At 56.4% G+C, this 70,048-nt stretch overlaps 1 protein-coding gene across 3 annotated transcripts; it reads right to left on the bottom strand.

Annotated features, from left to right (window-relative positions):
• Positions 1-16,438: 16,438 nt before the first annotated feature.
• Positions 16,439-54,466, bottom strand: OLFM1 (olfactomedin 1). 3 transcript variants are annotated; one of them, XM_025982060.2, is made up of 6 exons: positions 54,107-54,466; positions 38,466-38,615; positions 33,246-33,401; positions 31,102-31,321; positions 23,648-23,754; positions 16,439-18,180 (listed from the first exon to the last, which is right to left on the bottom strand). In XM_025982060.2, the coding sequence occupies exons 1-6, from the start codon at positions 54,200-54,202 to the stop codon at positions 17,506-17,508; spliced, it is 1,404 nt and encodes a 467-aa protein (XP_025837845.1). In that variant the 5' UTR covers positions 54,203-54,466; the 3' UTR covers positions 16,439-17,505. The 3 variants fall into 3 exon arrangements, with proteins under 3 accessions (XP_025837845.1, XP_072604347.1, XP_025837846.1); XM_072748246.1 differs by lacking the exon at positions 54,107-54,466 and adding an exon at positions 40,497-40,770; XM_025982061.2 differs by lacking the exons at positions 16,439-18,180; positions 23,648-23,754; positions 31,102-31,321 and adding an exon at positions 31,505-31,831.
• Positions 54,467-70,048: the final 15,582 nt, after the last annotated feature.

Below are 70,048 nucleotides of genomic sequence, written 5' to 3'. Positions count from 1 at the left end.
TGGGAGAGCAGTGGACACCACCTACTACTGGAGCAAGGGAGGGCCTACAGCGAAGCTTGGGGTTCTGGTCTGAGTGGAGAGAAGGTGTGGGGGCTTTGGGGGTGACAGGGACACACTGAGAGGACATTTCCACCAGACATCCACGTGCAGACATCAGTGGGCGAGTCTGGAGCGAAGCAGAGAGGCCGGGGCTGGACCGGAGACCTCGAGCCTTCTGCATGTCCCTGCCTGGAAGGGCCTGGCTCAGCGTGGGCGCAGAGCGGAGGCCAGCCAGCGTGCTTCCAGACTGCCCAGCCAGCACGGACGGACGTAGGGCTGGGGGTGGGTGGGAGTAGCCCTTTCGGCAGGAAGAGCAGGGCCTCCTCCAGAGGGAGGATGGACGCTCCATGCACCAACCTGTGGCTTGGGGAGCCAGTCAGCAGGTCACCAGCTGGAAGGCTCAGGAAGAGAGCCGAGGCCTCTTTGCCTGCGTTCCCTGCTCAGCGTCTCTGCACCCGCCCTCTGGGCCCTGGTGGGAGCCTGGGGACCTGACGTGGATGAGCCACACTGCCAATGCTCCCGGCCTTGGCAACCCTCCTCCTCCTCACCCCCCTGGAGACAGGGACTTGCATCAGCTAGGGGTCATCCTTGCTTCTGTGGCCCCAGCATGGCTGTCCCCTGCTGGCACTGACTCCCCAAACCTTGGGAGCCAGGAAGGTCAGACTTCTTGTTCACAATCTTGGGGAGCCCTGAGGGTGGTGAAGAGATGTGGGTCCTGAGAGCCTTCTGGGAAATGCAAGACCACACCTGGCACTGACCTCAGGGCTTCTGGTCCCGGGAAGGCCTGGCAGGGATCATGAGGGACACTGTCCAGGGTGATCTGTCCCCTATTGTCCTGGCATCCAGGCCTGGTCAGCTGTGGGCACTGGGCAGTGGGGAGGGGCATGTGTCCCTCCTGGTTTCTTCTCCATCACCTAGACGGGAGCCCTCCCCTTGGCTGGGTGGTACAGGCTTCTGCAGGCGCATAGATGTGGCTTCAGTGGCATAGGAAACGCTCACCACACATTCTCATGGGTCCCCGAGGGGCACCCAACACACTCCAGATGCCACTGCAGGAGGGGCTTTGTTGGAAGCACCTGATGGGCCAAGTACACCATTTCTAGCTTGTCGGGCGCAGACAGCCAGGGCTGGGGGTCCCACCCACCGCTCCCTGCACACTCGTCCTCAGGAAAGGATTCCTGACTGGTCTTCTGCACCAGCCTGTGATGTCAGCAGGGGGCCTGGGACAACGCCCCCCCTCCCCAAACTGAATCAGAGCCTCTGTCCTCTGGGGAGGGGCTCCAGACACCGCTGAGGGAAGGTCCTGACCTGAGAAGCCTTCCTGCCTGAACCCTTCGGGGACTTACAGGAAGTCCTGCCCTCCTGATGCCCCTCCCTGTAGACATGGCGAAGCCCCTGTGGTTTACAGTCCCCTCCGTAACCTGCTTCTGGTGAGGATGGTTGTTCACGGGCTCTCAGGGTCCCATGGGGCAGTGGCACTGCCATGGCATCCACTCTACTGGCAACGGTGGGTGTCTCCTCCCAGACAGCATGCTGGGATGGGACTGGGCCAGGTGGCAGAGATCTGGAGGCTCTTACTCCCTCTCTGCATCCCCTGTGCTGTGCTGACAAGGAGGGTGGGAGGTGAAGTCCGGCAGGCGGGCTGGTCCAGGAGGCAGAGGGCCCAGCTTCACAACCGCATCCTGTCTGTTCATGTCAGATTGGGGTGCATGGCCCCTTGACCTAGGCTCCTTGGGGGCCGGGTGGGTTTGGTCCACCCCTGGACAGCATGTCCCAGGACGGGTGTCTACAAACGTTTGCTAAGTGAACCATTCAAAGTCAGATGCCACGTCCCTGCTCAGACCTGGGCTCTAACCATCCCTGCCTGCCTCTTGCAACCAGCCACCTCCATGACTTCACTTCCTTCACGGGCACCTTCAACAGTCTGCCACCCCTGGTGCGTCTTCACCACCAGACTGGAAGCTCTGATGGCTGAGCTAGCTCACACTCTCCCCCGGCATGGAGCAAACACTGGGGTGAGGGAAGAGTGTGGGGTGCAGGTGGGAGGGGGGACATTGCCAGGAGGCCCACTGCCTCCCTCCAGGGCTCCCGTGGGGTGGGCAGCCTGAATTTCCTTGGGTCCTGACCTCCCCCCGTGGGGTCTCCTGCCCTGTGCCCCATCCTGTCCTCTGCCTTGCAGTCCCTGCACCCACCCGCCCACCGTGGGGCATCCTGCACCTGGAGGTGGGGCCTTGCAGAGGCTCTCTGAGATTGAGCGGCAGCAGGTTTTTTCCATTGCTCCTCTGTTCCCCGACACTAACTTAATTAGCTTTCTGTTTTCCAAACAGGCGACGTGACTCAGCACTTGCACACGCAGGCAGGGTCTAAATCTGTCCCTAACCGCAGGTGTCTCTTAGCTCCGTCCCTTGTCAACTTAGATCACAAACTTAGAGCCCACAGGCTATGGAGGGGGTTTTCCAGCAGCTTCCTGGGAGGACCAGGCTGGGTCCCCGCAGCAGCCCCTTCTCCTGACCAGCACCCCCTGGGGCCACGGCCACAGATGGCCCAGGTTCCTTTCCTGGGTTTGTCCTTCCTGTGGGGAGAAGGTGCTGGAAGTTAAAAACAAGGTCACCATCCACACTATTGCTCTGCTGGCATCAGGACCAGAAAGACCCTCGGAGTTCTGCTTCTGCTGCTTGGGGTGATGAAGGGCAGCAGGGGTGGGAGGTTGGTGGGGGGTTGGTCTCTGCAAACAGCATCCAGGGGCTAGGGTCACAGGGGTCAGGGTCACAGGGTCCCTGCCTCCCTCAGTGTCAGGCCTTGTAGAGGGGGGGAGGAGCGGGACCCAGTGGTGAGGGATTGAATGTGGCCCTGCCTCCATGGGTATTAGCGGGTGGCCAGGCGCCCTGACTCCGGTGGAGGAACTGCATGGTCCACGCACTGCCCTGCCCCCCAGGACAAGTGAACAACCCCTCCCACCTGCCCGCCCCCGTCCTTAGGGTGATATGGTGACATTTGTCAGGATGGGCAGTGACACCCTAACAGCCATACCCAAGCCTGGTGCCCACCCCCAACACCCCCCATTCTCTGCAGTAAGAGCCCCTGCTCCCCTGTCACCTGTAGGTGGGGGGTGCGGGGCCTCGGCAAGAGAGAGAGCCCTGTCTCCTCATCCCAAGGGCAGCCGAAGGCAGGTTTCCACACTGGCAGTGTTTCTGCATGTGGACAGAGCCTACCTCCTGCCCCTCCTCCTGATAGTCCATCCCCCTGAACCCCCCACCCCTACCCTGACCCAAGAAGGCAGTGGGAGGCCCCAGGCTGCTTTAGAGGCCTTGTGTGAGCTTCTCAGACCAGCCACTCTTAAACCACACAGGCTTGCTGGCTCACAGCAATATACTTCCCAGGTCGGGGATGGGGGCATGGCTTGTGGGAGCTCTTAGGGAATCCCTCCCTTCCCTCCCCTGTGCTGGAGTCCCCACCCCTCGATCCCCTTGGTTTGGAGGGTCCCTGTTCCACCTGCCCTCTGACCCTTGCCTTCCTCCAGTAAGGACCCCGTGACAACACCGGGCCCACCGGCCGCTGGGAGCATCTCATCTCAGGTCTCCACATACGTCCAGAGGCTCAGGTTAGGCTGGGGACATCTCTGGGGGCTGTGACTCCATCCTGGGAGCATCTCATCTCAGGTCTCCACATACGTCCAGAGGCTCAGGTTAGGCTGGGGACATCTCTGGGGGCTGTGACTCCGTCCTCCGCAGAGTCCCCAGGTCCTTTCCCATGTGCCTTCCACCTTGACCCTGACCCTGACCCCTGCCACCCCAGCTCCAGCTTGGCCTGACAGGAGCACCTCTGGGACCCACACAACCTACCAGGCCGGAGCTCCAAGGGGCCCTGATCCCCGTCAAGGCTGAGACATGGGCTCGACCGCGGCAGATAAGCTGGGGGCCTGGCGCTCTTTCATTACTGGTTGCAAAACATAATTACGGATGTAGAATAAATTACATGTTAACATGGATGATTACTCCCTGCTTCTCCTGCCATCATTAAGCAACTAAATAATATGGCCAGATGCTCGAAACAGGCTACCCATGTCAGCGTCAGTCCCGCCAAAGCCCAGATGGAGCCACCAATCAGGTGGTGACAGATGAGCACAGGGTTCCCGGCAGTCCCTCCTGGATCAGGGGCCCCTGCACCGCCCCATCAGGTCCCTCCTGCTCATGCTTCCCGCTGGGGCTTCCCCCAGGACCCCGACTTGTCCCCATCCCCTCCCCACTGCATGCCTCCTTTGCTCGGGTTTGATTTCCTGAGAGAACGTGTTTGCTCTTTTCTGGAGAAACAGAAGTGGGGTCCCACTTGCTTGGGCTGCGTGCTGGCCCTGGTGGAGCCCCTCACCTATCGTCTTGGTCCAGCGAGCCTCAGAGGGGAGACCCTCGTTCTGGCTCCAGCCTGAGCTCTTGCGTGGCTTCTGGGAGCCACGTAATTGCCATTCCCTGGGTAGAAATTGGAGTGGTGACCTCAGGCTCTTGGCTTCTCAATGAAGTCTCATTGGCTCTGGACTCGTTTACTTCAAAATGCCAGCGAGGTCTGGTTTCACGCTCAGAGCCCTTCGTGGCCGCCTGCTGCCCACTCTGGGTCCAGCTCCTTGCTGCTGGGTGACTTGGATGGGAACCTGAAGTGCCCCGCGTACTCTCCTGCGAACGGAAAAGTAGGATCCCTTCCACAGCACGGTGACAACCACAAGCGACGAGGGCCACAGCCAGCATCCGGGGAAGTCCTGCCTGTCGACAGGCAGTGTCCATCACAGACCCAGCCCCTTGGGCACCTAGTTTTGTCCTGAAAAGGACCCCCCACTTGCTCTCTGCAAGGACCTCCCTTAACAACTTTCCCATCTGAGGGTGCTGATTGGAGCCAGTCACCCAGCCGCCCTGTCCCTGACAGATGACGGGATGAAGGCTGCGACCTGCCACGGCCATGCCATCAGGTTCCGTGCCCCAGGATGCTGTTGGCATGAAGGCGACACATGATGGCTCTGTGCTGGGCTGGGACTGTGCATCCTGTCCTCATAGCCAACCTGGGCAGGCCTCTGCACTGGGGTGACAAGGACATGAGCTCAGGGAGGTGAGCCACCTGCCTGAGACCACCCAACACTGCACCCCCAGCTTCTGTGAAGCTGTGGCCCACGGGGTCCATGGACGTATGGTTTTTATTTTAACCACTGTGGCAAGATCTGGTCCTGTCCCCCGTCTGGCATTCATGCAGGGCCACTCACCATAAGTAGCAGAAAGATCATGGCCCACCTGTCACACTGGAGGCCAGAGACCCTGTGGCCACACATGAAGGTCTCTATTTAAATCCCTGAGAGCAGCACAAACTGTCACTGGAAGTGGCAAGCCATCAGGTGCAGGTGGGGGTGGCTGTGACCAAACTCTAGAAGGCTCTAGAAGGCTCATGCCAGGCCCCACAGCTTCCCCCAGAGACATGAGGGTCTTCCCAAGGGCTGAGGCTGAGGGTGACACAGGGCCACCATCCTCCACCCAGGCAGTGCCTTTTAGAAGACCCGCCCCCCGGGGCCCTGTGCTGTGCTCTCCGGCAGCCTCGGGGATGTCGGGGCTGACTCCTTCCCAGTTTCACAGTAGATCATTTTTTATCCAGAATGAAAGGCCACGGTGCCTCTGAACCCATCTCCCTGATCTATAAAGTCAGCGGTTCTAGAAGTGTGAGGTGGCCAGTGTCTGACGCGGCCCTTCTCCAGGTACGGCACATTCTACAACTGGTTTGAGAAAGCAACGGGGATGTCCTTGCTTCTTCCTGTGTAGGAGTCAGCGCGCCCAGCATCTCCAGTCAATAAAATCATATTTTGCTGACTTTGAGGTGTCACCTTGGGGGGCATGCTCAGCTGTGGGAGCTGGGTGGGGCTGTTGGGGCCGCTACTGATGTATGGAAAACCGATGTGGTGCCCACTCTCTGCATAGCCCACGGATTGCCCGCCCTCAAGGCCCAGCGGGCAGAGGCTGCAGGGAGACGCAGGCTCACCCGCCACAGGGACTGGGAGAGAACAGAGGTCCCTGGATCCAGCCCCTCCATTCACACGGCAGGCTCATCTCCCTGGCACCTCATGTCACCGGCCATTTCCTCCCCTCTGCTTGTGTACCTCCCGCGCCAGGGAGCTCACTATCAAGGGAAAGCTTGTTCTGCATCCGCTGAAACCCCCTCCCTGCACCTGCCTCCTTAGTGGCTGCACCTGTTAAGGCTGATCATGTCTAGTCCTTCCTCATTCAGAAGCGGGGGCCGCACCTGACACCAAACAGGTGGCCAGCCACAGAGACACCTGGCTTGGCAGGCCATTGCTCTCAGCTGCCTGCTTATGTTCTAAGGCCTATGCATGCCCGTGTTTCTCCTGGTCCCAGCCCAGTGCCGTCCTCATCACACTGGATTCAGACCCTCGTCCCCTATGTGAGCCCCCTTTGCTCCTCCTCAATCCCACGGGGAACCTCCAGCATTCAGGGTCTGCCTCCCACAGACTCCTCCCTTCCCCTCCTGCTGGGACAGCTGGGACCTGGGGGCTGGGATGTCGCTTCTGTAGTCTCCCTATGGCGAGCCCATTTCTCCAGGCAGCCAAAGCCTGTATTCTTTCCCTGAAGCCCTGGCTACGCCCCGTGTGGAACCTGCCACCACTGTGCTATGCGTGGTCCTGCCCCAGTGGCCCCTCTGCACCCTGGTTCTGCTGGCCTGCTCGTCCCCTCCCACCCTCGACCAGGGCCACCCTGGCAGTGGGTCATGCCCTTGACCCAGTCACTCCGGGTGTCTCCTCCACTGAAATCCTCACTCCAGCCTCCAGAGTCATAACTCCTGAGATGGGGCCGTGCGACTGAATGCCCCGCACACCCCGCGCCGCAACCCGTGTGGCATCTGTGACCCCTCTTGGGTCACCTCACTCACACTGGCTCTGTGCCGTCTGGCTGGCCTCCTCACGGCTGTTGACTGGCTTGGCACCCAAGTGGTTAACCCAACAATCTGTTGCTCTGTTTGCTGTGGCTGCCTGGAAACAACAGAGCATCAGCAGAGCATCCCTGGGAGGAAGCAGGGGTGTGAGGCTTTGACTTCCTGGCCTCTGTGCTCAGCAGGCATCCAGTGCTCACCCCCATGATCCTCCCTCGCTCCCGAGTCCCCACATCCTCATCCCCCACCTGTCCCCAATACTGACCTGCGCTCCCTGCCCTGAGAACATAGGGACCAAGAGAAAGGAGCTCCCGTCCCCCTGGGACCCCACCTCCCGTCTGTCGGCCAAAGTTCTGCATTCCCAGGAGTGAGGTGCCTGGATCCCCAGATCCACCCAGGCTCATGTCTCCTTGAGTCACTCCTCCTCCAACACTCTGGGGATTGTTCTCCTGCAACTGCTAGCTCCCTGACAGCCCCCCAATATGCTCCGGCATCCCCTCTAAGCAGACCTGCCCTTGGCCTGTGCCTCTGCCCAGCTGCCCCTCCTTTCCCAGCAGAGCTTCTCAGAGAGGCAAAGTGCCAGGCACCAGTGGTGCTTCTTCATCCTACCTTCTCCAACGACCTCCCGAGTGCACATCTGTCCTTCCCTCCCTCCCTCTGGGCTCCAGCCATACCAGCTAGTAAGGTCTTATACACACACACACAGACACAGACACACACACCAGGCTTGCATCCATCCCAGGGACTTGGATCCCGCTGGGTAGTGCCTCCTGGGAGAAGCACGTTCTCTCCTACCCCTCACCACTTCTGCTGTCACTGCCTGACAGACCCTGGTTTCTGGCTGCCCTCCCCCAACCTTGGAGGCCTGCAGAGGAAAGACTTCACTGCCACCTTCACCACAGCATTCCCAGCTCCCCAGACAGCACCTGGCACGTAGTAGATGCCCTGGAGACACTGGGTGGGTAATTAGGTGAAGGGCTGTTTGGTTAATCAGGAGCAGATACTTATGTCCCAGACCAAGCAAAGCATCAAAGCAGCTCCAGGGGAACTGGGCCCTTTGGCCATTTACAGGCTGAACTGCCCCATTTCTGTGCAGACGCCAGGGTTTATGGGGTCTCTCTGCTCCCCAGGGCAGCAGGTACCCACGAGTGGAACCCCGGAACATCAGGAGAGAGGAGCCTTAGATATTTGAGCTTTGAGCTCTGGTAGCTCAGAAGGGGAGGGGAGTGTGAGAGCCATAGATTTGTCCAGGCTCAGCAAACCCCGCAGATGAGCCTGACCTGCAGCTCCAGGTCCGGGGGCATGCCCGCCTCTCCCTGCTCACGCTTGTGTGTCCACCAGGAGTCCTGGACAGATGCTCACAGGCAACCTTGACGAGTAACGTCATTGCAAGGTTGCAGCCCCAGTGCCCTGTTACCTTGTCCTCCCATCAGGGAAACATCTAGACCAGACTGAGGAGACCCTCCACCATGTCCTAACATCAGAGAAACTTCTAGACCAGACCAAGGAGACCCACCACCATGTCCTGCCATCAGAGAAACTTCTAGACCAGACTGAGGAGCCTCACCACAATGTCTTACCATCGGGGAAATTTCTAGAATCCTGAAGCTTTTGCCTGGTTTGTTTGTTACTGATGGCCCAAATATCCACACAACAGCTCTGCTCCCACTTTTCCCACAGGAATGGCCCACCTCAGGGCAAACAAGCCTTCACGGCTAAGCTGAAATGAACAGTGTGACCTGAGCCTGCCCCAGACCCAGAGCCAGCAGAACTCCGTTTGGGATAGTTCCACCATAAAGGAAATCACATATTTCCAAGCAGGTGTCTGTCCTCCTGGCTTGAGCAATTGCCTTCAGGCACAGTGGTGACATCTGTAGAGGTGGAGGTCACAGGTCAGGGACACGGTCTGGAGCCAGGGTGGGGATGGGCAGGAGGGGCTCACGAGGCGAGAACTAGAAATAGAAGAATCCACCTCATGGCAACGTACTGCAGACCTGAGCTGCGTGCGGGTGCAGGTGTGTGGCCTGGGGGCCCCGCGGCGAGTGCATCCAAGGACCCGTGGCCTCTAGGAGCCCATGTGACAGAGCGGCGGCCGCCAGCAAACATCACTGAGAAGACCGAGGAGCCGTGCGGGGTAAGCCTGCTTGGAGAAACACAATTTATGGGTATTGTTCTCCAAACAACTGGTTGCATCTAATCAAATAATGTTTCTGTAACTCACCGCTAATTTGTTTTCACGATCAACCTTATGAATTCGTTGGCGTAGGATCTATTTTCTGACTCCCTGTATCTGCACACGTTCTCTCAATTCTTCCTTTCATTCCGGCTGCTCTGAATAATTCACACACACCAAATTGCTTCTAGCGCCTTCCTCCTAGATGTGGGAGCCAGAGGCTGTGTTGCCAGGCAGGCTGGGGGCGGGGACAGAGGGAGCCCTGGCCTTCTCCGGCCTCCTCCAGCCTCCTCCGGCCTCTGCTGGTGCGGGGCCTAGGGCGAAGGCACAGAGGGTGTGGGGCAGACCTCTGCTCCCCCAGAGGGACTTGCGCTCCTGAGACCTTCTTGATCGTCCCGTGTCACCTCCTGGCTCTTGGTTTTGAGCAGCAGAGAGGCAAAGTGCAGGCTCCACCCCGAGGCCAGAGCTGGACCAGGTCCTGCTGCCCCATGGGATGGCAAGCCCAAGGGGAGGGGACAACTTCCTGGTTCCCAGAGCTAGCACGTGGCGGGCACCCCCAAGGAGGTCTAGAGAGGTTTGCTCCAGTGGAATGGAGCATCGATGGTGGCCAGAGTTTGGTTTGCATTTCAAAGGCTCACGCCCAGCTTCAGCCAGGCTTCCTAGGCAGTGGAAGGTGCCCAGGCACCTGCCTAGGCAGGACTAGGTGCCCATAGTCATTCATTTACTGTGCAAACATTTACTGAGCACCCATCGTGTGTAGGCATGGAGCTGGGCCCCAGGGATGCACGGAGAGTCACCAACAGATTGAGGGACATGCTCCTGCAAGCTTGAGCTGATCTGCAGGTGGAGAAGTTGGCCCCTGTGAACACCTGGGAGGCAAACACACCAGGTAGAAGGAGCAGTCCACCCCAGGGTCCTGCCACGTGACGTCAGAGATGGCACCAGCAGATCCAACCTCTGCTGTGTTACTCTGGCTATCATTCTTTTATTTATTCATTTATTTATTTATTTATTTTTATCATTCTGTGGCCACTGGGGCCGCTCCTTGAGTGCAGCAAGGTGAGGGGCACTGCCAACCTTTCTCCGAGTTTGGCTGATGGCTCCGACCTGAGCGATGGGATGGCCACGGAGATGAAGGCGTCCTGAACTCAGGGTGCTCACCTGGAGCCCAGCACACTGTGCTCAGGGGTCAGGAGCACCGAGGAGTAGCAAGCCAGGCCAGCGCCCCCGTCTCACCCCAGCATCCCCATCCCGAGGCCCTGTGTTGTGAGGGTGGGCTCGGGTGTCTGTCATGGTGGTCCCACCCAAATCCCTTTGTATGGCTTTGGAAGCTACATCCCTCCAGGGTCAGTGGAAGGGCCAGTGCCGAGGTGGGGATCTGAGCAGGTAACCCTGGCCTCCAGCATTTACCAGCTCCTCCTGGGTGCGCGGTGTGTCTGCGTCCCCTTGGCTTCTTTGTGAATATGCCCTGAATGCCATACTGGGGAGGCAGGGAACCGGAATGGGGTAGTTCTTATCAGAAAGATCACCTTTCAGATGACATTGAGCCTGTCCTTATGGAATTATTAATGGTTCGAAGAGGCTGCCTATGTCTTTCTGTTATTTTATGGTCTTTTTATGGGCAAAATGAGCTGCTGCTTTCGTTAATGGAGAGGCGGAGGCTGGTGAACACCTTCTGTAACTGTCTCGTCTTCTCGGCTGGGGCGTCCCATGTAGGCCCTCAGTACAGAGCTGGGACCCCATGCAGTGACCCAGGCGGCACGACCCTGCCCCCCCTGCCTCAGTCATTTCTGAGGCCTCATGGTGCGTGGGCTGGGCCAGGAGCCGTAGAGCTGCAGGAAACCTTAATTGAATGTCTCCTTTCTGGGCCCTTCCCAAGTGAGCGTCCGCTCCTCCCATGACCCCGCGCAGCCACGGTTTTTCTTCTTTATTATGGCCTGCCACAGCCAATTTAACAGGGACAACGGGCGGCGGCCTAAGCCAGACAGGCAGCCAGGAGCTGATAGCAGAGCCTGTCCACTGATGAAAGAAAGGCGGTGGTGGTGGGGCTGGGCGGGGAGCGCTGCGGGGGACATGGCCACCTCCATCTCCGTGCCTCGGGATGGCCGCTGAGGGCTGAGTGGCCGGCCAGCAAGGTCCTTGCAGCAGAAGCTGCTGGAGGGAGGGAGGGGAAAGAGGGGATGTCCCCTAGGGATGGTACCAAATTCGATAAGCAAAAATGAAACAATGAAGAGCAAGCAGGCACAACATCACTCTCTACGACCTGATTTTTGGGCCCGTAGCAGGAAGGAGAAGATCAATAAGGAAATTACTGTTTTTTCACGGAGTCAGCTCCTGGAGCCTCCTATGCGGCCATAGCCCTCCCTGCCAGGCCTGGGTCCAGAAGGAAGAAAAACGTGGCCCAGGGTCAGGGAACTGCCAGCCCCAGAAACTCTGGCCAGTTAGGGGACCAATTTCTCCATGCACAGCTCTGTGTTCGTCAGATGCCCACCTTGGGTTGGCCACTGATGAACTGTGCTAATAGGCTCAGGCATTAACCAGTCTCCCCGGGCCTGTCTCTACCTACTAAGTGAGGACAGCTATGCCTTTATGGTGGTGCAAGGGCTGCAGGATCACCTGCCAGGATGCAGGCTTTGCCCAGCAGGAGTGGGATGTTGGGAAGGACCCAAGGGCTCCCAGCCTGGAGGTCACATGGAGCCTAACTGCAGAGCGTCCTCCCCAGAAAGCGGGTGAACCAACCTTGAAGTCTCTGATGCCTAGTGCTCCTGCCAGCGGGGAAGGGGTGCCACAGAGCTGTGGCTGCCTCTTGAGCATGGGGACCGTCTGCCAGCATCAGAGGGGACACTGCTCTGTACCCCTCCCACGAGGCTGGTTTCAGCCGAGGAAGCTGAGACCCCTCCTCCACACCCAGTGGGGATGCATGTGGTGGAGTCAGGGTGGAGCCCTTCCCTGGCTGCAGTGGTACAGGGTGCATGTGGGCTGCGAGGCTCGGAGGACCAGGCGGGTGGGATGAAGTCTTTTGGGCAGAAGCCTCCCGGTGAAGTGGGCAGGACTAACTCCCACTGTGCCATGAGGACTAGTCCTGGGAAGGGCAGTGAAGTGAGCTTGCTAACCTGCTCTGTGACACGTTTGTCTTCGTGGCTCACATGTGCATATGTGTGCACACCTGTGTTGTTGCATTGTGCACATGAGTACGCATGTGCACCTGAGGGGCAGCAGGGTGATGGGCACAGGGAGGAAAGTCCTGCTCTCCCATCTGCCAGCCTCCCCGCACAAGAGTGGAGCAGTGACGGACACCAGCCTCCCCTCCCTCTGCCGCCCTGCTCCGTGTCCAGCAGCAGTGACTCACCAGCACCCGGGGCTGGAGGACCAGCCAGATCCTCGTCAGGCACACCGTTCTGGCACCTTCCACTGCCTACTGTGTGATGAATAAGCTTCGAGTGACTCAACAGCCGGAAGACACGCTGTGTGTGCCTGTGGACATGCCGAGGGCCCAGTGGCCCCTGGGTTCAGGGCCAGCCTGCCACACGACAGTGGGTTCTGGTGGCTGTGTCCTTTCCCTGGGTTGGCTTCTGCAAAATGGAAGTAATGCAGCACCATGCAGGATGAGGGGTTTTCCCAAAGATCCCTCAGAAGATGGGATCTCACCTTGCTCTTCGAGTCCTGGCAAAATCTCTGGATTCAGGCCCCCTGCTTAGAACAGCAAATAATTGCTTCAGAGACATATCGCCCTGAAGCCACTGTAATCCTTGCAGATCCACAGAAACTGGGGGATGCAGAAATTCCACTCTGATTAAGGAATTGCCCCCGGTGACTTCACTGTCACTGCACACAAGTCTCTAGAAGGCCACAGAGCATGCATCTACGTCCAAGAAATCACGAACATTCACTTACAGGGAAACCCCACCCAAGCCATGGAGGCAAAAACCCTTGGGCCTTCACGTAGGATTTCCAGTGACAGCATCCAACGAGGCTCAGTAAGAGAAAAATCCAGAAATAGACCCAAGCGCATGAGACACTCAGCATAGGATTCAATGGGGGAAGATGGGGCCATTTATCTTTTTCTGAAACTGTGTGGATCACTCCAGAAATCCCAAAGCACCGAGGGTCTCAGTATTAGAGGGGAGACCACACATGTCCCCAAGGAACATGAGTGTGTACCCTATAACTGTCCTGTGACTCAAAAGCCAAAAGCATTTAGAAGAAATAATTAATTGATAATTTTGACTACCGGAAAAAATCCTACCACAGCCCAAATTGAGACAGAGGATACTTGCCACCTACAGAATCACAGGCACAGTGTAACCCCTGGCCCATGAACAGAGGTCCTCACCTTGAGGAGCGCCAACGACCCAGTAGGAAGGCCAAGCGGGAACCGAGAGGTCACCGGTGGATACTGCCAATGACCTTGAGACATCGGGGAAAGGTGCTTCCTGACTCGTAACAGGGGAAATAACAATTCAAGCGCAGGCTGGTGTTCAGGCACAAAGGACCAGACACAACCCCTAGCACTGCCTTGAGGACACGGTTCCATGTGCTGTGCTACATCCACACGAGGGGAGCCATGCAGCCGTGCAAAGAAGTGAGGCATAGTTCGTGCCCCAATGTTGCCTTCAGGAGGAGGTGCTATGTGAGGACAGCAAGAGGCAGGGGCATGTACAAGTAGGGTGCGGCCACCCATCGATGCCTCTCCTTGCTGTTGGCTTCAAAGGAGTCCATGTGTTGCCTGTGAAAATAATGCCTAATGATGGACTCAGGAAAGCAAAACCTTGCTACAGGAAACCCTGTAGGACACAATCTACTCAGAAAAGTGAACAAGATTGTTCGGTGGAGATGGTGTCCTCAGTACCGCAGGTCTGGGCCACCAAGGAAGGGACACCTTAACTGATGGCAAGCGGGTGTGCCCTGACCACTTCACAATGAGAAGACTCTGCTGTGCGGGGGTCGGTGAGCTCAGCATCAGATGGACCGTCTGGCTCCTGGGTTCCTCGGGCTCCCGGGCAGCCACCCTCCAGCGCACCTGGGAATCCTGCCACAGCCACGTCCTCCTGGTCATGCTTCTTCAGTGGAAGGTGCCACATCTCTCTGGGCCACACCAACCAGGCGGCTGGGCAAGGAGCCAACCTGAATCCTCCCTCTCCAGCCTCTGGCAGTTGCCTCTGGGGGGCTCATTCCCCCACGAGCACTGAGGACCCACTCACTGTCCTCGGCTCAGCCCTACCCAAGCGTTCACTCGCCGCCTCCAGTGACCTGTGAGGGTCCAGAAGGCATGGATGCCTCTCAATGTCTTGTGGACGTGGACGCTGTTTCACAGGTTGGAATCTCAGCTGCCCCAAGAGATGACTGGGTGCCCTAGAGCCCGAGTTCCCCGGTCTGGGGACAGGGGCTGGCACCTCTTCTACAGGTGGCGGGAAGTCAGAGGGGTGCGTTAGGGCAAGACGCATGCCCAGTTGGCACCTCACATGGTCTGTGCTCAATCGACTGCTTGCGACCTTTAAATGGAATTCAGTTAATCGTTCCAATAGAGCAGCAATCTCCTGCCTGTCTTGTGTGCTCAGCGACCTGTAGTCACCACGGCCCCTCATTTTTGGCCCTGCTCAGGGGTGTGGCCTGGTGTCTACAGGGGACCCTGAGCTTCCCAAGGACCCAAGGTGACCGCTGCACCCATGGCAGCCTCCAGCTGGCCTGTGAGGGCGTGGACAGGGAGAAGGGCTCCTCTCAGGGCCTCGTGTGGGTTCTGCATGGGCACCAGGGGCCTAGGGGAGCCACAGTGGGTTCCATGGGCACATGTACACATGGGATCATCAGTCTCAGACTTCCTCCAGGAGTGGACTTTAGGAAATGGGGAAAACCCCAGGCCTAGTCTCACTCAGAGCTAAGTGTCTCATGCTCTGACCTCTAAATCCCTCCAAAGAACCATGGGTTTGATGCCAAGCCAGACTTTCATTTAAAAAAGAATTAAATTTATTTATTCATGAGAGACAAAGAGAGAGAGGCAGAGACACAGGCAGAGGGAGAAGCAGGCTCCCTGCTGGGAACCTGATGCAGGACTTGATCCCTGGACCCGGGATCACGCGCTGAGCCGAAAGCAGATGATCAACCACTGTGCCACCCAGGCGGCCCCCTCAAGCCAGACTTTTAATAATGAAAATTCATCCACAGATACTCTGTCATCAGCCAATATATTCAGTTATTGGAACCCGGGAGATTTAGTGGCTGGCCGCTTGTTTTATTTGCTCTCCAGATGGAACCATTTCTCTTGTGTATTTAATATCCTGGAGGAGTATTTTCCCTAACAAATATTCCGTCTGAGACAGTAAATCCATTCCGGACCTTTCGGGTCATTATTTTGTTTGGGAACTCAGCACAGATTTCTTCTATCTCACATATGCTTTTCCCACCGTCATTAGGAGAAAGTGTGAAGAAGTCAGCCCACAGTGGCCACTGCGATTACAGGGCAGCCCTGCCCGACGTGCATGGCCAGGTCCCCAGCACAGCAGGAAGGGCCAGTGGCCCCGTGGACTGGACTGTGCCTTCACTGAACCTCAGGGCTTTTATACAAACAACGAGCGGGGAGGAGTTTGGATGGCTCACTCCAAGTACAGTTGTGAAGACATAAAAGTATGAACCTGTCTCTCCCTCCTATAAGCTTTACCTGCAAGCTTGTCCTGCGGTGGCGTGGGAGTCGTCTTGCTCACGGCGCCGTCCAGCTGACGAGGTTCTGATCCAGGCCCAAGCTTCCCCCTACCTGCCCTTTTCTCCTGATGTCATGGCTCGGGGAGTCCCTGAGCACCCTGGCGGAAGGACACCGAGGCATCAGCAGCAACAAGAAAACAGGGAAGGATCTGGTGGGGAGTGGGGGGTGAGGCAAGACCCACCTCCTCATCCATAGGCACGGCCTGCAAGTTGGCCTGGGCCCCTTGGACGAGCAAGGTCCTCTGTGTCCTAGGTCCCAGAGAAGGCCGGCCGCTGACCTCTTGGACCAACCACAGTCCCACCGAACCAGCCGGCCAGGGAGGGCCTGCTTTACCTCTGCTGACGTTTTCTGCAGGTGGCTGTCCCAGACCTCATCCAGAGGTGCCCTGGGGGAGACCCCATGGCGGTGTGAGGTGGGGTCCCGGGGGTGTGGCCTCGGGTTTGATCCACCCCAGGGACGCGGAGCCCCAGGCTGGTCCTCTGGCCTCCGGGAGACGTGGGTCAGAGACCCAGTGGAGAACGTGTCCCAAACGTGGCCTCTCAGGAGACGCCCACCGGGACCCGGGCTCCGGAGGGTTCTGTCGTCTTTAAAACCTCAGAAACGACCAGCAAAGCGAAGACATCTCCTAATATCTTTATTGTTCCTTAGATAACGGGACGGTACAAAGTTCCCCTCTTTTTCACTGAGGATTGTACTTTCCGCGCGCGCTGTTGCCTCGGGCTCGTTCCTCTTTCAGTGGAAACTCGGTTTCCCTAGATAAGCCCTTCCTATCCACAGTTACATTATTTAGATAATTTAACAAGAAGAGAGTAATTCCTTTATTATCCACATGAACTTGATAACCTCATTCTAAGGGTGAACACTGAAAAAAAAAATGTTTTTTTTTTTTTTTTGTCTTTTTGGAAACAAAAACCATCCACGTATTAACCCCAAACTACGGCACGGCATTTACGACATTCATTGCAAAAACTGAACACACAGAGCTACCACCTCAAGGAAACGACAGACAGACGTGGCACAGTATATCTACGGGGGACGCGAGCTCAAACAGGTGGGTGCTGCCGCCGTGCACGCCACGTCCAGCAGGCGCCGGACACGGGTCCGTGGGGACGCGGAGCCTCAGTGCAGCTCGGCTAAGACACAACACGCGGTCGAGAGACAGCAGCTGTGATGAGATGAGTCCCACTAGCCTATGGGGCCCCTGCGGACGCCGAGCGCGGCCGGCCCGCGGGCCCTCGATGACACACAGCAGGCACGTCCACCAGAGCTGAGCGCGATCTAGGGGAATGTCCATGCGACCTAACAGTGGTTGTTCTCGGGCGAGAACGGGCCAACAGTCGTTGCCTTACTTTTGTAGGTTATTTGACCAGAATGGGGGCTGGGCGGGAGCGGCTGGGGGCGGAGGGTAGGGGGACCAGGGATCTCTGGACTGCAGTTCCAGCTGCAAAGACGGGGCAGGGCGGGGGTGTGTGTGTGGGGGGTCTCTTCCCAAGTGTGTCGCCCTCTCACTCGAACCGGAGGTGCACGGACATAACGCCACCACCACACGGTGCCGGAGCCCACGCTGCTGCTGCTTTTTCCAAAATTAGTATGATTAGTATCGTTAGGTTATCTCGGCAGCCGTTCCACAGGAATGTCCGTGTGAGTGAGGACCCAGACCCTCGGCCTCCCGGGCGGGAGACGGCTACAACTCGTCAGACCGGATGACGTGGAAGAGGGTGACGTTGTACAGGATCTGGTGGCCGTTGTTCCAAGCGTACAGGGCGCGGTCCTTGGGGTTGTAGTCCAACATGGAGATGTGGGAGTACTTGTTCTGGAAGGGGATGTCGATGTACTCGTAGGTCGAGGCGTTGGTCTGGTAGGCGTAGTGGACCTTGGTGCCTCCTGAGTAGCCGTTGGTGACATAGAGCGTCCCGCAGATGATGAAGGCCTCACCGGCACTGCGCTTGGGGTAGCTTGTGTTCCAGGTCTGCAGCACCTGCAGGGACACGGGGTCCAGCTTGCTGATGACGATGTTGCCGGCATTCTGGTTGGTGGCGTAGACGGCCCACAGCCCGTTCTCGTCCACCATGAGGTCGATGTCCGAGTGACCGCCCCAGGCGTAGTGGTACATGTTGTTGTAGCCGGCATAGTCCAGGCTGCGCGTCTTGAGGATCGTCTCCGTCTTCAGGTCAAACCTGATGACGATGTGACTCTGGAACTTATTGAAGTAGATGGAGCCGTTGTACACCACCTGTCCCGTGCCAGACCAGGGGTGCGGGAGGCGGTGGGATGTGAAATTGTCCGTGGTCATGAAGTCGGTCATGGACTTGTACTCGCGGACAAAGCGGTTGTTGTGGTAGCCGTCCATGTACCAAACCTGTGGAGAGAGCACACCCATTAGCGGCTCTGGGGGGAAGGCAGGGGGACATGTGCGGGGCTTCTCCCCCCGAGCCTCCCCTCTTCAGACTCCGTTTCATTAGCTCAGCAGCGGCCTGACCCTATGAGAAGAAGAAAGAACCAGGAGAGGATAACGAAGACAGGCAACGTCATGTCATGTCCTTCCCCTGAACCCGCAGGGCACTTGTCCAAGGGGATAGGACCGGCTCCCCTGCCTAGAACGGAGGGCCCAGTTTAGGGAAAGGATGAGAAGCACACTCTGTGAAGGGGCTCCAAGCCCTTGAGTCCACAGTTCAGGGAAGTGGGTGGTGAGAGAATCACCCCTGGGCCCCCTCTGCCTGTGCGGTGCCCAGGCAATGGGTTCCCTGTGCTCTCCCTGGCCAAGGACACAGCAGGTGCTCACACTTATTTGGGGAAGGAAGGAACGCCATCAGTGTATGAACCCCAGAGCCAGCAAGACAGCGGTGCTGGAAGAGGAGAACACTCGCAGCCCCAGGCGGCTCCTGTGATGTGGGGACCCATCGCCAAGGGCGCCAGGACAGGGCCTCTCATCCCACCAGGCTGTCACTGCGGCCCAGACTGGGTCGCCCCCGTCTGCGGGGCAGAAAGGCATTAACATGGCATGTGGGGCTCAGCACCTGGCATCACTGTCACATTCAACCCCGGGGGCCTCCGCTCTAAGAGAAATGAGGGTTTTGTGCATGGCCCAGAGTGTCACAAGCCACCAAGATAACAAACCCAGAGGTGGCCCACGTTTGGGGTTACAGAGGAAGAGATTTCCGATTATTGCTTAAATGCCAGTTGACTTGAAAACTGTCTAGACTTTGTACAAAACGCTTTAGTCATTTTCAACCAATATGGGAGCAAATTAGAAAGCAATGCAGTTACTCAGAGGAAAATCTGCCGGGCTAACGCCATCCCCAGTGCATCTGTCTGGCAATAAGACAGCTGCTTTATCCATCAAGGCTCTGCTGGCTGCGGGAGAGATTACGGATGCCGGGCTTTCAGACACAGCATTAGACATGCGTTAAAAATTAAAAAAAAAAAATCCTAACCTTGTTCCTGAGGCATCCATTTGGATGCTGAGAGGCAGATGCGCTTTTTGTTTTTAATGAGATTAAAAAAAAAAAAAAACGAAAAAAAACTAGGTCTCTTTTGAGGGTTTTATTACCCTTAGCCCCCACAGACCAGCCCACGGTAATGCGGGTCTCGGATTAGAATGGGCGAGCGCAGTGCTGCGGGGGCGCTCTGGAGGCCCTGATCACACCCTCCTGTCTCTCCACTTGGCTTTCTCCTGAGACAGGGAGCTCACTGCTTCCTCCAAGACGGGGTTCCAACATTGCCCCCTCTAGCCCTCCCCTGACCCATGCCCGCAGCGACTGGCTCTCTCCCGCTCAGCACAGAGAGCACTCCTGAATGTGTGCAAACACCTCCTCCCCCACGAGTAGGCCTGAGACACAGGGGACCCTCAGGGTCTGGTGGCTCCCTCCCGGGGTGGGGGAGATGGGTGAAATGGGCACCGAATTGCTCAGGATTTGTAAACTGTCTCTTTTTCCCTGGAAATTAGCAAATTGGACGTAGGGCACAAGGCTTCTGGAAAATGCAATTTAGGCTGGGAGGGGAAATCAGTACAAGGCCCTGAGTGTTTAACAACCACAGCTGTTGGCCTGTGGCTGTAAGACACAAAAGAAGGCAGACCATCGCAGCCCTGAGGGACCCTGAGATAAGGGATCCCCTCCTTCCCAGTAGGCACCCCCTCTGGGTTCACTCCGATCTCTGGATTGGAATGCCTCATTCTCCCCTCTCGTCCAAGTCCCAAGTTCACACAGAATCCCATCACCCCCAGGAGGCCTCACCCAACTCCCCGGCCTCGTCCAGAACCCCCATATCTAAACTCCTAGAGCTGGAACCTGGTGGCCCTCTGAGCCCCTGGGCACGCTCACTTCCCAGGACGATCGGATCGGACTCTAGAGATGGGGGCAGGTATGCGTGTTGGTTAAAGCTTCCTGGAGATGCCAATGTGCAGGCAAGGCTGGACCCTCTGGCTTGGTGCCTGAGTGGTCTTGCTATTGACCCGGGCCCCACTGCCCTGGTGATGCTGTCACGTCCTGACTGGTCCCCAGGCCTGGTGCTGCCTGATTGAACCTTCTAGAACTTTATTCCAGACCATCACTCCTCTATGAACCTGACCCCTCAGCTCCAGGCTCCTCCGTGCAGCATCTGGCTGCCTCTGCACCTGCCAGGCCAAGTCCCTGGCTCGGACACCCCCAGTCTGGTGCCTCCCACCTCCACTGATCAAGCTCACTCCTTGGAGGGCATTTCCTAGACCCCCCTGCACCCCCAGGCAGGAAGGTCTCAATTTTGTAGTGGATGACTGGTCACCCCCAGAAGATATGTCCACATTCAGGAACCTGTAAATATGACCCTTATTTAGAAAAGAGAGCTTTGCAGATGTCATGAAGGATCCCAGGATAGATGAGGGTGGGCCCTAAATCCAATGAGTGGTGTCTTAAGAGAAGTGACATAGGCACAGAGGGCCTGGCCTCTCTGGCAGCTGGCCTGGGACATCTACGGTGAAGCCAGCCAATGGGAGGGAAGGTGGCGTGGACTCCAGAAGGGTGGTCCACAGGCAGAGTCAGGGGAGGGGGTCTTCGGGGGGGGGGGGGCACAGGCTGGCATCAGTGCCATCAGAAGCAGGTGGACCAGTCACCACTGAGAGAAGGCAGCTTCTGGACATGGTAGAGGGACACTAAAGTCCAGCATAGAGCCAGGCACACAGCTAGTGCTTAATAAAGGACTCGAGGAAGGAAGGGTGCAAAGGGAGCCTGAGCTAACCTAGTTGTGGCAGTTCAGTGAAAAGGCATCGGGAAGGTGTGGGGATGCGGCGGCCGTACCCACTCCTCGCGGCCTCCGAGGCGGGCACCCACCAGGAACCCTCTGCGTGGCGCTCCCTGCCCCCCCCCGCCCTGCACCCCCTGCCTCTGACCACGGCCCTGAGGCAGCATGCCCCGAAGCTGACGTGGATTCTTGTTTCCCTTTGGAGCAAGTTACTGGTTTCCTAGGTGTGGAGGGAGAATAAAAAAGATCAAAACAAAACAGCTCTCTTCCAGATCAATGGCAGGGTCGAGGGACGTGTCCCTTGCGGGCTGGGAGCGGGATGTGGCTGTGCTGAGCACACGGCTCAGAATGGCCCAGGCCACAGGGCTGCAGGGCAGAGCTGCCAAAGGCCCCCGAAGCTCAGCGTCCCCACCAGTGAGCTCCTCCCTTTCCCTTGCAGGCAGCTCCCACGACAGCCTCCTCCCGCTGCCCCTTCTCTAAAGGCTCCATCCATCACCAGGGCCTCCTTTTCTGGAGGGCGATGGAGTCATCAAGCAGAGAACAGGTGTCTAATTATCAAGAGCATCCACCACCCCTCAACAGCTTTGTGAGCCGACATCCTCCCTGTCTGGGGCAGGCAAATAGCCTGCCTTCCAGGAGCCCCGATACTTGGGATCTGAAAAGAGATCTGAGCAGTGCTCTTTATGGCAGCGGGGCCAGAGGCTTGCGTGTGATGTTGGATGTGGACACAAGCGCCTGGGCCCGGGTATGTGGGGCATGCGTGGTGGGCAGGCAGCCTGCAGGTGGTAGGGGGGCAGGGGGCGGTCTGGGGGTGCCTAGCCTGGAGCCTGGCGCCTGCTGTAGATACTTGTTAATGAAACCACTGACCAGCCTTTCCCAGGACCGTGGGCATGATACTGGACTGGGGTTTTCTCATCAAACAGCAGAGGTAAGGGTGACTGACCTCCACACCGGCAGGTGACCGGAGGGTCACTGGAGGCCCAACCTGGACAGGCAGGCAGAGGGCTCCGCTGAGGGCCAGGCACGTGCATTGGGGCACTACCACCAGCCTCTCTCATGTTAACTATCAATGCGCACACAGAAAGGCTCAGTTGTGCCAGCACAGAGCCCTGCTGTCTCACCGTCACCAAACCCGGAACAGAGCCGGGGGTTCCCCAGGAGGGTGTGGACTGGAAGACCAACCGGGATAACAGCCCATTAGACGGTCACAGAACTAGCAAGCATCAGCTAACTGTCCCCACTTAGAACATAAAACAGAAACCACCCCATGAGAAAGGAGAGAACATGAATGGAAAAAGAGAGTGTGACAAAACTCTGGGAATCGAACAAGGGGAAGTAGAAGGGGAGGTGGGGGAGATGGGGTGACTGGGTGACAGGCACTGAGGGGGGCAGTTGACGGATGAGCACTGGGTATCACACTATATGTTGGCAAATTGAACTCCAATAAAAAAAAAAGAAACCACCCCATGAACACCGGTCTGCACTCGCACCCTGGGTTTGCAGTCCTGGGTCGGGCCCTCCAGTATCCTCTGCCGCCCAGGCTGGAATGAGCTCCAGAGAGGCGCTGCGCTGCCTGCCTGCGCTGGGGGCAGGAGGGGAGATACACAGATCAGGGGCCTCCAGAGGGCCCGCGGCCACGGCCCCTCGCCCACCAACGTCCCAAGAGAAAGTGAGCTGCCACCTCAAGTCCGAAATGCAAGAGACATTGCTTCCTGTTGCCCAGCAGGCCTGGCAGTGGGAGAGGGGGGCTGCAGAGACCAGAAATCTGGGAGAGAGGAAGTGACCCTGACCCTTCCCTTCCCAGTAAGAGTCCTCCAGACAAGGCCCAGAAGTCCCTCTCTGAATCCCACCCGGAAAAAGAGTAGAGTAGTTTTTTTTTTTTTAAAGTGATCAGTTTGTAAACATCCTGTAAGCCCCTGAAAACCAGGGGGTGGGTAGGAGTCACCCCAGACTGTGGCGAGTTCACCCGGGGCTTAGCCAGTGAGAGGGCGCATGGCCAGAGGACACATGGCCCAGATGGCGTCCCTGCACTCAGCCGGCTGGCCTTCCCCCACACCCCAGGGAGGCTCCCAGGAGGTCACACCCCAGGCCCTACTTTTCTTTCCTTTTCCGAGTTTTTTACTCAGGGAGGAAATGTCTGGGGAAAAAAGAACATGGTCTCTTCCCTAAATCAAAGGGGAACACGGGTTTCCATCAGCCTTGAAAGGAGTAACAAGTGAGACACAAATGAGATGCCTTTAAACTAAGAAAGGCTCCTAATGGGTGCTCCTCCTGGAGCACAGGTGGGGCTGGGAGTGTCTGGAAGGTCCCGGATGCAGAGCCAGACTCGGGCTCCCCTCCCCTGTTCTCCAGCTGGAGACGGTTTGCAGGGGTCCACCTGTCCTGACAATTACCATCTTTCCCATATCGGTTCCCACCCCTGTGGTCTGTGACCTCAGCCAGTACCTGAGCCCCTCCCTGAAGCTGCGGGGAACAAACCCCCAGGGGTGCCCAGCTGCGCTCAAGCCACAAACGCTTGAGTGGGTGTCCAGGTAGGTGGGCACTGAAGTGAGGGCCAGATATTCGGGGGATGGAGACCTAGACCTGGGCCCGGTGCAGGAGGCACTTACCCTGTTATCACCTTCTGGGGCCAGAGGATCTGTCATCCAGGACCCGAACCTTGAGCCAGAGGTCTTGACAGTCACAGGGTCGCTGATGCCCGTCAGCTTGCCACAGGCTGGAAGACAGTGCACAGCACAGGACAGTGAGTCCCCTGGCCAGACCCCGACCATCCACTGCAGGAGGATGTGGTGACACATGCAGCCCCAAAGGCCAGAGAAGCCCCCCTCCTCCCCCAAACAGAGCCACTGAGGCCAGGCTGGGCAGGGAGGGGGAGGAACAGCCGCCCTGCCACCCCTCCCACCCCCGGCCTCACGCCCTCTGTCCTGAGGGACTTGGGGGTGGAGGTGGAGGTGGAGGTGCTACAGCAGCACATGTGGAGGACCAGCCTCGCCAGGACACAGTTTCCTTCTCTGGGCAGTGGGCACAGCAGCCGCCCCAGCCTCTAAGGCTGCAGGACAGAGAGCATCCCTGGTCCCCAGGTTGTTAGGCTCCAGGCAGGGCCCTGGGCAGGGCTCCACCTGTTCCTGAGGCACCTCTTTGGGAGGCACCCCCGGGCCTGCACCCTTCAGCCAGTTAGAACCGGAGTAGGGGAAAGGCCAATTCCGCCCCTTTGCTGGAGACCCTGAGAGCGTCCCCTGCAGGGGGAGAAGGTCCCTTCTGCTTGGGGGAACCCTGCGGCCAGAAGGCAGGGACTCCCGAGGCACTGACGGACGAGCAGGGCAGCAGGACAGATGGGGCCTCGAATGCGGCCTCAGCCCCACCCGGCTCACAGACGCAGGCCTGGAGGGACTCAGGGCCACGCCAGCACGGGACACAGCCGAGGCTGGGATCCAGTGCTCCCTGCCCAGCGCCCTTCCCACAGCCCCGCCGGCCTGCTCGGTGCACCTGCCAGCCCAGCCCCTCCACTCCCGCCCGACACCAGCCTTGTGCACTGCCACTTAGGTCTTCCAGGATAAGTGAGCCCCAGCCTGGAGAGCCAAGGCGTTCCTGCACCATGGCAGCCGGATCAGCACGTGGACACAGTGCACTCAGCAAGGTCCCTGGAAGATCCGGGAGCTTTCAGAAGATTGTCAGTGACTTAACCCGGGGACACCGTTTAGCTGGGATAATCCCACAAAGCAAAGGGTGGGCCGGGCCTCAGAAGCTGGTCTCTGTCTATGAACTTAAAGCATTAGCATCATCACACAGGACAGACCCCCGACACCCCAGCCCAGTGCCTGGGGTCCCCGTCTCCCCATCTCCTCATGCTGGCGGGGGGACACAGAGGCTGCAGGGAGGGACAAGAGCTGCCCGCAGGTGCAGGTAGGAGCGGGGCTGGCTTTGCACCCAAATCCCTGTCGGTGGCACCGCCCTGCTCACGCGTGGCTGCTGTCTTCGGTCCACACCTATTTTTACCCGCCTATCCCTCCCCACTTTCCAGATTTCCTGTCTGTGCCACTTTCAGGAGCAATCGTGTGCTCTCCCACATAAATACGGTCCCCTCACAGCCCGCGGTTTCCTGGCAGGACTCATGGCTCGTGGGGCTGGTGGCATGTCTGCAGGCGTGCCAGGTCCCTGCTAAGAATGCCAGCAAGCTCGCTGGGCTCCTGTCTGTGGGAGGACAAGGGGATGGAGGAAGGCTCAGGGGTCTGCAGCATCTACAGGGACAGGAAGACCAAGGAGGTGGTCAGGGCTGGTGACCCCTGTGTTCTCTTGGTTCTTATGACCTGGGGACTCCGGGCTGCTTCCGGGAGACAGCAGCTTCTCTGAACTGGGGTGGGAATCGGGAGATGTTGACAGGGGCCACCTCCAGCCACCAGGGGCCAGCGGTCCTGCCGGCAGCCTGGAAGGAGGTGCCGTCACCCCCAGGGGTGTCATGGCTCAGGGAGCTTCGTGGGCCCGTGGGTTTTCCATCCAATAGCACGCGATGGGACCAGGTGCCACACAGTGTGATGCCAACTCAAGTCTGCGCAGCCACAGCCCCTGTGCTAGATGACTTCTCCGAAGGAGACCAGATGTCTGTCCTCCACATCACACCTGGCAGGTGAAGATGGTGGGCCAGCACCCCAGCTCCACTCGGATGCCTGGCCCTTCCCACCTCCATGCCTTTGCCCAGCCTGTTCCTCCACCTGGCAGGCCCCTCCACCCACCCTCCCACCTGTCCTGGATCGTTGGCCCAAACCCATGCCTCTGCCTTTGGAACACCGCCCACCTGGTCCTCACTGACTCATGCTGGCCACCACACATTTCCTGGGGCCTCAGACCCCTGCGTCCAGGTCTCGCTGCCCGAGGCCACAAGCTTGTTGCACTCTTACTATTGCCTCAAGGCTCCGCCTGCGGGATTGGCCATGAACAAGCAAGTGAATCATCTCCCAGGTACTTAGAGGTAAAATGATTCACGTCTCAGAAAACCCTCACGCGTCTGTCCTTCCCCACACACCCCGGCAGAGGGGATGGGAGGTGACGCAGGGTCACCCTCCTCCAACTCTGGCACAGATAGTTTCTTTTTTCCGTAAGCACAGGGGGTAGCTGTGGGGGGAGCTTCTAGAAGGGTGCCTGATGCTCAGTGGACATAGCGGCTGCTCTCCCGACCATGGGTTCAGAATAAAGATGTGGAGAACAGTCGGTGTCAGGGCTGCTTTGGACCTCCCGCCCCACTGCGTCCTGCCCACTGGGGGCTTTGGGCCAACGCAGGGACACAGGTTGCAGGTCAGGTATGATCTGGAGGGGGAGGCTCTGAGGTAGCGCCAGCCCCCGGCCTTCCCAGGGCTGAAGTTTGCCTCTCACTCCGGTGCTCCTGGCGCCACGGGCAGAGCACCAGCCTCCCCAGCCCCTTGGAGGGATCAGAGTGTAAAGAAAAGGGTCTGGCTGGCCTGGGAGCCCCGCTCTTCCAACCACTGGCTGCAGGCTCAGGTCTCCAGGGCCTACAGGGCTGCAGGCTGCCCCCCCCCCCCCGGCTTGAGTCAGGGAGTTATTTTTGGTTCTCTGTCCAGACTGGTTCTGCCAAGACCTCAGGAGCTAACAGGATCTATAAAAGCCCCATGGCAGAGCCTCATGGAGAAGTCTTGGCACATTCAGTTCAGGAAAGTGTCCCTCTCCGTCACGAGGGCTCAGGATGTGCGTAAGGAGGGGAGGAGGCTGCACCCTGAGCAGGTGCAGCTTAAAGGAGGTGGAGCTCCAGAGCCAGCGCTCCCAGCTGGGAGGGCCTGGCAGCCCTTGAGAGCCCAGGACCAGAGCACAGGACGGGTCTCAGTGGGGAGGACACCTTGCAAAGCCAGGAGCCGGGACAAAGCAGTGCCCTGCAGATGAAATCATTCGCCTCTTGCTATTCCTAGAAGGAATCCACTTCTGAACAACAGCCGGGACAGTCTCCACAGGGAGCCCTGAGCAGGCCCAGGGTGGCAAGCCCACCAAGGGACCAGGGCACAGATCAGAGTGAGGGGCCCAGAGCCCCGTAGCAGGCAGTCTGGGCTCTGGGCTTCTGTTCTCCCTTGGTCCCAGCTTTTATCCCTGGTGGACTGGGAACTAGTGCAAAGCTGGGAGCTTGGGCAGACATACGTCCTTGCAGGTGTGTTGCAGGTGCAACAACCCGAGGACGGAGCAGACCTCACGCAAGCTGCACACACAGACCCAGAGCCTGGGAGCGGCACCAGGAGACCCCTCACCAGGCACAACTCCGAGTGCTTCCTGGGAGGACTTCAGAAGGGGAAGCCTGCCCTGCCAGGATCCCTCTTAGGTCAAAACGTGAGCGGCACATCAGGTGTGGGCTTGCTTCTTTCCCATGGGGGCTTCCACAGGCGGGGGCATCCCAAGCTCAGCTCTTGGATCCTCCACTGAATGCAAAACCCACTTGTGCTACTTATCATCACCCATGCCAGCCACGCCCTCCCCCAGCCCCTCCAGGCCCCTGGGTGCAGGTCAGGGCCCATCCCTCTGCCTTCCTGAACCTGCCGCATCTCGAGGGCTAGAGAAGAGGAAGGAGCCTTCAGACCTGCCTCCCCCAGGAAGGAGCACCCAGGATGTTGTACCAAGGCAAAGCACCCTGCCCTGACACCTAAACTGGAGAGACGTCTACACGCTGGTGGTTATCAACGGGGATGCTGGGCTGGTGGGGAGGCTGAAGCCCACCGGGCTTCATTCACTTGTGTTCTCAGTGGAAAGGGGACTCCTAGAGGTTCTGATGCCGGGGCTCTGGGTGTCAGGGCACTTCCTTTCCACCCAGGATGGTGTAACTCAGCTAAAACTCAGGTCTTCCCCCGCCCCACTGTCCCCATTGTACAGACAAGAATATTGAGGCCTGAAGCTAACCAGGCACAGGAGATGCTCAGAGCATATTGGTGTATGAACAGCATCTTGCCTTGGATCCTGAGTCTCTGGCTCAGTCAGTTGGGCTTCTGGGTCATCTGCCTCGGCAGGTTCTCCATGGGGTGACAGTGAACTCTCATGCCCCAGCCTGGGGGACAGGGTCCCTAGGCAGCTCTGGCACTCCCCTGTCTGGAAACCAGGGGAGCTCAGGGGAGTGGTCAGAGGCTGCCTTCCTTGCAGAGGATGCCCAGAGATGCTGAGCCTCACCTCCAGTTTTAGAAATGGAGTTTCAGAGTCATTTCCGGCTGAGCATTTGGGAAAAACATACGATCCCATAGATAGAGGAATCTTTGCAAATAGAAACAGAAAACAAACAGAATCTTCTTTTTTCCCTGTGTATGTTTTGGGATCAGGAATTATCCGTCATGTTAACCTAAAGAGAAGGTGGCCACAGGGAGGGAACCCACTGAAAGCACTCTGCGGGGAGCTTCAGCGTCTACACCGGGGAGGAGACTTCAGATCAAGGAGCCAAGGCTCTGAGAGAGCGGGAGGGGGGGTGGGGTGGGTGGGTGGGCAGGCTACCAGGAGGAGGCTACATCCTGCAGGAGCCCCAACCCCTGGGACAGCTGTCGGTGCAGAGGGGAGGGGGCCCCAGAGTGCAGGAGGCGGGCTCCTCTGCTCTATGCTCAGGGGACCTCCAAGCAAGCAAACAGGCTGCTAAGGTGCTGCCCATTTGTGAAGCTGAAATAAAAACTGTATCAACCATCCATGGGAGATGAATGTGGTCCTCCAGTTACTGAACTTGAATGGAGACTTCGGGAGAGGGAGGAGCTACTGTTCAATGTATTATCTGCCTACTTATCTATCCCCACACCTACCCACCCACCTGTCTGTCCATCTATGGACCCATTATATCTACCTGCCCGCCTACCTGCCTGCCTATCAAACTGCTGGGCACAGGGGATGTGCCAGGATATGAGGCATCCCTGGACTCACACGGCAATCCCATGGCACGGGGACTCCTCTACCTTCACTGTACAGATAAACAGGTGGCTGCCACTGGAGACAGTCAGGGCCTGGGGAGAGTCCCACGGCTGCAGAGTGACGCTTCACTACCTTACGACATTGCCTGCTGTAGCTCCGGGCTCTCACGCTTTGGCATTCATCTGAATCCCCCAAGTGCTAGTTAAATGCAGATCCCTAGGCTCCTTGCAGATTCCAGCTCAGCAGGTCTACCTACAAGACCAGGTTTTTCTCCAGAAAGAAACACACAGGCAAGAAAACACGGCTGCATTCCGGTGGGAGAGCATGCAGCCCCTGGGAGTCAGCCTCTCTCTTTACTCCCAGACCAACCATCTCAGCAGCCCCAAGGGTAACTGTGTGAAAGCCCCAAGATCCTAAGCTGCAAGGAAAATTCATGCAGCTTCTAAAAATAGGCCAGGTACAGATGGAAAGGCTGCTCGTCCCAAGCGGGGTGGCATCCCCCTTCGAGAGGCCTGTGGCTTCTGGGTGTTTAAAACTTTCCACTCAGAATTTCTGCTTTGCTCCTTGACCGCCTACTGGGAAAGTGCAGAGGTCCCATCTCAGTTTCTCACTGGTATACACAGTCTGTATCCCAGGGAGGGGATAAGATAACCAATAAACCCCCGCCCTTGGATTCTTCAGAGGCAGAGAGAGACCCCTGGGTGGGGGTGTTTGGGGGGTCTGGACCAAGAGAGGTGGTCAGCGTAGACCAGTTCTAAGTAGAAACCCCAACCTGTGCCCAATGGAAATAACTACATAACCCGTAGTCATAAGGATAGCCCCGTAACTGTGAACATTCTAAACACCCACACCGACCCCTGGCATGTCAGAACGGGAAGCGCTGTGGAGATTGCTCGGCCCCAACCCCTCCTGGGGGCCATCCCAGGTCCCCTGGCCCCTGACACGCCAGGACTGGGGCTCCATGAAGCACATCACTGGAAAAACGCAGTAGACAATCCCTTGTGTGACACAGCAGAAGTGCCCACGTTAAAGCAGATTAAATTTCTAACGCCTCTCATGGTCCTCCTCGGGTCTGGGGGACTTTCGAGTGTTTGCCTTTGCTGGGAGGCCTACAGTGGCGTTCAAGACCAGCTGGACATGCAGACCTCCTCCATCCAATGGGGGCGCTGGCCGACTACTTCCTTGCCCTTCAGATGTTCTCTCCCTTTCACCTCAGGCACCAGGGATTTTAAAAAGTATTTACTACTCTGGGACATTTTAAGTTTATAAGAAGGCATTTGGGGTGTGTGGTGGTGGGGGTAGGTGAGGGAATCAAGTTAGAATATCAGATAAAACCTAAGGGCAACTTCTTCATAAACCAAAATTACCCAAAAAATTACCCCAAGGTATCCTAAGAAATATACAGTATGAACATGAGCAACCATGGTGTCAAAAAACAGGAGGTGAGAAGTGCCAGCTAGTCTTCACATGAAAATCTAAGAATGGACTGGAGGTTGAAATGTGCCAGAAGAGTGGGCTCAGATGCCAACAAGTCAAGATTTGTGAAAGCAACCAACAGGGATCTTGATAAGGTGAGTGGGAATTCAAACACAGCCCAGAATCTGGGGGGGCGTCCCCCAGAAAGCAACAACAGGGTGGAGGAGCCCATGGACTCAGAGGCTCCCTCCATCCAAGCTGTTGGGATGGACCAATGCTTTTACTCGCTGTGAATGGCCAGTCCTCTTACGGCGCCGTGACCAGATTTTCTTTCCTTGTGTATCCAAACTACGCATGATCTGCTATCTCGGGAGTTTCGTCAGCCCTTGTTCCCAACCTGGAGAGAATCCGAGATGTATGTTTCCAGCCCTATTAAACTTGTGTCCTAAACTCACCCACCACACACACAGACGCAGGCACTCACGTGTGCACGCGCACATACACACACATACAGATGGTATGTGGCGTCTAATGCTTTTTTTTTCCAGATGTGTGACTTCATGGGGTTGGTGAGCTGCCCTTTGCACGGGGTGGGTCAGTGGCTGAGGGTGAGTGCCACCTACGCTCCTAAGCGGAAGCCCTACCCAGGAGCCCTAATCCGGCCAGGGCCTCCCAGAAGCCAGGCGGGCGCTGTCCAACTTCAGCACCACTCCCTATGCCTGCACGACAGCGGAGGTGGCAGGTGCAGCGCCATGGCCCCGCAGGGTTCTGGTCCTACCTAGTTTTTGCATGCATGCACGGAGCCTTTCTTCAAGATTGGACACTCTGCTCTGAAGTTCATCGTAGTCATAGGCGCCAATTTCCTCTTGCAGCTCGTTAAGCACTGACGTCAGATTCTGGACCTCCTCCTTAAATTGCAATACCAATTTGGCATCGGCCTTGTACTCTTCCAACACAGGTATCAAAGGCCTAAGTTCATCCATTTTCGCTTTTATCGCCTGCAAGGTTAAAATAAGCTGGGTTCAGTGCTCTGCGTGCAAAAACTTGCAACACCCTTCCTTGGCCTGGCTTCTCCCCGGGCGAGGGAGCATGTGTGTACACTCCTGTTTCATTTATGGGTTCATGTATTCTGGCCCAAGAGAGTTAGAAGAGCATATTAACCAGTCTTCAGAACACCAACATATTTGGGAAAGGTCTTTATTGTCAGTTTAGAATGCAACATCTTAAGGTTACATGCTTTTAGTCACACACACAAAGTTTCTTTTTTTTTTTCTTTTTCAAAAAATGCATTGACAAGGGTTTCAAACTATCCATGGAATGCATCTACAGTCGCATGCAAAAGAGGATCCTGGTTGTGTTCAAGGTTCCTTAGTGATATGGTGCTAAGTATTGGAAAATAATAGTAAAAATGCATGGTGCAAAAGCTCTCTGACCCTCTTTCATGGTTACATGGGAGTGGACTGCTTCTTCAGTCACTGCAGCATTGAAAAAACTCTTTTAAGTTAGCCCTGCAAGCAAGAAAATGAAATACCGTTGAAGAGCTACCTCACTAGCCTGCCTTAAACAGACAGCCATTCATAGACAAATATTTTCATGGTCACTTAAAAAAAAAAATCACACTTCATTGCCAGATTTAGTCCAAACCAACGGCTTTAACGGTTATAGAGATTCCCTCACAGTTCCTGGTGGAATTCATAATGCAATTAAAGCATGGTCAAATGCCAGGGGTTGCTTTTTTTCTCCCCTGGGGCCATATGGCCCCAAATTTTGGAACTGGGAGAGACGCCTGCGTGGACAGTGCCTGCAAAGACGAGCTAGCCCATGGTGGCTAAAGATGCCCCCGTCTTCAGAGGAATTGGAATCTACCATGGCGAAGGGAATGCTGGCCTTTCAGGGAGAGACACAAACTCTTTGGTCAGGCGGGTCGAAATTTCTCTCCGAGATAATTCACGATGACGTGTCAGAAGCAAGGACAACATGTTCACCTGCCTCCAACGTGAGCAATCGGCTCATTGCTCCTCAAGAGGATCAGGCCTGCCATTATTTTATTTATAATATAGATTTATTACTTCGTTAGCCTGCCGTTTCGTCTATATAATGTATCGCTTTTAAAAGCGGATTAGTTCTTGCTTCATGCAGGGAGCACATCAAAGGAAAACATTAGCATAAAAAGGACAGGAAGACAGAGCATCAGCAATTTCTAGTCAAGCGGGGCTGTGTAATTTGACCTGTTCATTTATATCTGGGCTAGATTGCTAATTAACATGCATGTATACCTTAATTAAGGTGCATATAATTTTTCAATTTGATCATTTTGAAGCTGAGCAAACTAGAAGCATATATATACATATTTCTATATATGTATATATAATTTTAGGTCAAACTCTGGCCTTAATGTCCAGAGTTACCCGGAGAGAAGAAAAACGAAAACAAAAACCACTTACCAGGAAGTGAGAAAGATGTTGGTGTCTCTCTCTTTCCTCCCTGCAAATCTACAGTGTGCCTTGTCATAGCTAAATTAGGTCAGATGTGAAAAATTGCCCTGAGTGATCCCTGCTCAGAAATGGCCCTAATCAATTAAGTTAATCCTTGGCTAATGTGATTTACCTACAGCAGCTGCAGAATGACAAGGACCAGTCATGTCCCTTCCCAGCTCATTTGTGCGCTGGCTTGAGAAGCCAGGTCCTGGGACCCCGGCCTGAGAAGCTAACGGGAGCTGAAAACCACTGCTCCATCCATCCATCCCTTTCATGGGCCCTTTTGCCAAACCAGGGCGAGGGCAGCCCACCTCTCCGTTCCCAAGGATGGAGGCCGTGTTCAAGGCAAAGGGCAATTTCTGCAGGGCTCCTCCCCTACCCCGAGTTTCTATTTCTGGAGGGGAAGGGGATGGCAGGAAAGGACAAGGAGGGGGAGGATACATACCTTGAACTGCCTGGCCAGGTGTTGCTTATGGCTCTCCTCCACCTGTTTGAACTTGGACTCCAGCCCTTTCATTTGGTTCTCCATCTTCTCCACGTACTGCAAGTCCCTCTGAGTCCGCCTGTCCAGGACCTCTATGGACTGAGACATGTTTTGCACCTGCCAAAAAGGCAACAGGTTCAGGAAAGGAGCAGCAACAGGCGCCCATGCCCGCCGTCGTATCTGCCTCTTAATACCTGACAGTGACCTTTTTTCCATGTGGCCGACGCACTGGGAACCAGAGGCGGCCCATGCATTATTTACCAGTTAATCACCAGCGTCGGGGAGTGTTATGACCAAGAACTCCCCAAACAGAGCAAATTGGTTTGGTAAACATTTCCTCTGCCATGTTCCAGAATGCTTGCTCTCACAGCCAGGGATGCAACAGGAGCCCCGGGTCCTCCCTGCTCACAGCTCCAGGTGTATATGGCTTTGGGTGACCTTTTTTTTTTCCTCCTTAATTGTCCGGGGGATGGTATTGTGTCTCAGTCTCTTTATTCTGCAGGATGAAACGGGTTAGGTGGGCATAAAAACCAACAAGGATGAATAGTGCTGTCGGGCTCCCTGCACCCCTGGTGGAGGCTCCCTGTCCCCCTAAATCTCACTGGAGTCCTGCCATGAAGCTTGATCGCAGGAGCGTGGAGCCAGGCTACGAGGAAACTGCTCCCCCTGATTGTGCATCAACCCTTGTCCCCATCTTGCGTGCCATCCATCACCCCCCACGGTATCATAGGTAGATGACTGCTCTGCAAACACACACATTCAGAGCATAGAGTCAGGAATCAATCACCCAGCAAATGAAGAATCGCTGTTTTACATCTTTGCAGGCGGATCTGAATTGAGTCTCGCCTCAAGATGGAACTTTAATATTCAACAGGATTCCAGAGAGCTTAAAAGGAAAACAGTTTTCATGCAGCCACCTGCCAATGCATTTTATTTTTGGGAGACTGGCTTGTGCTTCTGAGCACATGCATTTGGGGCGGTGGGGAGGCGGATGGAACTCAGGATTGTGCGGTGGCGTTTGGGTCATTTCTCAGAACCTCATCCAATTACCAGGGACGAAGCAGCTACCCTCACAAGCACAAGCAAATCTCCCATTTCTGGTTCCTCGCTGCCTTCGAAAATCCTCTCCCTTTCAGGAACAGAATCATTTGGGTGTGACACGTAGCTCAACTCGGTCAGTGAAAAGATGACAGTGCGGTTTCTACCACTTACGGTACATCCTCCACCCCCGCAAATAAAACAAAGTAAGAGCGCAACCGAAAGAAAGGCTTCTCAGTAGGAGAAAAACCGATATTACTCATTGCAGCATTTTTAAAATGCCTGGGATTTTTATGGCTCGTTATTTAAAAGTGACACACAAATCCAGTTTAAAAATCCAGGTATGTAAAATACAACACGTGGGTGACTCTGACGCACTCTGATCCTGTCTCTTGAGTCATTTTATGGGGAACTGGAAAATATTTGTTCTATTACTTTCTATCTCCCTGCCCCTCCCCCCCCGCACCTGTCTGGTTCTGTCACAGCGAATGACCACAGGACTTCCTTTGAGAACATTTGTGACTTTTGGTTCATATTTCAAAGCACAGCCCAGCCAAACGTCACCTCCTCCAGAGAGGCTTCCATCATGTGCCAAGCCAGAAGCAGCCGCATACCACTCGGAAAGAGCGTCACCTTGTTGGCACAATGCCTGCCCAGCAGTGACCCACACATCTGTCTCAACCACGTTGCTGGACAGGAAACATGGAGCAGGAGGGGATTGGGGCTTTATTCACTCCTACAGCCGCAGCCCATGGCCTTGCCTAATGTGTTCAGTGCCTCCTGCAGCCACAAAGATGGGAGGAGGAACAGAAGTGGCCGCTCCAGTCAAGACCCTTTTCCCCTCCTGAGACAAAGGATTCTCGATGTGTTGGCAAAACCCGCAAGAGCAAGGGCTTCCGTGTGCCGAGCGGATGGGTCCGCGCCGGCTCTGTCTCAGCCTCCAACCGGGGCCTCACGCAGTGCTACGGGCTTCTTGTTTGCCAGAGAAGGAATGCTTTTAAGGCATTTCAAAGAAGATTAAATTTAAGATTTAGAAAACAAATGCTTAAGATGCCAAGCTATCCCGAATTCTTAATACAGAATGCAGATTTTCCTACTGTCCGTCCCAACTTAAGCAAGGACCCCCCTCTCTGGCTGCTCATAAAGCAGATGCTTGGGCCCAAGGGCACAACCAGTCCCAGGTGGGTGTCCTCCCTGGAGAAGACCCTGGCCCTGGCCATCCATCCTCTTTCCCGCAGGATGTGTCCCCGAGAAGCCAACCGACAAGCTCAAGGTCACACAGCTGCCAAGTGACCCTGTCCTCCCCAGGCTTTGCCGGTGTGGCAGCGGGTGCTACAGGAAGTGGGGAGGGGCGGCCACGTGCAGCACACACACCTGCCTCAGGGGAACGGACACATGCTAATATTCCCTGAACACCCTCGATGTTCCATCGTGGCGCTTATTCCATTCGATCTTTATAAAACCCTGGAAAGCAAACATTCTTTCGAGCCCCATTTTGTGCAAGAAGAGGAGACCAAGGCTCAGAGAAGGCAAGCACCTTGTCTACCATCACACGGCAGTCAGCCACGATCCAAAGCCCGGCTTGACTCCAAAGCCCACACTTCCAAAGTCAGGGCTGGTGGCTTCTTCAAAGAGAGCAGAACCCATGGCCACCACAGGCCTTTTGCACTCGGCGGGGGTCTCGTGGCCCTTGGCCCTGGCCGCAGGTCAGCATTGGGGCGTCTATCAGGTCCTGGCCACCAGGCCCTCCCAGGGACTCTGGGCCAATTATAGCCAGACCCCTGGGTGTGCAGCCTGCGACTCTACGGGTGGAGTACCACATGCAGCCAGGCCAGAGAAGCCCAGAGCTACACCCCTGTGCTCAGCTGGGACCCCAGCCCCGCTGCTGAGGGGGCACACCCCCAGCTCCGTGCACCTGCAGGCAGGAAAAGGGGCAGCTGGCAGCCCTGCCCCTGCCACACAATCAGAGCAGGAAGCCGAGAGTCCTCCTTTACAACAAAAGGCTGCTGCCCTCTGAAAACACAGTGCCCACTGGGGTATAAAATGGGGCTTTAAATCTTTCAGCCCTGACACCACACAGTATGAAGCAGAAAGGAGGGCCCCAAGGGCTGCACTCCCAGGGGCTCTCAGAGCTTTCTGGAACCCTGAGGGCCCCTCCTCCAAGAGCTCCAGGGCCCCCCTACCCCACCAGTCTTCCGGATCTCCCCCCCCAAGACCTCCCCCCCCCCCCCCCCCCCCCCCCCCCCCCCGCCTGGTCCCCGCCCAACTCCCTCCCAACCCGGAGGTCCCAGAGGTCCTTCCCAGCTCCACCTCCTTCCTCTGCAATTCTGAATAATTAAAGGCCCAATTAGGCTTCAGTCTAGTTTGGTGTTAATGAACATTTGTGGAATCTGCTAAATGCGTTTTACTTTAATTCTTTCTAAACAACATACTGGGTGGGCTTGGGAGGGCAGAACAAAGACCACACTATCCCTTACAGGGTGGGCAGGTGCCATCGCCAGGCCCCCCCCCCCCACTCACCCCGGGAACTGCACAGAGCCGGAAGTGCCCAGGAATCACTTACCCATGCCTTCCCTCCACATTGGGGAAACTGAGGCCAAGACAGGGACCTGCTTTGCCTGCAGCTGTACGAGGGGTTGTGGTTGAGCTCAAGCTGAGCAGTTCTGACCTAGCACGGCACAGCAGTGCTGTCCTTCCACCAGCTGCTGGGCCATGACCTTCCTCAGTGAGGAGCCACAGCCCTGGCTTAGTGGTATGTGCGTGTGTGATGTGTATGTGGGGTGTGTGTATGTATGAGAGGGTGAGTGGGAGGTGTGTATGTGGCGTGTGTGTGTATGTGTGTGTGTGGGTGGTGTGCATGTGGTGCAGGTGCATGTGTGTTTGGGGTGTATGTGGGGTATATATGAGGTGTGTATGTGTGTGTATGTATGTTGTATGTTGGGGTGTGTGGTATGTGCTGTAATGGGGTATGTGTGGTATGGGGGTGCAGGTGTATCTGGTGTGTATGTGTGGGGTGTGTGGGGTGTATATGAGGCATGTATAAGTGTGTATGTATGTTGTATGTGGGGTGTGTGGTATGTGCTTTGTACATCGGGAATGTGCTGTACATGGGGCATTTGTGTAATTTGGTGTGTATGTGTGTGGGTGTGTGTGGTGTGTCTATAAGATGTGTATATATGTATATTATGTATGTGGGTATATGTGTGCTGTGTACATGGACTATGTACTATACACGGGATGTGTGTGTATCTGGTGTATACATGTGTGGGGGTATGTGGTGTGTATATGAGGTGTGTGCACGTGTATGTATATTGTGTGCCAATGTGGGGCGTATGTGTGCTGTGTACATGGGGTGTGTGTGCTATGTGCTGTATGTGGGATATGTGTATATCTGGTGTGTACATGTGGGGGTATGTGGAGTGTATTTGAGGTGTGTTTGTACATATATCGTGTGCATATGTGCATATGTGGGGCGTATGTGTGCTGTGTACATGGGGTGTGTAGGTGGGTTTGTGCACAGCGTGTGTGTGGGTGTGCGGTGTCCATGTGAGAATGTGGGTGGTGAAACAGGGAGAAAGAACTTCACCAAGTTTACAGGATTCTTGTGAAGATTATTTGAAACAATGGATTTAAACCCTGTGCTTGAGCCACACGGTGCTGTTGGCAGCGGGCCGCAAAGGTGAGAACGCAGTGTGCACTTGCACCCAGTGTGCACTTGACCCACCTGCTCACGGGCAGCAGAAAGAGCCCATCGGGTGGAGCCCCAGGGATTCCCGGGGCGCACTCCCACCCGGCTGCTCGGCCACAGCTCCGAGTCCCCAGGTTTCCTGGGCGCCAGGGGAGGTGGGGAGATGGTGGCATGGCATGGCATGGGGGAGCAGCCCACGTCACCTCTCCCCACTCCCACGGGGCTCCTCAGGGGAGTGACCAGCAGGGTCTGCTCACCTCCCCTGGGGCCATCCCTGGAGGTCTCCACTAACCCCTCATTCACACAAATATTCTGGGTATGGGTATGCTAAGAGCGAGAGGCCTTGAAGTGGGGACAGACCCTGCAGACTAGCCAAACCCTGGAGCCAGGGTGGGCACACACACGGACGTACACGGATACAGACGCACGCGCACATGCGCCCCACACAGACTCACCTTCTCCAGTAGCTGCCTGAGCTGTTTCGTGCGGGCGTCCCGTGAGCACATGGTCTGCTGCGGGGCGACCACTGTGCAGATACACCTGCCCTCGCTGTCTTGGGCAGAGCTGTACACCTGCCAGCTCTCCTCAGGGTTGGTGGGCAACACCTGCAGGGGGGGCAGGTGGGTGAGGGAGCGAGAGGGAGAGAAGTGAGATCACAAGGCAGCGCACCAGGCACGACAAGCAGGGAGGATGGGCAGAGTCCGAGCCCTGGCAGAGGACAGAAACGGTCTGGAGCCGTGGTGTAAGCACGGGGAGGGACGGGGCCCCCAAGAACAAAGGGGTCGCATCCCAACAGGATGCCTGGGGCTACAAGGAAATCAAACCGGCAAGACTCTGGACTTTTTTTTTTTTTTTCAAATCCAGGGGATTTTTCAATTCCAGGGATGTTGGTGTTCTGGCAACTGACCAAATGGTTAGGGGAGGTAGACAGGATGGGGAGAGGCCGCAAGCGGGTAAGGAGTCGGGCTGGAGAGCAAGTGGCTGGTTGACTCACAGCAGCACGTAATTCAGAAATAAGATCTCCTCCCCAGAAGGCGAGCAGGGGTGGCTGGCGCAGCCTCGCACTGCCGTCCCTGCCGCTCAGGGATGGGGCGTCTGCGGTAACAGCTGGGGTCCCACAGCCCATTAGTCCAGAGCCCCAACGACCCCTGGCCCCGGCTGCCATCCCACGAGCAGCCTGGCAGAGGCTGCCCAAGGAGACGCCTGGCCTCCAACCCTGCGAGGGCTGCCACCCACGAGTCATTTGGTGGATGTCACCAAGTTTCTGGGGACATGTTGTGCCAGGTCACACCCAACCCCAGTCCTGGGGTATGCTCAAGGACCATGGAGAAATCACAGCCGTGCCCGGTCCATGTCACCTTGCAGCCCAGCTCAGGTCCCGAGTACGAGGTGCACAGGGGAGGACACCACTGCCACAAACACTCGCTGAGCCCAGACCCTCCCCCACAGCCTGCCCCGTGGCACCTCAGGTCACCTCCCTGCTATTTTTAGCACAGGGATGGGAGGAGAATCTATAGTAGCTATACATTTATTTCATTCATTGCCAACCCCTGAGGCTCAGGACCCAGACGCAGGAACAAAATCATTACGATAGCCGCCGGATGCCATCCCTGAAACCCACCCCCCACCCAGGTGGGGTGAACATGAGGAGGGTCTTAGGAGGGGTCACGTGGAGACCCCTCCCAGAGCACTCTGCCCTGGGCAGTGGAAACCAGGCAGGAGAGGAGCCTCTGGGACAGGGAGCCAGCCTGGGGCCCTTCCTCACATCCTCCTCCACTCAGGGGTGCTTCCCGCTTAGCCCCGCTCCAGCAGCTCCAGCCACCAGCCGAGTCAGCCCTGCCCACAGGCGCCCTGGCCACTCTCCCCCTCCCTCAAGGCCTTGACGAGGGAGGAAAAGCCACCTGGGAGGCAGGGCAGAGGGGTGACGGGTGACGAACGGAGTCGGGGCCAGCTCCAGAGCCGGTGCCTCCCCGGGCCCCACCCCGGCCACTGCACCCTGAGGGGCTCCCCCACCCGTCTGCCGGCGGCTCGGCCAGGCCAGGCTGCTCTGGCTCTGACAAGTAGGGCGGCTCAGGCTCAGCTCCAGCGGCTGGCCCAGCCCCGGCGGGGTGGAGCGGCTGTCCCCACCCCTTACTTGCTGAGTGACCTTGGACGAGTCCCCAAGTCCCCCGCCTCAGTTTCCTGACCTTGTCGGCGATGGACTTTTATTAGTTGAAGGGGACACCAAGCCTCCGAGTCCCCAGGCCCCCTACCCCTGGAGGAAACCGGGCAGAGGAAGGAGGCGGCACCCCCGGGGGACCCGCGGAGAGCGCGGGGCAGGTCATCCCCGCCCGCGGGGGTGGGGGGAGCCGCCGGGACCCCAGCCCCCAGCCGGTGCCCTGGGCCCTGCGCCCTGCCCAGGCCGGGGTCGGGGTCGGGTCGGGTCGGGTCGGGGTCGGGGTCCAGGGCCCGCGGGGCGGGGCGGGGCGGGGGCGGCGGGGACTTACGCCTGTGCTGCGGTCGAGCGTCCCGCCGCTGGCCGCCGAGAGCTTGGTGGTGTTGAGGCCCACCAGCGAGGGCAGCGTCTGGGACATCCAGTTGGTGATCATGGCCATGGTGCTCAGCACAACCCCGATCTTGAGCAGCGGCACCGACATCGCGCCTCGAGTCGCCTCCTGCGCCCGCGCGCGCCGGCGCCGGCCCCGCGCCCCCGGGCAGCCCTCAGGCGGCGGGCACCGCGGCGGGCAGGGGCGTCCGGCCGAGTCCCCGCGCCCCCTCGGCCCGCCGCCGCCCGCCCGCCGCGGCCGCCGCCGCCCCGCGCGCCCCGGCCATGGCTGCGCCGCCCCGGGCGCGGGGGAGAGTGGCCGCCGCCCGCCGCCCGCCGCCGCCGCCCGGTGCCCGCCGCCCGCCGCCCGGTGCCCGCGGTGCCGCCGCCCCTCCGCGCCCCGCGCCCGCCCCTCCGCGCCCCGCGCCCCGCGCCCGCGCCCCGCCGCCGGCTCCGGCTCCGGCTCCGGCTCCGGCTCTGAGCGCCGCGCGGGCTGCGCGCGGGGGCCGCGGCCGGGAGGCGGGGACAGGCCGGGCGGCGGCCGACGCAATCTGCCCAGGAAATGGGTGGATTTTTCCTCTGCGCTCCGGCTCCCCGCCGCCCCCTGGCTGCCGGCAGCGAGGCCTGCAAACCCCAGGCAAGGGGCCGACAGGGGTGTCGGGGCGGGAAGCCGACCCCCCCCAGTCCTGCGCCTCACAGTCCACACCCGCTGCGCACCCAGCCAGGCCCGGGCCCTCCTCCGGGACCACCCCCACAGGAGCGCGGCCCAGCCCCCCTGCCCGGACCTGCTGGGGCTGACTCCTGGCTCTGAACTCCTGGCCAGCCCCGCTGACCCGAAGCCCAGTGGGAGGGGGGTCTCCAGCCCCAGCGCTGACCGCCCGGGAAAGGGGTGCACAGGGGAGCACTCCCTGGGAGGCCCCGGGGAAAGGTGCTCTCGGGCCTCTGCGAGGAACGGAGTCTGCGGGCACCGACCAGTGTGGGCTCCTGGGTGCAGGTGGAAGGGGGCTGCGCATGCAGGTGCAGGTTTGGGGCTCAGGCATGGGGGCAGGAGAGCTAAAGGTGCCCCGCCCATGAGGAGCATGGTCCTGGGTGGGGCCTTGGGGTCTGTGGTTGGGGGGCATGAGTGGAGGTCCCAAGTCCTGGTGCCCAGGTAGAGGGGCAGGGCAGCCTGGCACAGGTCCCCAGCCCTCTACAGCATCACACCGGGGCACGTGCAAGTCTCCTCAGAACCCCGGGGCTGACCGGGTCGAACACCTTCAGAGGGCGTTAGCATCTGCAGGAGCCTTCTAGGGGATGCAAGGCACACCCTCCAGTCGCGCCCATGAGGCCTTCCCAGCCATTGGGGAAGACAAGAATTCCCCAGATCACTCACTACACCTCTTCCACCCGGGTGAGAATCAGTCTCCCTTCCCCAGTGGCAGTTGCAAGGAGCCAGGCTTCCTCGGCCCACCGGAGGGCCTAGGGCTTCTCTCTGCTCCATCCCCTTCCAGAGAGGGGACTCAATTACAGCCAGGATGGTCCAGGCCAGAGCTTTGGGTGTGCGACCCCCACTGAAGGGTTTCCTGATGTTTCCCCCAATGAACACAAGGGAGTGCAGGTGGCCGGTTCCAAGCGTTGGGGAAGGGCGCCATCTCCCAGCGTGTGCCGGTACTGTAGGCACCACTGAGCACCCACGGGGTCCAGGTCACACCAGGCCACACGCCAGGGCCAGGTGCTGGAGGCAGCATTCACACCGCTACCAACGCCCCTCCACCTTCCCCAGCCAGCACGCGGTGAGCAGATGCGGGGCCACACGTCCCACCAGCGCAAATCCCTCACGTGCAAATCCCACTGCGGACAGTGGCCACTTACTTGGTGGGAACAATTTCAAAGCGAACCCAACCCAATCTACCAAACGCTCAAGGCCTCCATTTAGAAGCCACGGGTACTTGCTTATGACCTACGAGAGCAAGATGGAGGAGTACAGGGTGCGGCAGACCCACCCCCAAACCAGGCCAAGACACAGAGGACAGCACGCTGTACACCCCCCAGACAGAAGCGACACCAACGCGGGGGCAGATGCCCAGCACTTGCCACCAAGTGCATGCCATGGCCAGAGAGAGGCATCGCCCGTGAGCCACTCAGCACCGAGAAGGCAGACTCAAGGCAGACAGCCTGCCACTGGCTGGGAGACCCCGGCCAGGGCATCAGCCCCTCTGTGCCTGTTTCTCCATCTGTAAAATGGGTTCAGTACTGTCATTGTCATCTCTCTCTCTGGGGTATTATGAAGATTCAATGGTTAGTGCAGGAGCAGGCTTGGCACCCAGTAAAGGGTACCCTGCTTTGCACAAGACACAACCTGCTCAAGAGGCCCCTCAGCCGAGCCACCAGGCCTCAAGTCTGTGCCAGAGCTGGGATTTGTGTCCCCAGAGACCTCCTCCCCCCCCCCCCCCCCCCCCCGAGAGCTGCTGCTATTGATACAGATGCACAAATGCTGGGGAGGTATTGCTGGACCCGACAACAATCCCCACGGAGCAGAGCCACATTCTAGGGCGATGAACTCCAGATGGGCAGATATAAAGAATTAAAAAAAAAACCAACCTGATTTTGAAGAACATCTGATTTCCCTCTATGTCACTAATGTCCCATAAGGATTTACAGTTGGTACTCGAAATCTGAAGAGTGCCAACTTGGCCGGGCTCCTCAACAGAGGAACCGAAGCCCAGGTAGTTGGAGACGATGGAGCTGATGCTCCATCCAAGGAACTGTCGGAGGCGGGAAGACCCGAGGACCACTGAGTGGCCGGGGCCCCTCCCCGCCAGGACTCTCCTCGACCCTGGGTGTGGGCAGTTAGGTGCGGGGATGTGGGGCCCCGTCCCCAGAGCGGCAGTCCCATCGGAGAGCCAGCGGGGAGAGGTTCTGGCATCCCCTGGGCACGGCCAGGAGGCAGGCCTCGCAATGTGTGGCTCTGGGTTATTCCCACCGGGTTTGCCAAGTGTGGACTGTGCCTCGGGGCTCCTGCAGCTGCCAGGAGCCAAGCAGAGCCTGGGAGGTCAGAGAATTGGAGGTTCACACCCAGCCTGCCTTTCGGCCCCTCACCACCTCTTCCTTCCTTGTCGGTGTTTATAAAGAAGCAAACAGAAGCACCATTCACATCGCCCCCTCCAGGAGGGCCTGTGTAGACAGAACAGCGATGTGGAGCAGGGACAGCCCACTCCTGACCCACTGGCAGCTGTACCCCTGCTGCCATGCCCTGCACCCCTGCCGCTCTGCTCTGCACCCTTGCTGTGCTGCCCTGCACCCCTACCACTTTGACATGCACCCCTGGCCTGCTCCTTTGCTGCCCGCTCCTACTCCCCTGCCACCCTGTCCTTTACCCCTGCCCCTTGGCATGCACCCCTGCTGCCCTGCCCTGCACCCCTGCTGCCCTGTCCTGCACCTCTACCACTCTGCCCTACACCATTGCTGCCCTATCCTGTACCCCTGCCTCCCTTTCCTGCACCCTTGCCCCCCTGCCCTGGACCCCTACCACCTACCCTTCACCCACCTCTCTTGCTCTGCTCTGCACCCATTGTCTGCCCTGCACCCCTGCTGCCCTGCCCTGTACCTGTCACCCAGCCCTGCACCACTGCCACCCTGCCCTGCACCCCTACCACTTTGGCATGTACCCCTGCTGCCCTGTCGTACACCCCTGCCACCTTGACATGCACCCTTGTAGCTCTGCCCTGCATCTCTGCCACCCTACCCTCCACCCCTGCCACCCTATCTTACTCCCCTATTGTCCTACCCTGTACCCCTATTGCCTTGGCATACATCCCTGTCTCTCTGCCCTGCATCTCCGCTGCCCTGTCCTGCATCCCTGCCCCCCAAGCCCTGCACCCCTGCCACCCTGTCCTGTACCCTACCACCCCACCCTGTACCCCTGCCACCATGTCCTACTTCCCTGCCACCCTGCCCTGCACCTCCATTGCCTTGGCATGCACTCCTGTTTCTCTGCCTTGCACCCCTGCTCTGATAAGCTGGAGGTTGGAGGTAAGTCATTTCCAGCTCCTCCAATCCCAAAGTCCTCTCCAATGACTGGAACCCATGAGTCAGTAAGAAATGCCTTTAATGCATTTGAAAGGGTCATCTGAGAAGGCTCGAGCAAGTGTAATTTGATTTAGAAGGCTATACAGTATTTCCAAAAGCAAACTATGAATTGTTGAAGAATGAGGCATTTGGATTAAAGGATCCTCGGCGTTGGCCAACCCCAAATGTTCCCAAGGAGGTGCTTAAATCCCCATTTCCACACAGCTTCCCCTGAAGCAAGGGCTCACTTATGTTCACAACTTGGAGTGGCCATGGTAATGCTAACTGAGCAGGCGCCGTGCCCCCAGACACCCGCATGCTAGGTGCGTGACGTGATGTCCCTTAACCCTTGCGGACGCCTGTGGGCCATGCGCTTGCTGTGTCAGGCTCAGAGAGACGACAAGACCTGTGCGAGGTCAAACCGGGAGCAAGCCCTTCCCAGGACCAAGCTCAAAAGCGTGGTGCCCCTCCGCCTGTCGGATGGCACAGTGTCTGCTCCCACTGCTGTGACAAAGCACCACCAGCTGACACCTCATAAACAAAAAACATCGGTGGCGCACAGGGGTGGAGGCTGGAGGTCTGAGAGCAAGGCGTTGGTGGGGTGGCGTCCTGGGAGGGCCCACCTCCTCGCCGCCGTGTCCTCACAGGGCAGATGGCAACAAGGGGATTGAGTGCTCCGAAGCCTCGTTACAGGGCACCAGGCCCGCACAGCGGCACAGCACCTCCCGACAGGCTCCCCAGAGGCCCTCCCCCCAATGCCGTCATGTCTCAGGGTTCGGATGGGGGGGACCTCCAGCCTTGACCTCGGAGGGGCCTGTATAAATTCAGCAGCATGTGAAAACAGGAATGCCAGCCCTGAGGGCCCCGGGTTTCAGAGCTTTCAGGAGGAGGGCTGATGGACGTGACATGCCCGTGAAGCACCCCCCTGCTTCGAGGGCACAGGCACACGTGGGGTGTCAGAGCATGGCCTGACAAAGCCTCACAACGGCCGCAGGGCCACCTGACCATCTCCATTCCACAGACCGAGCACAGGCCCATGGGACAGGGCCTTGCTTAGGGCTAAACAAAGGGACATCCCCAGAGAACAAAGTTTGGATGCCCTTTTGCGGTTAAACAACAGGCACATTTTCCTCATAGTATCTGCACATTGCTAGGGGCGGGGTGGAGGTGGGCAGAGAGCCGTGGGAGTGGAAGGGGGGCTCCATGTGTGGTCATTGTGCTCCTCCTGGCCTGTATGCACCCTTTGCTCTCATTTCCCTGCTGGGGAAGAACGGCCCTGCAGCAGCAGAGGGTCTGGTCTGAGCCTTAAGAGGAGCCCACAGGTGACCTGAGGCACCTTAAGAGGAGCCCACACCTTAAGAGGAGCCCACAGGTGACCTGAACCCCTCTCCCAGCAGCCACGGGCAGCCCGATCCAAGCATTCCCTTATCCTGCCCCCCTCCACAGCCTCTGGGTCAACCCGGGTGGGCTGCGGTGGGCGGGGTTACTGCTGCTCACACCCATCCCTAAGGGGGCTTTCCTCCTGGCCGAGTCCCATGCACTCTGCAGGGCCGTCGGTGGTGGAGGGTCTCCCGACACTGCTGCTGTGGGGCTGGGCCGCAGGGAAAGGCAAGGTGTGTGCTCTGCTCTGTGCCCGACCCCTGGGAGAGCATGTCTGGAGAGGGGCTCAGAAGATGCAGGCCAGAGCCCCAGCAGCTCACTGTGCACCTGCCCCAGATGGGCTCGGGCATCACTGGGTGCCACTGTGGTGGAAGTTCGTTAGCCCCGTTGTGGAGAGCTGGCCCGTGTGGTCCCGAACCAACTCCCAGGCCACTTCCTTCCACCATTCATGTAGGCTCAGGCTCCTTTGGAGGTGCCTGGATTCATGGTGTCTATTCTAGCCCCCCACCCCCAGAACAGGGGCTGCTTTCAAGGACAAAGGGCTCTGTGACCCGCAGCTATCACCGGGGCTGCTTCTTTCCTGAGCCACGACACCCCCTTCCAGCCCTTTGTCCTGATAGTCTGTCCATCCAGAGAGCTGACTGCCCGTGGCCCCTCCCCGTTCCCCACCCCCCCCACACCCTCTGCTCCTGCTCTGGAACGTTCCTTGCCGCTTTCATAAACATTGCCTCCGACGAGCTTATGTCCAGACTGGGAGGCCACGACTTCAAATCCTCTTAGTTGCCCCCTGGAATGGAGTCCACATGTGGGAGTGAGGGGCCTGGATGAGAGAACTCGGCAGGCACGATGCCCTGTGCGCTGAGCTCAGGGCTTCGTGGGGTGGGGGTCCCATGGATGTGACTGTTTCCTGCTGTCGGTTAAGGGATTGGGGACAGACTGGTTTTTACTGGATCAGTTATTGATGCTGACACAAATTCGTGGACCCTGATGTGGATCAGAAATTGACGTTGGCTATGAAAACATCTGAGAGTCAACCCTGGGACACCCAGGAAGTCACCGTCCGCTCAGAGCAGGACTTGGGTGCTCCCAGAGGCTCTTCCCTCCCAGAGCCCACGCTCTGCCCTCAGCCGATCAGGACCCTCGGCCTGCGGAGCCTGGACTCGGCCTCAGGAAGCTGCCCAGCCAGCTCTCCGGGACAGTGCACCATCTCTGGAGAAAAGGACTACCTCGATGCCATGCCCCCTGAGGCTGCAGGATGAGGCCGGGAGGCTGGGCTGCCGGGGGATCGGGAGCCTCAGAGCACGGGGCAGGCCAGGGGCTCCGGGACCCACACCTGAGAGCAGCAGATTGTTTCTGAAAGCCTGCCTCCGTTTCTTCTCCGAGTCCCGCTCTGCTGTCAGATGTAACGCCAACGCCCCGCGGTGCTGAGCACACTATTTATAACATGTATGAATACACCTCTGTTCTCTCTTCGACCCTCAGACACCCCAAGCGGGAGTAACTTGCTTTCCGGAGCCACCCGCGAGCACCATCTTGCACACTGGAAGTCTCTGCCGGGAAGCCTGAGCTCCGGAACAGCGTCCTATCTGCTCACCCGCCCCACGCACGGCAGGAGGGCACACTTCTAGCCTGCACATCTGAGTGTGGACGCAGCCGGGGAGGGGGCTTCCCCTCATATCCCCCCAGGCCCGGCTCCCACAGCCACCCTCTCTCCTCCCGACTGACTGCTAGACCGTAGATGTCATTAAACCGTGCATAAGGAGCCCACGGGCCCAATCCCTGTGGCGGAGATCAGAGCAAGCGGATTGGAAAGCTGGCATCTTTAAGCACTGCCTGAGAGCAAAGAAGGTGCCTTCACCCTCTGACATCTGGCAGTTGTTGTGAGGTGTAACCTGGGTGCAAAGGAAGGGGGAGCCGGCATTTACAAGAAGCCCCCCCTCTCCGGCAGAGCTTGGTCCCTTTTCCCCAGGGAGTGCTCCCTGAATGATGCTTATAGCCACACAGGATGTGACTGGGGCTGCAGACGGGCATGCCAGGGGCGAGCAGCATGAGCTAAGTACGTCTGTGCATTCTTGCCTGCTTCTTGGACTCAGCCGTCACACAGACGCTGGGACACCTGCGGGGAGCAGAGCTGCTCCGTGAGCCCCAGAGAATGGAGGTGAGGAGCCCAGGTGTGCTGTCCCAGACACACACACACACACCCTGCCATGGGGACTTGCTCCAGGCTGCCCCCCTTCCTGGTAAGAGGAAGGAGACAATGTGGGGCCCCTGCCAAACGCTCCCTGGCGCTCTGCTGCTCCCCTTCAAAGGCTGCGTTTCCAGGTCAGAGCTGGTGGAGCGTAGGGCCCGCCACTGGAGATGCAGCCAACCCAGACCCGTAGCGCTGCTCTGCAAAGGTCTGCAGCTCGATGACGTGGGCATCCAGACACGGTCCTGGTGGGCAGTGTGCCTCGGGGACGCTCAGCATCCGGGCTGGAGTTAACCACGTGCTTTATTTTTTATTTTATTTTTTAAAGATTTATTTATTTATTCATGAGAGACACAGAGAGGCAGAGACACAGGCAGAGGGAGAAGCAGGATCCCCACAGGGAGCCCAATATGGGACTCGATCCCAGAACTCTGGGATCACAACCTGAGCCAAAGGCAGATGCCCAACTGCTGAGCCACCCGGGCATCCCAACCATGTGCTCTAGAGTCTGGCGAGTTTCTCATGCATGTGCCCCTCTGAAAAGCAAAGGGACGGGCATCCTCCCGTCCCACTTGCTGTGCAGGTCAGAGCCACCTGGACCATGGGACCTTCAGGAGAGGCCCAGCCGTGGCGAGGACCCTGTGGCTGCTGCTTTCAGAGTGTGAAGAGCATCTGAGCCCAAAGTTGGCTCCCCTCCCCGTCAGCCCGGCTTGCAGTTGTCATGTATCTAATTCACTTTAGCTAGTAATTAGTTTTGTATTACTTTACACGGTGATGTTAATACTGATTACAGGGCTTGATAACTTTAGTAATAAATACAACCCAAGGCGGAAAATTACCTTTCTTTTTATTGGAGAAGGCTGAAGTCAGTGGAAGGAGAAGCAAATTGCTTTCAGAGATGAAGCAGCTGCCAGGGAGGAGGATTTGCAGCAGCCCCCCCGCCCTCCGGTGTCACAGCACCTTCCTTCCCTGGAAGGTGGGGCCACCTGGGAGTGGGGAGCACTCCTCACCCCCTGCTCCTCTCTGGTGGGCCGGCCCTGAGGGAAGGGGCCTGCAGACCCACCTGCAAAGGAGGAGTAAATGCTGTGCACTGTGAGCTGATGGATTTAGGGGAAGACCGTAGTGCTCCTGAACCCCCAGCCCCACTATTGCTACCACCCTGTTCTCCAGGGCAGACGTGGGGGCAGGCCAGGAGCCAGGGCAGGTAGATGGGAGGTCTGCGGGGTCATCAGCCCAAGGTCAGTCTCCAATAGGTCACAGGACTGGGCTGTTTTATTCTCATTAAATTTGCTCAGGGGAGGGGGCACCTGGGGGGCTCAGTCGGTGAAATGTCTGCCTTCAGCTCAGGTCATGATCTTGGGGTCCTGGGATCGAGCCCCTGCATCAGGCTCCCTGCTCAACGGGCAGTCTGCTTCTCCCTCTCCCTCTGCCCCACCCCCTGCTCTTTCTCTCTGTCAAATAAATAAATAAAATATTTTAAGAAATTAAGTATGCTTTAGGGGAGGGGGCGCCTGGGTGGCTCAGTGGTTAAGCGTCTGCCTTCAGCTCAGGTTGTGATCCCGGGGTCTGGGGATCAAGTCCCGCATCGGGATCCCTACAAGGAGCCTGCTTCTCCCTCTGCCTGTATCTCTGCCTCTCTCTCTCTCATGAATAAATAAATAAAATCTTATAAAAAGAGTGTCTGCCTTCACCTTGGTGTCATGATCTCAGGGTCCTGGGATCAAGTCCCGAGTTGAGTTCCCTGCTCATTGAGGGGGGGGGTCTGCTCCTCCCTCTGCCCCTCCACCTGCTCCTTCTCTCTCTTTCAAATAAATAAATACAATCTTTAAAAAAAATAAGTTTGCTCAGGGGAGCAGTTGCATCTTCCTCTGTAGGACAAGCAGAATCTCAGGAGTAGAGAACAGATTTGGGGTGACAGGTCCTGGTGGGTTTCCTAGGGCCTTGTCCCACCAGCTGCTCTGTGACACCTGCCCCGCCCGTCCACAGCACCCACCCACACCTCCCCAAGGGGAGTAGGGTTTGTTCACGTCTGGACTCGGGCTCCTGGACCAGCAGTGCCAACCATGGTGACACCTGGCCCTCAAGTGCACTCTGCTCATTGTTCACGGCTGGAAGCATGCGTGGAGGCCTGCGTCCTTAAGAAAGGCTAAGCCCTGCTAGGGACGGAAGCTCTGCTTCTCTGTTAGAATAAATCTGATTCCCCCTGGATTCCTCCTGCCTGGACCCTGCTCCTCCCCAGGCTCACTGCTGGCCCTGGGCAAGAGCAGGCAGGAGTGACCCCAGGACCCCCAGGACCACACACACGTCACCCTCTCCAACACCCACCCCCGCTCCAACCCCAGAGCCCCGGGTTCACAGTCTCCGGCCTCCTAAACAAACAATAACGGCAGAGCCTTGGGTCTTCCCACAAAGCATGTCAGCCCAGACACCAGACCACACGGCTCGGACACGCTCTGTACGTGAACCCAGGTCTGACTGTGCTAAAGCCAGCTGGTGTCCAAGAACAGCACACCACGGGGAGGGTGAGTTAGCGACCTAGCAGGACAGGGGCAGGGGGTGGGAGGAGGGCGGCGACATCTTCCAGGGTCATCCAGTTTTTAAAAGGTGGAGGTCCAGGTTAGGAGGCCAGGAGCTTTTCTCAAGGTCACATCAATGGTGCCTGGTGGTATTGGGGTACATGTAAGGGCAGCTGAGTCAAGGTCGTTGCTACAGAGCCCCACCCATTTCACACCTTCAAACGCAGGAGCATACTTCTACTGGTGGACCAGGTGGGCCTGGGGCTCAGGTAGCCTTCCCCGCACCCACTGCCCCCAAGACAGAGGGGTCAGCTCCCCCGCACCCACTACCCCCAAGACAGAGGGGTCAGCTCCCCCACACCCACCTCTCCCAAGACAGAGGGGTCAGCTCCCCTGCATCCACCACCCCCAAGACAGAGGGGTCAGGTCCCCCCTACATCCCCCAAGACAGAGAGGTCAGTTCCCCCAAACCCTACCTCCCCCAAAACAGAGAGGTTTGCTCCCCCAAACCCCACCTCCCCCAAGACAGAGAGGTCAGCTCCCTCAAACCCCACCTCCCCTAAGACAGAGAGATCAGCTTCCCTGCACCCACCTCCCCCAAGACAGAGGGGTCAGCTTCCCCACACCAACCTCTCCCAAGACAGAGGGGTCAGCTCCCCACATCCCGCTGGGAAACTCCTATGATGCTTCCCATGGAGCATGAAGCACCAGCCTTTGATTGGAAATCAGAGAACAGGACCAAGTAAAACATCTTTCTGTCTGAGGACAAAGTTCCTCTGGGCCCACCAGCCTGGCACGTAGTAGGCCATCCATCACTGGCCGGCATTTGATTGAGTGGCTCATCATCCACGAGCTGTCGGGAGAACAGATGGCGCGGCCATGTGCTCCTCTCCCCCGCCCTCCGCCCGCATCCTTCAAGCAGCGCTGAGGAAGTGCAGGTACAAGCCGCACGTTTCTCACTTGTTTCCACCTCCATGCGTGCTGACCCATGAACACGGTGGCCCTAGAACCTTGTGTGTGGATCTCTGGCAGGGTCCCATGGGCGGGGTGGGCAGGGTGCAGCTGTGGGAGAGACTTCTGCAAGGTGGGAGACAAACAGGGTGGGCAGGGGAGCCGACACCTCACGGCTCAGCCCCCGGTGCTTCGCGTCTGCGTGCTCACTCTCCGTGTTCAGGGGCATACGGAGCTCTGCTCACGACACCGTGCAGTGTGGCTTCCTGGGGTTGAGTCACTTTGGGGTCAAGAAAGCAAGACTCCGGAGTGTGGATGGCCCCAAGCAGCTGTTGGATTCAGAGCAGCCCGGCCCTGACCCTGTTCTACTCCCCACCTTTGAGAGTGCTACGAAAGGTGCCAGGCCCCTGGCCCAGCCCCGATGGGGCCACCTGGGCAGCCCAGGTAGTGGGCATCTCTAGAGCCAGTGGCTACTCTCTAACCTTCATAGACTTGGAACAACCGGAGTGATTTTAGCCGGTGGAGCCTTTGTTCTAAAATTCCACCACAATTCGGGACAATAGGCTTCCAATAGGCTTCCGACACAGGACTCTGGTAGCCTAACCTCCCTCTGAGGCAGGCTGGGGGGAGGGAGGGAGGGAGAGGCCATGCCTCTGGCTGCACTGAGGGACACGGTCCCCTGAGACATCCCACAGCTGGATTTCAGAGAGGGGAGCCTCCCAAAGAAAACATCATTCCTCTTGCCGGCCCAGGGGCAGGCTGGGGGCCTGGGGAGCTGACCCAGGGCTGCAAGGGGACCTGGCTGCAACAGGAGGCGGAGGTGTGTGTGCAGGGGCTGGCGGACCCTCGGGGGTGGGGGGCAGGCTAGGTGGACACTTTCGACACTGAGACAAAGCTTCCAATTGAACTTGAACCAAAAGTTTCTTTCAAGAACAGGGGATCTTAAAAAAGATGCAAGGATGAGCCCTCTGGATGGAAAGCATCTGTCCTCTGGGTGCCTAGAATCGGGAGGGCCATTGAGGCCTGGGGGGCCCTCAGGGCAGCCACTGCCAGGCCCACGGATAACCAGCTATCTCTTCCCCAAAATGTCTAAGTGAGGCACATGCTGCTAATTACCACCTGCCTGGCTCCTTTCTGCGTCTGTGTGTTCACATCTGTGGAGTGTGTGTGAGTGTGCACACATGTGAGCGAGTGTGCATATGTACAACTGTCCATCCACAGTACACAAGCCCCTTGGCCAGGCTCTCCCTGCAGCCAGGAAAACTTCCCGGTTCTCCCTGAGACCACGCAGGGAACTTCTCCAGGGGAGGTGGCAGTCTGGTGGCACCAGGGAAGGGGTCCCTGAGGGCAGGTGGGACAGCAAAACCCTCTAGACACTGCGCTTTCCCGGGCGGAACACAGCACGCCTATTCCAGAGCCTTCTCTCCTGGGATCCACCTCTTGCCCTCTCTCTTTGTTTCCTCTTTTATCCTGAGATGGAGGGAGACAGAGAGAGGGAGGGAGTGTCAGGGAAGCTGGGGCTTGTGGCCAAAGTGCGGGGCTGCCCGTCCACCTCCTGGACCAGCCGGCATCCCTCAGCTCTGAGTGTGGCACAGTGGCACCCTCGAAAGGGCATTTTAATGTCACTCCTGAGCAGCTTGGCTCCTGAAGCTGGCAGCCTCTTCCCAGCACCCCAGTGCCAAAGCAGCACCCCCATTCCAGTGCTCCCAGACGGCCCTTCTCCGCCTCCCAGACCAGCCAGCTCTGAAATGGATTTTTAAAATGGAGAATAGCAGCCAGAGACAGGCTTTCTATGGATACATTGTTCGGGGGATGGCAAGCCCGCTTAAAATGCCCAGCGGTCCCCACACACGCACACGGCGGCTTGCCACTCACACTTCACGCCGCGCATGTGGCCACAACCCCCCAAGCCTGCACACTGAGTCCATAATGCACCCAGCCCAGCACGCGCTGCCTGCCCTTCCCCGTCTGGCCCCCGAGGCACAATTGCCACCGCCGCCTGCTTGGGGAGCCCCAAGGGCGGCATCATACCCAAAGGCAGAGATGCAGGATGCTCTGGACAGGGGTGTGGGGGGTGGGACTCAGATCTACCTCTGGAGATGCCAGGCGCTTGGACACCCTGCTCCCCCAATCCCCCCGGATGACAAGCAGCGAAGGAGCCCCTGTGCTGCCCTTTGAACTTCTCAGGGGAGCGAGGCTGGGGGTCCTAGGAGAGAGGGCTCAGCCCCGCAGGGCCGGGCCAGGGCGGGGGTCCCAGGTGGGGAGGCGCAGCAGTCCTGGGGCAGACCGCGCCCCTCCCTCCCGCCCGAGCGCGAGCGCGGCAGGCACGCCGGCCCCCTCCCCACCCCGGCTGGCGGCTGGCGGCTGGCGACGAGCTGAGCTGCGAGCCGCTCCCGACTTCCAGGTCCCCGTCCCCGCGCCAGGCTGGGCGGCCACCGCGCACCCTCCTCGCTCGCTCGCAGGGAGTAAAATGGCGTTGGATGCACGTACTTGAGTGAGTTCGGTGCCCATCAGGATGAGGAAGAGGAGGCTGAGGAGCTTCCGGGCCGGTTGCATGTCTCGCTGCCACGGCCGCCGTCCTGGCATGCGGAGCCCTGGTGCTGGCGCCGGCGCTGCGTGGACGCGGACGCGCTCCCGGCTCTCTGGCCCTGCGCCTTCAGCACCCGGAGCCTCTGCTCTGCATGGCGAGCGCGTCCTGCGCGCTGTCCCCACTGTCCCCGGGCGGGGCGCAGCCCTCCGCGGCCCCTCCTCCTGCCCTCCCCCCGCACCGCGCGCCTGGGAGGGGGTGCCAAAAGTTTGCGAGAAAGGCTGCCGGGTGGCGCAGAGAGACCCGCGCGCCACGCTCACGCGCGGGCGTGGGGAGGGCGGCGGCGGGGAAGCAGGCTGGGACAGGATGTGACATCAAAAAGGCGGGGGAAATTTAACTGAGAGAAGAGTCCATCCTGGCTGTCCAGGGCTGCAGGGGGCCCTGGACCCCCAGGATGTGGGATGGGGAGGGCAGAGTGGGGGGCGGGGCAGGGCGGGGACTAGCGGCGCGGTGGGGGGAGGGTCTGACTTGCCGCTGGGGAGGTACAGAGATAGCAGCTGCACACGCCCTTAGGTGACACTGTTTAATGAGACAGAGGGATGCTCAGACCCAGGAAGGGTGTCTCAAGGCAGGGTGGGAGTTGGGGGTGCAGGCAGCACCAGCAAGCTGGTCATCTGGTCCTCCTTCCTGTCCTCCTGGGGTGGCCAGCATGGGGATGCCAAGGGAGCAGAATGTGTGCTGGGGCTGCTGTCCCCATGCAGGGTCTGAGGGTCAGGATCATCGTCTGCGTGCATACATGTGGAGCCGGTACACACGGGCCTGGAAGGGGCCCCCGGAGTCTGCATTGTATCTTCCTTCCTGTCACCCCATGCTGTCCTTTTACAATTTCTCCCAGCTGGAGACCCCTGTCTTAGACCAGGGCAGCTTCTCCTGGGGTTCACATTTCCCACGTGAACTACCCTTTCTGAGGTGAAACGTCCCCAAGCACCTGTTTTCTGGAAAGCTCTGATATGTGTTTTAACACCCATTTCTATCTCTGTCCCATTGTTTAGTATTTAGCCCCTGGAAAGTGACCTTTCTAAAGAAGGCCCCAGGCCCAACAAATCGCAGAATGCAGAGGTGCCCGGGGTGATCCATATGGTCCAACCTTCTCATGTCACAGATGGGGGAACTGGAGCCCTGGGGAGGAGTAACTAATATGTCACCCAGGGAGGTACAGAACAAGGACGGGATGCCGACTTCCAGGCTGTCCCCGGGTCACCCGCACTGGAGGAGGCATCCTTGGGCATGGGGCGAGGGGCTGGGCTTGAGTACCTTGAGAAGACAAGATGGTGGTGGGGCTGCTCCAGCCTCGGATCCCTGAGTGGCTCTGCCACGGAGGATCTCTGTTCTCTGGGGTGTGCCCTCCAGTGAGGTGGGCCCTGAGAGCCTGAGAGGAGCAGCCTTGGGAGAAAGGGGGAGAGCAGCCTCTTTCATTGGCCTGAGTGTTCTTATTCCCCATGGCCTCTCAGCACCTGGTAAGGACTGGGAGAGGCTTCAGGGGGTGGAGAGGGTGCTGTGCCAGAGCTGGGGGGCCGGAGTCTTGTCCTGACCCTCCTGGGGAGTGGCTCAGAGAGTCTCCACTGCTGTGGAATGGGAATGAATGATGCCACCATCAGGCCCTTGTAGGCAGTTGAGATGACCAAATGCAGGACTGGTCACAAACATTTTGCGAACTCAGAAAGCCCAGGAGGGGGCTGCTGAAGATTCAGGGAGCATGTCCAATGTCCCAAGTGTCCCCGCAGCCTCCACATCGATGCTCCAGGGCTGCTCCCAGCCTGCATGTGTGCAGAAGAGGGCAGAGGCTCAGAGGAGACAAGACAGCGTGGTCGTGAGTCAGGGATGCGAGCTCCTGCTTGGGGGCTTTTCTTTTTGTAAAACGGGGAAGTTAGGCTCTGCCGATTTCCTTAAGTAGACTGAGACCTGAGATCCGACTTGACTAAGACTGTTTATATTTTCCAAATTGTACAACAATATGACCCAGTGATCCTCCCTTTGGGGTGAACCCAAGGGAACGGAGAGCTGAGTCTGGAACAGAGAGGTCTGTATGCCCCTGCACATGGCATCCTCATCCACAGTAGCCAAGAAACGAAACAACTCACGTGTCCCTGGACAGAAGGCAGATAAACCATGTGTTGTGTTCACATGCGGGAATATTACTCAGCTTTAAAGAGGGAGGGCATCCTGACACAGGCCTGTGGATGAACCTAGAGGACAGCGTGTTGAGAGACCTAAGCCAGACCCAGACACACAGACCTCGTAGGATCCACTCCCAACAGGCCCGAGGGGGGTCGGGCCATTGAGACAGAAGGCAGAGTCGAGGCTACCAGGGGCAGGGGGACCTGGGTGGGTGTAGGGAGTAATAACTCATGGGGACAGAATCTGTGTGTGGGGTGATGAACAAGTTCTGGACCTGGAAAGAGGTAATGGCTACACAACATGGCGAAAGTGATCAAAGCCACTGAACTGAGCACTTAAAAATGGTGAAAATGTTACGGTCAACATACACAAGCATGTCATTTTTTGAAATAACGTAATATACCAAAAACCATCGTATTGTACGCTTGAATGGGTGAATCGTGTGATATGTACTTTATATCTTAGTAGAGCAGGTCTTTTAAAATTATACACTTGTTTTTGTGTTGCTTCAAGAAAATAAAATGCAAAGAACATAACAGCAAGAGCAACAGAAGCCTAGTACCCAGAATAGCCAATGTCGTCACTGGGGCGGCAGGGGGGTGGGCGCCATGCAGACGTTGGTCTTTGCAGGTGCATGTGGGAAATAGAATGCGCAAGTGTCAGACTGTGTCCCCTAAGACCAACTCCCAAGTCTCGACCTGCGACGTGGACACGTTGGCCTCCCGGGCCCTGCCCTCAGAGCCCCCTTCTGCCGGCTGGGTGCAGCCAGCGGGCCGCCACGTGGGAGGCGCCTGGGACCATGCCTGGCACACACGCACATCCTCAACGGCTAAGAAACAAGCGGGAGAGATGAGCAGGCACCAGTGCAAAAGGATGAGGTCATCCCCCACATGCTTCACAGCCGGGAAGCATAGATCGGACTTGAACTTGACAGGAGGATGGGAAACCAAAGTGAGGCAGAAGAAATTGGGAACTAGAAGCTCGTTCACCCCCACCGCGCAAATACCTTCTCCCAGAGAACCTTGCTACTCAGGAGAAAGAGAAATCCCCGTGCTCCGTGTGCTGTTGAGCTGGACGTGTGTCCAGTCTGCGTTTCCATTCGGCCCCCATTGGGCACATCCTGGTCCCTCTTCCTCTGGCCTCCCCTCCTGGCTCAGTGTTTATTTTTAGTGCTGATATTATTTTTACATTGTCAGGGTTTGTAATATTTAGATGGACTCCTGCATCAAAATCCCCTAGAGAGCTTGTCCTATGTCTGGATTTAAGTGGTCCCCATGCCTGCACCCCCACCCCCCCACCCCATCCTGTGCCACCAGCAGGTTCCCCCCTAGGCTCCCTGCTTTGATTCGCCCCTTTTGGGCTGGCTGAAGTCAGGGGCAAGGTGGCCACAGCCAGCACCCCTCGCTGCCACACCTCTCTGCGCACCAATGTAGATTCTCGTCTTTCTTCTTACTCCACTGCTTTCCCCTGGAGACATGGGGAGGACCTCAAAGCTGTGGCTGCACGCGGAGGTAGGATGGGGCCTGGCTCTGAGGCTCTTGCCTGTCTAGGATCCTCACACCAGCCCAGAGCCCCCAAGCTGTGCTGGTACGTGGCCCAGCGGCTGTGGTGCCATGGGGCACCACTTTGCTCTTCAGCTGGTGTGGTGGGGCTTGGGGTGCCTCCTCAATGCTGTCCCCCCACCCCATGGAACTCCCACCAGTGAGCTTCCAGGGAAGGAGCTGGGTTCCTGCTGAGACCCCTCTGGAAGGCAAATCAATATGCTTCAATGCTCCTTTAAGACAAGCCTCCTTCCCCTGCCAGCCTCATTACAATGTGACAGAGTGGTTGCCTAGGCAACGGCACTAACTCTCTCCTCTCCTCTCTGCAAATTTCCTAGCAAATGGGGCTGCTCCCACGCAAGGTGTCCGCTGCCTGTGCTCAGAGCCCGGCAGGCTGCCCGGCTTCTCTCTCATCCAGGCGCCAAGCCCAGCCGAGTGCCCCACCTTCCCCTCCCAGCCTCTCCGGGCCTCGATGACCTCAGTTAAACTGACTCCAGGGAAAGACAGGTATCGATGGAGAGCCCACTTATGTGACAGGCCGACCATAGAGGGCCTCCCAGAGGTGTAGGCACCAAGCCGGGGGTGACAACGACAGGCTCTCACCACCACCCAAGGCCAACTTCCCTCATCAGTTGCAAGTCTTTGGGGAAGGAAAGGGCCACCCGGCTTTGCTCCTGGACTCAGTGTCCTGTCCCCGCAGAGATGCTCAGCCATGGCACCACACTGCCGCCACTGTTCTTCACCCTGTGGTCCATCTGGCCTATGCTAAGGGATTAAACGTATCTGTCATGGAATCCCTGGGACCTCGTGGGGATGTGATGCTCCTGCCCCATCCCTCTCTTGCACCAGCTTCCCTCCTGCTTGTCCAGCCAGTGGGGGTTTGTCGGGGGAGAGGGCACCATGGAGCTGCCAGGGGCCACCCTGGAACCTCTCTCTGTCTCTAGGAAAGGGCTAAAGAGAGAGCTTCCAGCAGGGAGTGTCTGCGCCTCAGGGATGGATGAGCATGTACACAGGGCAGCATCGCTTCTGGCGCTTGCTCAGAGGGCATTTGCAAGAAGTGCAAGCAGGGTCTACACAGCCTCTGGTCTCTTCCCTCCAGCTGCAGCTCCACCCACAGATAGAGTTGGTTTACTTTCTCTCGGGTCTGCATGGAGTGACTTTATTTTTCTGTTGTCCCTCACACAATGAGCAAGACCTCCAGAAAATGCTGAGTGGACGTGGGGACAACAGGGTCCTTGCCCCGCACCCAGTCTTAACGGGGACAGCATTCACTGCAGTGGCGGGGATGTTACCATAGATCTTGGTGTTGATCGAGAGAACAGGGAGTGCTGCAATAAGAACAGAAGCAGTGATTTGGGGTTTCGTGGCTGGGATTTGGGGAGCTGCCACACTGTGTCCCGCTGAGGAGTACGAGTCAGCAGTCTTTGTCAGCAAAGTGGGGACATGTTAGGAAAGGTACACAAGTTGTTCCCAAAAGTGACGACCAGGGACAGAATGACATTTCTCAGCCCGCTGGTCTCTGAGTGTGCTGTGTCACAGCCTGGAGAAAATACCTTTTGCAGAGTGTCCGGTTTTCAGGGAGAACCCAGGGGCTACAGTTCCATATTCGGCCATGTACGCTCTCCTACTTCTGTGGTTCAGATCCTGTCCCCCAAACAGGATGAAGCTTTGGTCCTCAAATCGAGCCTCGCATGCTCAGAGGTTCTCCGTGGGCTCACAGAGCGGGCCTTTATTCTTCGTTGGCTGAGAGTTTTATTATGATTGGAAGTTTAATTCTGTCCAAGGCTTTTCCTGTATCTACTGACATGAGCATCTGGGTTTTTTTCTCCTTTATGCTGTTAATATGGGTCATTTACATGAACTGATGTTCAAATGTGAAATCATCCTTGCATTCTGAGAGAAACCTGCTTGGTCGTAACGGATCAGCCCTTCAACGTGTTGAGTTGTTCATATGCATCGACATCCATGAGGAATATTGTTTTCAGATGCTGTTTTTGCTTTTCTTGTGGTGTGTTTGTCTGGTTTGGTACCATGACCATGCTGGCCTCATACAAGTTGGGGATCTCCCCCTTTTCCTCTGTTACATGAAAGGGTTTGCGAAACTTGATACTATTTCTTCTTTGGCAGTTTGAAGGAATTTGCCAGTGAGACCATCAGGGCCTTGAATTTTCTGGGTGGGGAGCTTTGTTTGTTTCTAATTTAAAAACTCATTTAAAAAAACCCAGCTATAGAGATACACAGACTTTCTCATTCCTCTAGTGCAAATTTTTGCAAATTGTGTTTTCTAGGGAATTTGTTCCATTTAATCAGAAGGAATTTGTCAGGTGCATCAGTATAAAGTTTCTAATGATATCCTTTTATCAAATTGTTAATGTTGAGTGTATTGGCATGGAGATTTCGTAATATTTTCTTGTGTTTTTAAGATCTGAAGTAGCGGGGTGCCTGGATGGCTCAGTCAGTTGAGCATCCAACTCTCAATTTTGGCTCAGGTTATGACCTCAGGGTTGTAAGATCAAGCCTTGCATTGGGATCCTCACTCAGCAGGGAGTCTGCTTGAGATTCACTCTGTCTCTCAAATAAATAAATCTTTAAAAAAAAATCTGAAATAAGCAATTTTTTTCATTCCTGATATTGATCATTTGCTTTTTTCTCATTTTCTTTCTGGGTCAGTCTAGCTATGGTTTTAATAAACTTTAATAAACTTTGATCTTTTCAAAGAGTCAGCTTTTGAGGGGCACCTGAGTGGCTCCGTCGGCTAAGCATCTGCCTTCAGCTCAGGTCATGATCTCGGGGTCCTGGGATCGAGCCCCATGTCAGGCTTCCTGCTCAGTGGGGAGTCTGCTTCTCCCTCTCACTCTCCCTCTGTGCTCTCTCTCTCTCTCTCTCAAATAAATAATTTATTTTTATTTTTTATTTTTTTTAAGAATCAGCTTTTGGCTTTGTTGTCAACTTTCCTATGTTCTGTTGGTTCCCTGTTTCTCTGACATCTTTTCAATATTTTCTCCATTTTACTTACTCTGAGTTGATTTTTCTCTCCTTCTTTTTACTTTTTATAGCTCTTGAGATAGAAACTTGGTGATTAATTTTGGACCTTTATTCATTTCTGACAGGAGCCACTTAAAGCTATGGATTTCCTTCTATGCCTGACTCTAACTGTACCCCATAAATTGTCACCTGTTGTGTTTCTGTTATCCCCTCTGTGTGAAATATTTTCTGGTTTCCATTGTGAAGTCCTCCTCGAGCATGGATTACTTAGATGTTGTCGGCATCATCTGGGAGTTTCAGAGATCTCTTATTGTTGATTTCTAATTTAATTCTGCTGTGGCCAGAGAGCACACTCTGATTTCGATTCTTTTACATTTGGCTTATTTGCTCTGTGCAGCAGAATGTGGTCTGTCTGGTGAGCAGACTGCGTGCACTTAGGAAGAATGTACATTTTTCAGTTGTTGGGTTTAGTGTTCAATATCAATTTTGTCAAGCTGATGGATGATGTTGTTCAGGTCCTCTATGTTTCTATTGACTTTTCTCACCAGCCCCCCCCCCCTTTTTTTGGACTGTGGACTAGTTTCTCTTCTTTCTGTTCTACCAATGTTTCATGTATTCTGAGACTCTGTGCTTGTTTCCTCTTTCTGGCAAGTGGACCCTCTTATCTTTATGAAATGTCCATCTTTATCTTTGATAACTTCCTGTGTCTTGGAAGTCTATTGTATTTGATGTGAATAAAACTACTTTAACTTCTTATCCTTACCATCTACATGGGGTATAAGTTCCATCCATACACCATCCGTTTGTTTTGTCTTCATATTTAAGCTGCTTTTCTTATAAACTGTATTGAGTCAGGTCTCACTTTTCATTTTAACCATTCTGATAACCTCTGCCTTTTTAAAATCTTTTTTAAAGATTTTATTTATTTATTCATGAAAGACACAGAGAGAGAAGGGCAGAGACATAGGCAGAGAGAGAAGCAGGCTCCATGCAGAGAGTCTGACATGGGACTTGATCCCAGGACTCTAAGATCATGTCCTAGGCCAAAGGAGATGCTTAACGGCTGAGCCACCCAGGCATCCCTAACCTCTGCCTCTTTAATTGGTGTGTTTGTTCTATTAACATTTAGGTGTGTTATTTTATATTTATTTTCAGGATTTCCTGAAATCCTGGTTTTTTAGATATGTTGTTCTACTTTCTTATCTTCTTTTGGATTATGTGACTATTGTTAAAAATAATTCCATTATAATTTCCCTCTTGACTTTCAAGTTACACATCTTTGTGTTGTTATTTAGGGGGATTAGTCTAGGGATACAACATATGCCCCCCCCCCATTTTTCAGTCTACCTGGGTTACTGGTCTGTTCACACCTTCATCCTTTATGTAATCATCATCAAATGTATTACTTCACATGCATGATAAACCCCCAAGACAATATCTGTATTTTGCTTTAACCAGTCTTGTGTGTTTCCAAGAAGTTAAGGGGAAAATACTCATTTTCTATTTACCTGTATACTTGCCACTTCTGACGCTCTTCGCTCATTCTTGAAGACCTACTTTTCCATGCAGCATCATTTTCCTCTGCCCAAGGGAACTCCTTTGCTGTTGCTTGTGCTGTAGGACCCTAGAGGAGGATTCGCTTAGCTGTACTTGATGGGAAATGTCTTTACTCTTCATTGTTGAGGCTACTTTCACTGGACATAGAATTCTTAGCTGAGAAGCACTTTCAGATTGCTAAGGTGCCATTTATTTCTGTAGTGCTTTCTCTTTCTTCTTCATATTGGGTGATTTCTATCCTCTAGTGTATATTCTAGTTCACTGAGTCTCTCCTCAGTCATGTCCAATCTGCTATTTAAGCCCGTCAGGTAAATCTTTTCATTCATGATATTTTATTTTTCCTAGTATTTCCATTTGGATGCTTTTTACATTTACTGCTTGATTTCCTATTTCCATTTTTGTTTCCATTGATTGTGAAGATGTTTTCCGTTCCTTCATGGAACATAGTTGCAAATGGCTGCCTTATCTAGAAATTCCAATGTTGGGTTTATCTCAGGGTCATTTTCCTTGCAAATGTATCACTTTCCTGACTACTCATTGTTGAACAGTTTTGGAACTTGCCTTGTGGTGAGACTCTGTGACATCTCTCCAACCTACTCGTACAGATGCAGACTGCGCACTCTGTCACACCTGTGGATGGCAGGAGTACAAGTCTCAGCCTACTTACCCTCTGTCTGGAGCTTGAGGCTTCGGGGTCTATCCAGAGTGCTAGTATTTATAGTTGCTTTTGGGGACAAGATTGGTTGATTAGTTTGTCTAAACTGGGAATAGAACCCTGGAAGCCATTTGTTACTTGTAGATGTGTTTACCAGCCAGAGGCACAGGGAGGAGAGGTTGTCATGTCTCCAGATGCAGCCCGTCCTAGTCCCTTATATGGAACAGGCCAGCCTTCACCCTCTCCCTGTCGTCTGGTATTTTGTCATTGGCCACTAAGAACAACTAGGTGGCACTTTGAATATTCTATCTGGGGACTCCTTCAGTAGCTCATGGAGTTTGCTAAGTTTATTTATTTCTGATACTCCATGAAACCACAGGCAGCAGTGGTGGCAGACTTGTACCCTGGCATAACAAAGAATGTGTGGCATCTACTGACTACCTACACTGTGGCTGTCAGGGCTCTATGGCCCACTAGTCTCTCACATGCCCTCTGCCCTCTCTATGCTTCTCCAGCCTCCTCTTGCTGCCTGGCATCAAAGCCAACCTCATATGTGTTAGGTTTGGGTGATGACAGCCCCATGTATGAACCACACTCTGCCCCATACCTACCACACATAAGGTTACTCCAACTTGGTGCTTAAACAGCATTAATTGCTTACTTTGCTCACAAATCTTCCATTTTAGTGGGGCTCAGAAAGGACAGTTTGCTTCCATTCCAGTGTCAGCTGGGGTGGCCCGAAGGCTGGGGAAGACTCGAATGTTCTTGACTCCTCTCAGCACTCGTCACTCACATGTTGGCCATTGATGCTGGCTGTCTGCTGGAGCTCCTGCACATGGCCGCCCCATGTGGCTGCTTGGCTTCCTCCCAGTATGGCGGCAGGGTGTCAAGGGAGGCCATCCAAGAGAACAAGGTGGAAGTAAGGACAAGGCATTTTTGTGACTTGGCATCACTTCCTCTGTACCCTATTGGTTAAGGTGGCACAAAGTTTTCCCAGGTTCAAGGAGAGGGGACACAGGCCTCACCATGAGATGATTGTGAGGCCACCATAATAGTATAGAAAGAATGTAGGAGATGGGATATAACATCCTGACCACATTTGGTAAATCGATCTGCCACAGGGACTATCTGATGAGCGAGTGAATGTTAATAATTATTAATGAATAAACAACTCTTCTGTCTTCTGATTTATAGAGCTCAGAATGGATTGTGAAAAATAGTCATTTTTCTAAACAAGTAATCTGTTTGCAGCTTGAAGGTATCCCTCAAAGTTCCTATTCTTTAGCCATTAATAGCAACCACTTATTACATAAAACAATGCTTCCCTAGTAATTATAGTGCCAGGCCCCTCTAAAGTGTTTTATAGGCCTTGACTCATTTAGTTTTGTACCTGCCAGTTGTATCTGAGATCGTTGAACACCAAGATGTGACATCTGAAAACCAGGTGAAAGGCACCCATAGGTAACTGGGTATCCACATTTTCCACACCAGTGTCCGGTTCACCATGTTCCTCTTTCCCTCACTGTCCTGAGTGTCTGGGCCGCGGGTGGTCTGATGACTCAAAGCATGTAGGACTCAGTGCACCAGGCCTAGTGTGGGAGCAGAGGAAGTTTCAAGGGCAGGCCTGACTTAAATTTGCTGCATGAGGTGAGAGCTCAAGGTAGGCAGAACCGGGTTCTCCAGAAGGCAGAGCAGGGGTGTCGGGTGAGAGGGGCCTTTAGCTGAAAATATCTGGGTGATTCTTCCCAGCTCTATAACCCACTTTGAACCAGAACCAGAGAGGCCTGGCTCTACTGGGGTCGGCTGTGAGCAGGCGCATCACAAACTGTGAGAGGTGGGCCATTTTCATGTGCTCGGTGTTGGGCCAGTGCCTGGGATCTGGCGCAGGTGCTGGCAGAGGCTTGCTGAGTCAACAACCACCCATCGGGCGGGGGACACCTGTGATGGTTCCACGGGCTCCTTTAACACTGCAGGTGCTGGTTCTGTGAGGATCGGGAGCATGAGCTCATCTGTCTCATCCTGCCTGTCCTGAGACTAAGACCCAGACAGAGGTCCTCACCATGGTCACCTGAACCGCTGTGGTGCACTGAGCCCCTTCCCGTTCCCCGCCCCTGTCTGGGGCCACCTGGAAGGGTGTCCTGACCGCACTGGTTTGCACGTCTTGCTTATTACTTCCAAAAGGCTCCCTACTCTCTGTGTGCCCAAGATAAGGGTGACCCCCCGCACCCCGACCTTATCCTGGCCCTTCTGTCCTGTGGTAAGTGAGAAACCCTGCCTTCCTCTGCAAGCGACTGACCCTGTGACCTGGGCTCTATCAACAAATGTGCCTGTGGAAGCGGTCTGGCAGCCACGCTCAGAGGCTCATGCTTGCATTGCCCACAGCACTGTGGTGGCTGCTCTGGCACAGGGGGCTTCCTGCACTCTGGTCGTGGTGGGGCAGAGTAGAAATGGGAACAGAATTAGCATGAGCCCCCCACGATTCCACCCAGGCCCGAGGTCAGCTGAGGTGGAGCCTGCCCCATGTCCCTTGTACAAGCAGCTGCCAGACTGGCTCCAAAACCCGGTTCCCAGGTCCGCTTCCGGGGAGGGGCGGCCAGCTTCATCATAGACTGTGTTTGGTCACAGAGGAAGAGCACTGATTGAACAGCTGAATCCTCCCAGCAGGTGTGGGTCCACTTACCGCCATTTGCTGTGATGCGGAGTATTTATTCTTTGAGCGAAGGGCGCTTTCTCTAACCCACACCCATTGGGGAGCCACTGCATCTGTAGGTCGGAGGGTTTTTCTTTTTGTCCTGTCTTTCGGAGCCTCCTGCCCCTCAAACAGCAGAGAAAATAGATGTGTGAACCATCGACCAGGTGAATTTGGGAGTGTAGAGAGAGGAGGGGAAATAAAGATATTCCTTACCCTTAAAGTTGATTCTACAGAGTGTGACATGGAGCCAGGAGCTGTGCAAATGTGGGGTGGACCATGGTGTGGAGTTAGGGACGCAAGGATCTCGCTCAAACTGGTGTAGCAGGTCAATGGTGCCGCCGCTCAGGGGGCAACTGTGTTTGGGCACCTTGCCCTGGCCAGCATAGGTGCTCATGAGGCATCTGCCTTACGCTGCTCACACCAGTTCGTCACCTCACTGCAGAGGCACCACACACCCCATCCAGAGCAGGGACGCCACACACAAGGCTGTGTCATTTACACAGGGCTGACCGTCCCTGCTCCAAACTCTGGGGGCCTCCATCCTGCCTTCAGAACCTGCCTTTCCTGAGCAGAAGATGGATGGTACCAGGGAGGAGGGAGAGGAGGGACATGGCACCTCCGATGTACGAGGAGGGGGTGCAGGTGTCTGCATCGGACCCAAACAGCCACACCCCTCAAGCACGTGCATCCTTATTTCTGAGAGCTGCTGTCCTGCCACCCAAGGTGTCCTGCCATACCTCCTCGACATCCCACGGGTGGGCTCTGAGCCAGCCGCGGTGTCACAGATTGATATTTCTGATATGATTACTGATAATTTTCTTGGCATTGAAAAGTCATTCAAGTGTCCTGTTGTGTTAACTCTTTTCCATGCACTTTTCCTGTTTTCTGTTGGGTTCTTGGTCCTTTCCCAATGGATTTGTAAGAGGACTTAAATGCAAGGATATTAACCCTTTGTGGTATGTTGAAGACCCCTTGTTCTAGGTTCCCCACACCACGTGTGACTTTCCTGCCTTGGGAAAAGATCACATTTCAGGGACAGCGTGCTTATGCATCTTTTCCTTCACGACTCCCTGTTTTTAGGACCTCTGTGCTCTAAGATCCTAGTTAGAGACATGGCTGCACCCTCGAGGTAACTGTGCAATCCCCAGCCCATGTGTTCATCCCTGCGTGGGGCAGGCCCTGGCCCCTGCCCCTGAGGATTTCCCCATGCTGCATCCCACCTGCAGAGAACCTCGGTCTGTGCCGCCTGTGCTCGGACACCAGACCTGGGTGGCCAGGCACCTCTGTAGTCATGCAGCATGCAAGGGTCCCCGGGGCCCTCTGGCCAGGTACCAGGTCTCTCTTTGATCATCTCCAAACCTGCCTGTCCCACATTCCAGGCCCTCAAGTGACCCTAAAAAGCTCTGTTCAAAAGAGAGCATGGACTTCTCAGAAACGACCCGTAGGAAGGTTCTAGGCCCCAGGGCAGCAGAGGAGGATCTGGTTTGGACAGGAGCACCTCTTGGCCGCCTTGGTGACTATCTACCCTCCATCACTGCCCCAGGGTCCTGCAGAGGGAGAGGGATGTATCTCTGTGTGGTTGTGGGTGCACCTGCCATCTGAAAAAGGGGCTACAGGTGTGGGTAACACTCTCAAGCACATACACAAGTCGTTGCCTATGTTTTACATGGTGAGAAGAAGCAGTGCGGAGGTGCCAGGGAGGAACATGGCCTGGGAGTCAGGTTGACCCTGGAGCATCTTAAAGGGATGAAAGCAAGTGGCATGTGGAGGACACCAGGGTTTCCGTCAACAGGACACAGCCTGCCCCATCCTTCAGGAGTCGTTACACACCGACCCCGCACTGCCATCATTTCCCTTTTAATCTGTTACCAGACCTAGAGCGTACGGGCTGGGAGAAAGGGACCCACACGTCTCTGTGGCAGACTTTCTCGGAGGAATTTGTTATGAATAATTAATGCCGAGTTTTTGAGTTTTATGTAATGAAAATATTTTGGGCCTGTCTTCTTTTTATAATTTTGCATGTTGGTTATGTGATGGAATTTAAAAGGCATGCGTATTCGTATTCCCCTTTTCAATGTTTTTTTTTAAATCATACTCAAAATAAAATTCTGTACCACAAATGAAAGGAAATAACTTGGTGCTTCTCATCTGTAAAGGAGGAATGCTAACTAGCATTTCATGCATGCGTCCTTCCTGTCAGCCAGGGGACGCATACTTCCTGCGGAAAGCAGGTGCCCAGCACAATTTTGGATGATGGTTGGACAGGCACGTAACCCGAAACATACTGCCCAGAAACCCCAGAGCCCTGCATAGCTCATGAACCCTCACTTCTGTTTTGATGGGATTTTTATTGGAAATCCAAGCAAAGGAGGGAGCAGGTGAATTGGGTGGAAGATGGGATCTCTGCTTTCCAGGTAAGAGGTCAACAAGGGGTCCAGATGCCCCTGGAACTGGCTGTCTGCGTGGAGGGCCCCCAGTCCCGAGCACACAGGGCCAAGCCTGGAAGGGGATGATCTTCCCCGCCCTGGGGACTGCCAAGAGCCCCTCATAAGCTGTGCACTTTGCACGTGTCTCAGACCCTCACCTCTGTGCGGATGGAGGCTGACAAGGGGTCTTCCTCTTTCCAGAGTGTTTCTGGTCCTGGGGGAAACTAGGTCTGGATGACCTGGTTGCCTCATTGGTGAGTAGGAGCTGACACTGAATGGGATACTTCGCCCCCATATGGTGAGTGTCTAGGCACCTTGGCAGCATATCTGCAAGCTGACCTGTCCCATGTGTCCGGGCCATTTTCAAGCACTTCTGTGTCACCTACCTCCAGCATCTGGAGAGAGTTGGGTTCTCACTCCTCTGTGTCTTGGTGCCCCTCCAAGGATCCCCCAGCTTGACCCAGGAGGCTGGTCGTCCTGGTCAACGTGACGATGCCTGGGCCAAGTGTGTGCCGCAGGGGCCGACAGGCCTGGCCAGCCAGGGCCAGCAGCTTCCACATGCTGCCAGGTGGTGACCTGCAGCATGTTGGATGTGGGCGTGTCCAGAGCCCGCCTGGACACTGAGACACGCGGCCGTGTGTCCTGCATTCCCTGCACTTTGCCTCGGGCTGCCACCCGGGGAGGCAGAATTGGGAGGGGCAGCGGATGGGCTGCAGGGTGTGCGGGGACTTGCATATCCTCAGGCACTTTTCTAGAACCCTCCAAGCTTAGCTCTGAGTTGTGAGTCTGGAGTGGGGGGGGGGGGTGGTGAAGTCACTGTCAGCTCCCAGCTCTTTTTGTTCCCTGTAGGAACTGGAACCCGCAGGTGGCCTTGAGGTGGCTCCACTGTGCACATTGGCCAGGTGCCCACCCTGGTGCGTCTGCGTCCCCTCCTCCACCCCGGGGCTCCCAGAGGAAGTTGGGAATGGGGAGACTCTACAGACCCTGTGGGTTGACCCCAGTCCCCTCAGAGAGACCTGTGATCCGTGCACAAAGGATAACAGGAAGATGCACCCCCAGGACTCTCCTGATGGGAATAGGTGTTTACCAGGCGAAAAGATGACACATTTCTTGTTTGGCTAATGAATCCCCAGGAGAGATTACATATAAATATATCTTTCAGGTGAGACCTGGCTTAATTGTGACCACTGGGCTTTGCCCGGGATGGAGACGGGCCAGGCCAAGGGCCCACAGCTCATGGGCAGGTCGTTCCCTCTCCTTGCACATTTCCCAGAGGCCACATCCTCGGGGCCACGCAGCAGTTTCTGGGAGAGCCCGGGTCGGATCTTCTCAGCTCGGCCCTTGAGAGGGTGAGTCACAAGAGAAGGTGTGTGGAGGAGCCAGAGATGTTCAGAGGGATGCAGTGTCCACAGATTGGACTGGGGATGGGGAAGAGGCTGAGGGGTCATGGGAATTGTGACCTGTGGGCCCATCAGAAACTGGCTTTGTACAAACTGAAAACTCAATCATAATAGAGTGATACAGATTTTTTTTTACAAGCAAAGCATTTTTCAAAAGGACACAGCTTGCAGGTGCACCCACTAGGTCGATGATGAGACACTTTGGGCACAAAACAACTGTAGTAAGATGGACACACCGAGGGCCAAATATGTGGGGATTTATGAGCTCAGAACCAAGCTCAAGCTCAGGAAGGCCATCCTGGTCCTTCTGGACATGGCCCAGGGAGAGCCAAGCATCCCTCTGCCCTTTCCTGTGGGGACTGAGCCTCAATCGGAGTACAGCTGGGGGGTGACCACACCCCGTGCTGCCCAGTGGGGTACAGACCAACACAGGCCATGCTGGACCCCCAGGAGGAAGGCTGATGGGTCTGT

Source organism: Vulpes vulpes, chromosome 2 (assembly GCF_048418805.1).
Source record: "Vulpes vulpes isolate BD-2025 chromosome 2, VulVul3, whole genome shotgun sequence".
In the NCBI taxonomy this organism is placed as follows: Eukaryota; Metazoa; Chordata; class Mammalia; order Carnivora; family Canidae; genus Vulpes; species Vulpes vulpes.
Note: the sequence above shows the minus strand (reverse complement) of the source record. Positions and strands in the feature narration are given on the sequence as shown.

Excerpts from the sequence above, each read along its gene's own strand:
- OLFM1 (XM_072748246.1), bottom strand. The coding sequence starts at position 40,646 with ATGTCGGTGCCGCTGCTCAAGATCGGGGTTGTGCTGAGCACCATGGCC. Across the intron at positions 23,755-31,101 it reads TGCATGCATGCAAAAACTAG|CCTGTGGCAAGCTGACGGGC; the intron begins GTAGGACCAGAA and ends ACTGTCTTCCAG. Across the intron at positions 18,181-23,647 it reads CCCCAGAAGGTGATAACAGG|GTTTGGTACATGGACGGCTA; the intron begins GTAAGTGCCTCC and ends CTCTCTCCACAG.